The 72,089-nt window shown below is 31.9% G+C and overlaps 5 protein-coding genes across 7 annotated transcripts in view; 2 read left to right on the forward strand and 3 right to left on the reverse strand.

Moving 5' to 3' along the window:
* Positions 1-4,122: 4,122 nt before the first annotated feature.
* Positions 4,123-8,579, reverse strand: LOC117928444 (methanol O-anthraniloyltransferase-like). Its single transcript, XM_034848328.1, has 2 exons — positions 8,043-8,579; positions 4,123-5,367 (listed from the first exon to the last, which is right to left on the reverse strand). The coding sequence occupies exons 1-2, from the start codon at positions 8,484-8,486 to the stop codon at positions 4,474-4,476; spliced, it is 1,338 nt and encodes a 445-aa protein (XP_034704219.1). The 5' UTR covers positions 8,487-8,579; the 3' UTR covers positions 4,123-4,473.
* An 8,219-nt stretch (positions 8,580-16,798) lies between these two features.
* Positions 16,799-18,637, reverse strand: LOC117929179 (methanol O-anthraniloyltransferase-like). Its single transcript, XM_034849424.1, has 2 exons — positions 18,130-18,637; positions 16,799-17,911 (listed from the first exon to the last, which is right to left on the reverse strand). Exons 1-2 carry the CDS (start codon positions 18,571-18,573, stop codon positions 17,018-17,020), a joined length of 1,338 nt encoding a protein of 445 aa, XP_034705315.1. The 5' UTR covers positions 18,574-18,637; the 3' UTR covers positions 16,799-17,017.
* Positions 18,638-38,740: 20,103 nt separating this feature from the next.
* LOC117927035 (rop guanine nucleotide exchange factor 14-like) lies at positions 38,741-44,440 on the forward strand. Of its 3 annotated transcripts, XM_034846406.1 has the most exons (9): positions 38,747-38,833; positions 38,924-39,038; positions 40,169-40,267; positions 42,156-42,551; positions 42,649-42,803; positions 42,896-42,970; positions 43,071-43,340; positions 43,519-43,866; positions 43,946-44,440. In XM_034846406.1, exons 3-9 carry the CDS (start codon positions 40,189-40,191, stop codon positions 44,333-44,335), a joined length of 1,713 nt encoding a protein of 570 aa, XP_034702297.1. In that variant the 5' UTR covers positions 38,747-38,833; positions 38,924-39,038; positions 40,169-40,188; the 3' UTR covers positions 44,336-44,440. The 3 variants fall into 3 exon arrangements, with proteins under 3 accessions (XP_034702304.1, XP_034702297.1, XP_034702312.1); XM_034846413.1 differs by lacking the exon at positions 38,924-39,038 and having other exon boundaries at positions 38,741-38,833; XM_034846421.1 differs by having other exon boundaries at positions 38,771-39,046.
* A 1,065-nt stretch (positions 44,441-45,505) lies between these two features.
* On the forward strand, positions 45,506-55,320 carry LOC117928117 (alkylated DNA repair protein ALKBH8 homolog). Its single transcript, XM_034847977.1, is given in 10 exon segments — positions 45,506-45,647; positions 46,994-47,311; positions 48,721-48,816; positions 48,963-49,002; positions 49,005-49,048; positions 51,075-51,200; positions 51,429-51,456; positions 51,459-51,715; positions 52,899-52,964; positions 54,884-55,320. Coding segments are annotated over 9 exon segments (1,017 nt in total). The 5' UTR covers positions 45,506-45,647; positions 46,994-47,008; the 3' UTR covers positions 54,941-55,320.
* Positions 55,321-71,122: 15,802 nt separating this feature from the next.
* LOC117905988 (uncharacterized mitochondrial protein AtMg00810-like) overlaps positions 71,123-72,089 on the reverse strand; it is a 1,088-nt gene continuing 121 nt past the window's right edge. Inside the window, exons 2-4 of the mRNA XM_034818903.1 lie at positions 71,904-72,089; positions 71,809-71,845; positions 71,123-71,754 (exon numbers count right to left, since the gene is read on the reverse strand). The exon at positions 71,904-72,089 is cut by the window's right edge and continues 2 nt beyond it. Of these exons, the coding sequence (XP_034674794.1) occupies positions 71,123-71,754; positions 71,809-71,845; positions 71,904-72,089 (855 nt within the window). The remainder of the gene's footprint in view (positions 71,755-71,808; positions 71,846-71,903) is intronic.

Consider the following 72,089-nt stretch of genomic DNA (forward strand, 5'->3'; position numbering starts at 1 on the left):
TATTACTAAAATTAAAATTAAAAAATAAAAATAATAAATTCTATCTAAATTTTATTAACATCTACTGAGTTGTTTTATAAAGTTTTTTTATCTGTAAATGTCAATAACCCAATATTTTCAATAATTTCAATAAATTAAAATTTCAATGTGAAATAAATAAAATAAAAATGAAAATTTTAAATATTAAACCTATCATTACAATTATAATATACAAAAAAATAAGAAATTAAATATTAAGATATTAAATATAAAACATAAAAATTAAAATTTTAAAAACAAAAATGGAAAATATTATGCACATAAGCATAATACAACGAACACAAGTTTGGAAGTGTCCACGTTTGATAAAAACAACGGAATAATCCGCTTTTGTACTTCATCTCACTGATCTCCCATACCCACAACAAAGAAGTAGAGTGAACAACTCAACTTTCTTTATTATCTGACGCTAGCACCTCTTATCTTTTCCAGTTCACCCAATCACATCCTTCGCTCATTTGTCCACAAGTCATAATACCGATCCATGAAAGGCCTACAACATAACCTCGAAAATCATATATAAATCAGACATCCCAGTGCTTTCTCAAGTTAGCCTACCAGGTGAATTTCCATACAAAAAGATACTTGGAAATTCGTATATATCTCCACTGTTCCAACTTCCAACCATCAGTCTTAGTTTCCAAATTAAATCATTAACTTCATACTTCTCTTCATAAGACCAACTATCACTTTCCTATAAGATCAATCTCTCACTCTTGTTTGATCCATGTAAACCCAGTAACTTACCTCATCCAAAAATATGCAAAACAGAAGAAACCATCCAGCTGTGTTTAGCATTCTACAAATTGCCATCTGGAACCTTTCATTTCTACCAAAGACTGCAATTTTTTTTCCACTCAATGCACAAGGCATTTACCACAAAGATCTTTGCTTAGAGTCCTAACTTCTCACCATTCAGTTCACTTTTTCCTTTGGTTATTGATGATTCCACTTCTAGCAAAAAAAAAAATCTCCCTTAGCCTATAGTTTCGGATCAAATCTTCAGTATCAGGGGTTGAATGAAGGCAAGGTTGGGAGGGGATGGCTTTACAACACAGGGGGGTTTACAGTCGGGGTTCTAATGGTAAGGGGTGGCTTGTCGGCTTGCAACGATGTGACGAGGAAGAGGGGATTCAAGCGACGGTGATCTTGCAATAGCTGGTGAAGAGAGATTTTGCACGGTGAAATGGTTGGCGATGAGAGCCTGTCGCAGCGCGTTGGGGGTGGACCAGGAAGCAAGCGGCAACTGTGGTTTGGAGAGGAAGGGTTTGGAGAATGAGGTTTTATATCCTCCAAAACGACGCCGTTTTGATGCTGAAAAAAAATTTGAATCAAATCGAACGGTTCAGAGTGAACCGGCCAGTTTGTCCAGTTCGTCGATCAAACAATTGGTTTAGCCGGTCCGATCCCAGTTCAACCTGTTTCCAGTCTAATTGATTGGACCAGATTGGAACCGTGACCAGCCGGTCCGGTCCGATTTTTAAAACCATGGGTAAAACCCTTGCAATAATAATAATTAAAGAAAAAAAGTAATAGTGTTTTGAGCTTAAAGTAGCACTGTTTGTTGAATGATGTACTATTGTCATATGAATTAAGCTTTACATTGACTTAGACATTCGTCCGAGTTGTTCCTTTGCATGATTTGGACCTTGGCATGCCACCCAACCCTTATAACCAAGGGTACAATCTTTGTCATGTTAAAGTAACACTTTTTTTTTGGATTATAGTAACAATGTTTGTGGCTTAAACTATTTTTTTGGCTAATTGATGTGTCAGCCCCATGCGAGTTGAGCTTTAGACTAACTTAGGCTTTGGTTTGAATTGGTACTTTACATGATTTGGACGTTGTTGTGGCACCCAACCCTTGTAACCAAGGGACAACCCTTTTCATGCTAAAGTAATACTATTTTTTATTTAAAGTACCACTGTTGGTTAAATTATATACCATCAACATATGAATTAAGTTTTACATTAACTTAGGCATTCATTTCATATGACATGTTTTACTATGTGTTTGTGTATCCAGGTTTGTAATGGATACCAACAATGTTTCACGTGGGAACCTGCGTCCCACTGATACTATGGAGGTCATGCTATTCCTATAATTATATTCCTTTTTTACATAAAAATGTATTAGATTATATAAGGCAGTAGTTAACCAACAATGTACTTGTATTTGTCTTAATTTATTATTGTTCCAGATCATACAATCACGAATTGATAAGACATATTGAGAAATAAATAAGTTGTTGCAAGCACAAATCCTTAATTATTCTCTATTGAAATCCTTCCCTCGTCACATGGCAGCATAGCATTAGCATGAATGCAGGAGAGGTAAACTCCAGCAAAAAATGTTGAAAGCCATTTAAGAAAAAATCATCATTAAGTTGCAAAGCCTATAACTAATGTTCCTACCATTTCATCTTCAAATTCTTTAAGGGACCTTGCAGACCATCATAGTGCTTTATTAGAGTCTGTTGGGTCCAACGAATGACATAAATTGGATGACAAGGTTGCTAGGGATGGAGTTGAAGTGTGGAAGTCTTCTTTTGTAGAAGAGTGTAAGAAGAAATTTTGGAATTTAAGTCATTTGACATGCAAAGTAGCTAACTATGCATTAGTAGGTTCAATAGGACAATGTTAATATCATTTACATTTTACAATTTTTTTACTAATAATTACTTACGATATCTTGCTCTAATATTATATGTAATTACATACATAAATAAATAGGGATGAGTTTCTCTACTAGGAGTCAAACCTTTAAAAATTTTATCAATCTTATTTTTTATAATCATGAAACTCATTTAATCAAAATGCACGCATTTTTTCATAGAGTGCCTCTCCTTTAGATGTACCATTATTGAAAGGCAAAGGAGATTCCTCAATTCAAAGCATCAAATATAAGTTGTGATAGCAAAAATATTAAGAATTTGTTCATTTCAATTTGAAAAATTAGAACCATTCAATTATGGTAAATATGATAATGTCCCTTATGTTAAAGTTGGTGTTACTGAAACAAAGAAGCGTGCTCATTAAAATCATTATGCTATGAATTAATAATATTAATCATAACCGATAATGATATATAATTCATCACAACATTCTAGTTAGTGAACACAACATCATTGTGATTCATCCTCTGGGTCGACTTATAAACCAATAAAATTGATTAATGTTGTCCACAACATCACAAGATTTTGTATTGTCTTATTTGTAAAACAATAACCACCCTTTGGAAAGAATGAGGAATGGAGAAAGGGGACAAAAAAACTTTTATAGCGAACTTTGTGGTTCTTAGCCCCTTTACAGAGCATGCCATGCATGGTTTTTTGTCATTTGTTTTTTCTTTGTGATTTTATAAATCAATAATTGTGATATCTATTGCACATATGCATGAAGAAAATCAAAAGATAAACCTTTGATTTTACCAAAACATAAGCTTAATGTGGTCACTGTGCCCACTATATATTGATTTCGACCTTTTCTATATCAAAAAATTAATAATAATAACAAATAAATAAATGAAACTGCTTTGATATATTATGACGGAGCATTCATGAAACTTTGATTGTTTGTGTTTTTGCTCACTCATTCCTTGTAGGAGGAGAAGCCGTCCAATAAGTGCTAGCCCCATAGTGAGAATATTATACAAACACAAAAGTGATACTAAAAAGTAAGATCAGATAACAAATCATTAAGTAAATGTAAAGAAATGGATTAAAAATTTTGAGCTATCTAATAAGATTACCACACATCATAGAGGTTGCAATACATGTAATCAGTCTTGAGTTAAGTTTATTTAGCTAAGCTCGAGCCCTTTACTACAATCTCTACCTGTAAAAGAGCTCGGTTTCTTTTAAATTTTGCCATCATTGGAGCAAAAATGAAAGAGTTTACAAGTCTACTCTTCCTCATCCCATTGACCATCTAATATTTTGATAGGTCCCAACATAGAATGATAAGTAAATTGTTTCTCTTCGGGTGAGAAAGTACCGCAAGTTTTGGATAACAAATGATTTTCTTTATTTCCATTGATAACTACGACTACTTTAAATAAGCAAAGCCATGTACAAGAAACCAGAAAAAAAAGAAAAGCTGGTAACTAACAATTGGAACTTAAACACACATAAAAACAAACATACCACATACATAAACACAAAGCATAACTAACAGAATAAAAGTAGCATAACGAACGGAAATACAAGTGACATAAAATGAGCAATTGCAAGCGACCAAGTCCATGCACATATGCACGACACTCCCATGCACTACGTCGCTACCTCCCATTTGCGTCTCCCGTCAACCTCCTCCCAAATATTTGGGATTTGGTTTGAAACCTCTAGCTGAACGTCATGGCTTATCACATTTAAGCTAGCATGTACTGAATTTTACTAAAGATTTACGACAACATCTAAAATGGATTTAAAGCTTTTATGGAACTTCAACTGCTTCCTCTGCAACCATCCTCTTTACCTCCTGTTCAAACCTTTCCATAACTGGAAGAGGCAACCGTATTGGGACAACAATCCCTTCCTCTCCTTTACTGTTTCTAAACCGCAGAAAGAAGCTAATAAGAGAAGAAGCCTTAGCAAGCCCACCATATAAGGGCTTCCCCCAACCGAAATCGACATCTTGAAAGCCAACCCGGGTGTTATCAGAAATGATGAAGAACCCTGTGCGTGTATATAAGGGCCGCCCTTTAATTACCATAAGAGCTGCCAGTGATTTTATGTACTCTTCACTCATTTCAGCCTTGCCCTTCTTCACCAACTCTACTGCATATCCCAAAGGATTTTTACAGAGTTCTCCAACCTTGGCTACTGCAGCTGGGTAGGCAAATGCATTGCCATAGTAACCAGAAGGCAACTGCAAACCCCGTTTGCCCCGCATGCTCATTGCGCTTGAAAAACGGACAAACTCGTTAGGGTCTACACCAAATGCAACTGTGCGGCATCTCCATACACACGCGGCTAGTGCCTCATATGTGGTGTATGGACCAAGGGCTTGGGGAATTCGCATCTTGAGGGATCTTATCTCTTTAGGGCCAAAGAAGAAAGATCGGTGGACCGTATTGTCATCATCCATAACCCCTAGTGTGCCCTTGGTGTTGTGTACCTCCTCAAATTCATAATGCCTACATGTTATACATGGTGGATTCCGCGCATTCAAGAACTCCCTTTGCCACACGGGCAACACAGATGGCACTTCTGCGCCTTGGGCTATCTCGCTTACAGCATTCAGGAACTGCAGCAGCCCGAAGGAATCACTCATTGTGTGGTTTAGGCGCAGTGCAAGAACAAACCCTCCGCACCTCAGACGCGTCACCTACATATGTTAAACAAAGACAACCATTAATCATGATTAATCTGTGTTAGAATATGATATTTTTTTTTTTTTTAATTCATTGTACACCGTATGCGGGTTAAAGAAAATGAAATGGATAAATAGATAAGATTCCATAAAATTTAAATTTTATTTTTTTGAATTAAATTGGTAAAAACATAACGAAGACAATTTTTCATTAAGTTTGAAAGTCTTATCCTTCAATAATAAGTTTCCCTATAAATCGTACAATTATTGGTGAGTTCAATAATCATTTTTCAAATTGTTTGAGCTTCTCCATATCCACTATTTTATACCAATCATGTTCTTTCTAGTGTCCATCTACATCTAGAATCAAGTTCTTTAGTCATTTCTTTGAAGAAGGAAGCTACCAACAACTAGGGACTTTAATTCAAGGTACAGTGACCTTCTACAGGTATTTTATTCCGACTATATTTTTATTTTTTATTGTACATTGTTATGGAATCAAATAAAACTTGTTTTCATCTTTTAGTAATATTTAAATTGTTTGAAATAAATAGATATTTGCTTCCATTAAATGAAAATCTTTTATTATTACTTTTAATATTAAAAAATTTTTGAAAGTCCAAAAAGTGCAAGCCCAAGCATGTAAACACAAAAATGGACTACCCAAAAGTGCAAGTCTAATCCAAAAGTACAGGCCTAGGTGTTCAAGCACAAAAATGAACTGCCTAAAAACATAGACCCAATCCAAAAGTGGAGGCTAGTGTAGGTCCAAACATGCAAACATAAAAATGAATTGTCCAAAAACATAGGCCCAATCCAAAAGTATAGGCCCAGGCTTGCAAATGCAAAAATAATCCAAAATTCTAGTCCCAAACATGCAGGCACAAAAGTGCAGCTCAACTCAAGGGATACCCTATTCATTAACAAAATTGGTAATAGGGTTATTAAATTTATGGATTATTTTTCTACACTTTCTTTATGCATGTAGTTCTTATTTTCATATCAATTGTTTATGAAAGTTGTTTTGTCCATTATTATTCAAATTGGACTTTACTTATGGATGAATGTGTTTTTTCATTATTATTATTATCTCATTGCTATTATGGTATATCTTTTTTTAAGGGATATTAGTATCTTTAAAATAAATTAAAATTAAAATTTTAAATTATGAGCATTGTGAAATTTTCTCTCATTATGTTTACAAGAATATCATAGGTTAATTAATTTGAAATTGAGAAATGTATGTTAATGTCATAATCTATGCAATAAATGTAGTGAAATAGCTACCAAGAGCATTGATGTTGCTTTGACTGAAGGAGAAAAATTAGTCAACAATAACTATGATATGTGGCATAGAAAAATCTAATACTTGTTAAATGAACAAGAGGTCTTAGAAACCTTAACTAATACCAAGATCCAACCCAAAGAAAGGAATTCAACCCAACACCATCACGATATAGAAGCTTATTATTCTTGGGTTAAAAGACACTATTGTGCACATTTCACTATATTGAGTAGCATCCATAGTGACTTAATAGGAGAGTTTGGGAATTGCCTCACTATCCATGACATGTAGAATAAACTCAAGATCGCCTATGGTTTGACATCTGCACTAGGTTTTGAGTGCTCACTTTGAAATTCAAACAATATGTCATGAATCCCAAACACATCATAGCTAAGCATTTGAGGATTATGTCAACTTTATTTTCTTTTTTCTTTTTTTTCCTTATACCCTATTATTATTATTATTATGATTATTATTATTATTATTATTATTACCATCTTCCTTTTCTCTTCTTTTTTTTTTTTTTTCCTTTCCTTTTTTTTTTTTTTTTTCCTTTCTTCTTTCATGGCTTTCACCCACTTTAATTTTTTTCTTTTTCTTATTTTCTTTTTTCTTTTTTTTCCTTATACCCTATTATTATTATTATTATTACCATCTTCCTTTTCTCTCCTTTTTTTTTTTAACCCTTTTTTCTTTCATGGCTTTCACCCACTTTAATTTTTATTTTTTATTTTTTATTTGGACAATGGCTTTCATGCTACTTTCAATTTTTTTTTTCTTTTTTATTTTTTTTTTCCTTACACCCTATTATTATTATTACATCTTCCTTTTCTCTTCTTGTCTTTTTTTTTTTTTTACCCTTTTTTCTTTCATGGCTTTCACCCACTTTAATTTTTTTCTTTTTCTTATTTTCTTTTTTCTTTCTTTTTTCCTTATACCCTATTATTATTATTATTATTATTATTATTATTATTATTATTATTATTATTACCATCTTCCTTTTCTCTTTTTTTTTTACCCTTTTTTCTTTCATGGCTTTCACCCACTTTAATTTTGTTTTATTTTATTTATTTGGACAATGGCTTTATTATTATTATTATTATTATTATTATTATTATTATTATTATTATTATTATTATTATTACCATCTTCCGTTTCTCTTTCTTTTTTTTTTCTATCCTTTTTTCTTTCATGGCTTTCACCCACTTTAATTTTATTTTATTTATTTTTATTTGGACAATGGCTTTATTATTATTATTATTATTAATTTCCATAAAAGATTTCTGACCTGAAATAACAACAAATGACAACCATACACAACTAACAACAAAGGACAACCATACACAACCTAAAATATCCGGATATTATCGTATCTAGATATCAATTTCCATAAAAGATTTCTGACCTGAAATAACAACAATGGACAACCAAGGATCCCTCCCGAGCCAGGAACATCATATAGAAGCTCCTCAAAACATGGACAAGGCGGCTGAATGGCATCGCCCAGATACTCCAGTGTGGTGTCTGCATCAGCCTCAACGAACAAGACGCCTTCCCCGGTGCAGTCCACCAGGAGCTTCCTATTAGACCCTTCTACAAGCCTACCCGCAAACGGGTAGTAATAAACGAGCGCTTTAGCTAGCGCTTCCCGAATCACCTTTGCAGGGTCTTTTCCATCCATTAAAGAACTGTTTCCATAGAAAAATATTATGGGAACCTGAAACCTAAGCCCTTCTTGGTCATCTATGTCTGAGAGTTCCTTCAGCTCGCGCGGCGTAGGTTTTGCAGGCGCAACAAGCCGTGGCTCGCCTCGGGTCACCGAGAATGATATCGGTAATTCCATTGCCATCTGCAGGTGATGGATCAACTGTTTGATAATGAAATCAGAAACAAAGAAAGGAAGATGAAGGGAGGGTTTGTGGGTGGTTTTGCTTCCTGGACAGGGTTGTACAAATTCCCAGCGAATACATCTGGCGCTTAAATAGATAACGTGGTTGAAGTGTTGCAGCCGTCACTATTCCAACTAAGAAAAGAGTGGAATATTTTACAGGAGAACTATAACTACAAGAAATAATTTGTTCCACATGCACTCTAAAACTAACGACCCATAAGTCAATATTCTTTTCCAACAATCGTTCAATTCGTTTGGAAGGCCATTGAATGGCATACTCAGACAAATATTTTTAATTTCTTTGGATCTTTACAAAAAAAAATATATATATATATATATATATATATATATATATATATATATATATATATATATATATATATATAAATATTTTTACAATATTTATATTAATTAAGGATCATGCATGTAGACCCTCATTTTTTAAAAATTATTTTTTAAAATACCCTATATTGAAAAATAATTTTGATTCTATGGCACTTTCTGACATGTAGGATGTAGAGGGGATTTTTTATATATAAATGTATGAAGTTTTTTAAAATACGTTGATTGAAGAATACTTTCAATTCTATCACACTTTTGTACATGCAGGATGAAGAGGTCGAAAAAATATATTTTATATTTTAACTTTTCTTAAGCACACCTAATTCCCACGTGTCTTGAATTTAATTTTATATAGAAGGTGTCTCTTCTATAAAAATTAGATTTATATTAAAAATGTCTCTTCAAGAGACATCGTTCATAATTTCACATAATCTAATATATATTAAAGGTGTCTCTTTAAAAAACACTCTCAACAATTTCATAAATTTTAATTTATATTAAAAATGTCTCTTGAATTTGATTTTATATTGAAGATGTCTCTTTAAGAGACAACTTCTATAATTAAAAAAAATTGAATTTATATTAAAATCAAATATATATTAAAGATATCTCTTGAAAATGCATTTTTCATAATTTCATAAATTTTAATTTATATTAAAAATGTTTTTTCAATTTGATTTTATATAGAATGTGTCAAATTAAAATTAAAAACATACACCTTTAATATATATTAAAATTTGTAGAATTATGAACAAAACTTTAGTATAAATTTTTTTTCTTTTTTTTAAATTATAAAAGATCACTTTTCAAGAAACACCTTTAATATAAAATCAAATTCAAGAAACGTGGGAATTGAGATCGCATCAGAAAAGTTAAGCACACTCGTAATCATTAGCACAATGTCTTGGGTTCAAGTATTATTATTTAAAAAATAAAAAATAAATAAAAAGGTACAACAACCAACTCCAAGCTAACACATCAAGAATCATGACTGTACTAACATCATCAGGCTTCACCATGGGCATGAAATAGTTCCAAATTGGGTGGCTTTAAAGCGATTAGAGATGGGATTTTTGGCCTAAGAGGACTATGAATAAACAAGTAGAAGGAGATGATAAAAAGAGAATAATTTAAAAATAAAAAATAATATTGATTTTTCAATTATTTATAAAAGAGTTTTAAAAAATAATGAAAAATCCAAAAATTATTAAATAAAAAAATAATAGTGACATATGAAGAGTCGTAGAACAAAGACAAAAATAAATCAAGTGGGTATTTTTATCAATTACTATCTCATATCTTTATTATCTATGGGTGGTTGGAGGACGTTACCTTAATTATCAAATCTATCATCTATAAGTGGTTAGAAGACCTTACCTTAATTATCAAGCCTACACGATATTGAAAACATAATTTTCCCTTTTAACTTTCAGTGGTTGATGATGGGAGACAAAGGATGTCAGTGGGCTTTTGAATTTGATGTCCTTTTCAGATTCCTCACTGTTTTACCATTATGTTGATGTGACTCCCGTTGTTCCTATCAAAGAGACCACCAATCTCAATCTCATCTATCAAACAGACCTCAAGTGGGTATTTAATGTAGTTTACTAATTAATGTATACTTATAAAATTCATATTTTTTTTACTCATATACGTGATATTATTGTTGAATATATCAATAAGACAATTTTAAAATGTTGATTATTACTTTTTATATCATTTTTAAAAACATTTCTCCAAAATTTTGTCTCAACTATATTTTGTGTCAAAATATTTCTCGATCTATAAAATTGAGTTAATCGATATATTTGTCAAAATCGATATTTTCATTATTGGTTAGATTTTATAATGATTTTATTTTCAATCATGCTACCAAGTTAAGATTATTTATTTATTTTCAATGGTAAATGATTTATTTTATTTATTATCATTTATATTATGAATATAATGAATTTAAATGGTATAATATTAAGATCTATTATTAGATAAGATTTTATAATTTTATTTTTATTTAAAAAAAATCTAAAACATTATCTAAGGGATTTCCTTTATTGTCAATTAAATTTGTCTTTATGTATTTACATATATATATTTGAAACGTATATGACTTATTCTACAATTTTTTGAAATTCTTATGACCAAATTTTATGTGAAAAAATATGTTATAGTATTTATATATATTTGAAATTCTTTTTCTTATTTTAATAAATTTTCAATTATTTCAAATCATTAAAAAAATCCTTAATAAACAAATTTGTAACATTTCATATAACTTATTACTAAAAGTCATATTCAAAAATTTATTAAAACAAAGAAGGAAGAAAATTAAAAAAAAAATTAAACTTTTTATTTTATAATAGTAAAAAAAAACTTTAAAATACTTTTTAGGATAAAAGAAATTAAAATAGTGAATATATTTATTTTAAACAGTATTTTAATCATTAAATTATTTACTTCTAAAATGTAAAAGATAATTTTTATTTATTAAATTAATATTTTTTTAGAAAGTATTTTCCAAAATAGTCTTTGAATCATTAATATAATTTTTGTTTATTTTTATAATTTAAAAATAAAAATAATATTGATTTTTCAGTTATTTATAAAAGTGTTTTAAAAAATAATGAAAAATCCAAAATTTGTTAAATAAAAAAAGAATAGTGACATGTGAAGAGTCGTAGAACAAATACAAAAATAAATTAAGTGGGTATTTTTCTCAATTACTATCTCATATCTTTATTATCTATGGGTGGTTAGAGGACGTTACCTTAATTATCAAGCATATCATCTATAGGTGGTTAGAGGACCTTACCTTAATTATCAAGCCTACACGAGATTGAAAACATAATTTTCCCTTTTTACTTTTAGTGGTTGATGATGGGAGACAAAGGATGTCAGTGGGCTTTTGAATTTGATGTCCTTTTCAGATTCCTCACTGTTTTACCATTATGTTGATGTGACTCCTGTTGTTCCTATCAAAGAGACCACCAATCTCAATCTCATCTATCAAACAGACCTCAAGTGGGTATTTAATGTAGTTTACTAATTAATGTATACTTATAAAATTCATATTTTTTTTTTACTCATATACGTGATATTATTGTTGAATATATCACTAAGACAATTTTAAAATGTTGATTATTACTTTTTATATCATTTTTAAAAACATTTCTCCAAAATTTTGTCTCAACTATATTTTGTGTCAAAATATTTCTCGATCTATAAAATTGAGTTATCGATATATTTGTCAAAATCGATATTTTCATTATTGGTTAGATTTTATAATGATTTTATTTTCAATCATGCTACCAAGTTAAGATTATTTATTTATTTTCAATGGTAAATGATTTATTTTATTTATTATCATTTATATTATGAATATAATGAATTTAAATGGTATAATATTAAGATCTATTATTAGATAAGATTTTATAATTTTATTTTTATTTAAAAAAAATCTAAAACATTATCTAAGGATTTCCTTTATTGTCAATTAAATTTGTCTTTATGTATTTACATATATATATTTGAAACTTATATGACTTATTCTACAATTTTTTGAAATTCTTATGACCAAATTTTATGTGAAAAAATATGTTATAGTATTTATATATATTTGAAATTCTTTTTCTTATTTTAATAAATTTTCAATTAATTCAAATCATTAAAGAAATCCTTAATAAACAAATTTGTAACATTTCATATAACTTATTACTAAAAGTCATATTCAAAATGTTGTTAAAACAAAGAATGAAGAAAATTAAAAAAAAAAATTAAACTTTTTATTTTATAATAGTAAAAAAAAACTTTAAAATACTTTTTAGTATAAAAGAAATTAAAATAGTGAATATATTTATTTAAACATTATTTTCATCATTAAATTATTTACTTCTAAAATGTAAAAGATAATTTTTATTTATTAAATTAATATTTTTTTAGAAAGTATTTTCCAAAATAGTCTTTGAATCATTAATATAATTTTTGTTTATTTTTATAATTTAAAAATAAAAAATAATATTGATTTTTCAGTTATTTATAAAAGAGTTTTAAAAAATAATGAAAAATCCAAAAATTGTTAAATAAAAAAAGAATAGTGACATGTGAAGAGTCGTAGAACAAAGACAAAAATAAATTAAATGGGTATTTTTGTCAATTACTATCTCATATCTTTATTATCTATGGGTGGTTGGAGGACGATACCTTAATTATCAAGTCTATCATCTATAAGTGGTTAGAAGACCTTACCTTAATTATCAAGCCTACACGAGATTGAAAACATAATTTTCCCTTTTTACTTTTAGTGGTTGATGATGGGAGACAAAGGATGTCAGTGGGCTTTTGAATTTGATGTCCTTTTTAGATTCCTCACTGTTTTACCATTATGTTGATGTGACTCCCATTGTTCCTATCAAAGAGACCACCAATCTTTATCTCATCTATCAAAGAAACCTCAAGTGGGTATTTAATGTAGTTTAATAATTAATGTATAATTATAAAATTCATATTTTTTTACTCATATACGGGATATTATTGTTGAATATATCAATAAGACAATTTTAAAATGTTGATTATTACTTTTTATATCATTTTTAAAAAAAAATTCTTCAAAATTTTGTCTCAACTATATTTTGTGTCAAAATATTTCTCGATCTATAAAATTGAGTTATCGATATATTTGTCAAAATCGATATTTTCATTATTGGTTAGATTTTATAATGATTTTATTTTCAATCATGCTACCTAGTTAAGATTATTTATTTATTTTCAATGGTAAATGATTTATTTTATTTATTATCATTTATATTATGAATATAATGAATTTAAATGGTATAATATTAAGATCTATTATTAGATAAGATTTTATAATTTTATTTTTATTTAAAAAAAATCTAAAACATTATCTAAGGGATTTCCTTTATTGTCAATTAAATTTGTCTTTATGTATTTACATATATATATTTGAAACTTATATGACTTATTCTACAATTTTTTTAAATTCTTATGACCAAATTTTATGTGAAAAAATATGTTATAGTATTTATATATATTTGAAATTCTTTTTCTTATTTTAATAAATTTTCAATTAATTCAAATCATTAAAGAAATCCTTAATAAACAAATTTGTAACATTTCATATAACTTATTACTAAAAGTCATATTCAAAAAGTTATTAAAACAAAGAAGGAAGAAAATTAAAAAAAAAAATTAAACTTTTTATTTTTTAATAGTAAAAAAAAACTTTAAAATACTTTTTAGTATAAAAGAAATTAAAATAGTGAATATATTTATTTTAAACATTATTTTAATCATTAAATTATTTACTTCTAAAATGTAAAAGATAATTTTTATTTATTAAATTAATCTTTTTTTAGAAAGTATTTTCCAAAATAGTCTTTGAATCATTAATATAATTTTTGTTTATTTTTATATTTTAAAAATAAAAAATAATAATGATTTTTCAATTATTTATAAAAGAGTTTTAAAAAATAATGAAAAATCCAAAAATTGTTAAATAAAAAAATAATAGTGACATGTGAAGAGTCGTAGAACAAATACAAAAATAAATTAAATAGGTATTTTTGTCAATTACTATCTCATATCTTTATTATCTATGGGTGGTTGGAGGACCTTACCTTAATTATCAAGTCTATCATCTATAAGTGGTTAGAGGACCTTACCTTAATTATCAAGCCTACACGAGATTGAAAACATAATTTTCCCTTTTTACTTTTAGTGGTTGATAATGGGAGACAAGGGATGTCCGTGGGCTTTTGAATTTGATGTCCTTTTTAGATTCCTCACTGTTTTACCATTATGTTGATGTGACTCCCATTGTTCCTATCAAAGAGACCACCAATCTCTTCCATCTAAAAGATAAGATATCTCATCTATCTAAAAGATAAGATAAATTATCTTTACCATCCGGAAAATAATAAGCTACTTATAACTTTTGAATCTAGGTTTAGATGGTTAATTTCAATCTTTTCAATAAAAATATAAATAAATAAAATTTAAATACAAAAATATAAATAAATAAGACAAAGGAATACATAAATAGGAAATGAAGATATATATATATATATATATATATATATATCATTATTAGATTAATGGTTTCGAAATCTTAAGTTATTGAATCCATCCTTATTACATGGATCGGGATCTAGGACACCAAAATATATGATTAAATTTGGATCATTAAATAAATATATAAATAAATAAAAATAATAATACTAAAATATAAACAAATTAGATGTGAGGAGCTCCATGATTTCTGATAAGATGGAAGTTTATGCTGAACGACTACTTGATAAGATGGAAGGTGTTGGATACACCGATATTGCAGTCTATAGAAGCGTTGAAGAAGACATCACTTGAAAAGTGTTGGATTAGAGGACTTTGGAAGTGTTCTTCACAAAGTCTTGTGAAGTTTTTCAGTGATTCATGCAAACGTAATGTTATGTCTAGGTGAGTCTCTACTTTAAAGATGATATATACTAGGAAATTCCTGGATAGGAGATTTTGAATGTAACTGGTTTCTAGCTAGAATTTGACCTCTACTTCTTTTACTGAAGGATGAATACTCACAGAAAATGAGACAAGAAGGTCCATGTAAACTACAATTTCTTCATTGTTTTTCTATGTTGACAGTATGATTTCTGTTAGTGAGTTCTTAATAAAATGGGGAAAAGAGGGCAAAATTTTGATTTTATGTTCTGGTTTTGGAAAAAGGATAAACTCATATCCATCTATACTAAAATTGTATTCTATATGCAAATTAATGGGTGTTTGATAAATCAATTTAATAACTTAATTTATCAATTTAATAACTTAAAGTTACTTAATAAATCAATTTAAGTCATTAAATAAATTAAATATGTTTACTTAATGGTATGGCTTAAAATAAAAAATAATTTGAAGTAATAAATAAAAATAATTAACTTATTCTTAAATTCACATCTTTATTTTACATTTTTACTCATATTTGTTCTAGTTACTTCCATGATATCTTTTACTAATCCCAACCTCCACGTTACTCAACCTTCTTTGTTCTACCGATAATTTATAAAGATAATTAATATGTCAATTTAATAATTTAAAATATGTTTTAAATTAATTTTATCAAACAACTTTAATACTTAAAATAAAAATTAAGTAACAAGTTTTAATTAAATTAACAACTTAAGTATGATTTAACTTAAAACCAACTTAAATCATTAAATAATAAATATTAAGTTTTATCAAACACCTTCTTACTATTCTATCAAACAAGGAATTCTTTAACCTTAGTGGAAGTAGAAATTAAGCCTATAATATTTTTTGCAAAACTTTTAGATAGAAAGAATAATAATATTAAGTTTTATTTCAATTAACTTTTTGAACCTAGCTCCTAATTGAATTCAGACAATTTCCATCATAACAAGTCAGGGTTTAATAAATTGTGAGATTATACAAACACAAAAATGATAATAAGAAGCATAATCACATAACAAATAATTAAGTAAATACAAAGAACTAGCTTGACTAATATTCTTAAAAGCATTTGTAACAATTTGAGTGATTGATGGTATAGTACAAGAAGCTGCCTGCCAAGTGACAGGTTGTGAGACAAAGGAGGGTCTTAATTGAATGCATTTTCCATACTCCTAAAGTGGTTGTCCCCACAAATATAATAACCACAAAATCAAATCCTTAGGGTTGCAATCTATATAGAAGCTCTTGTATGAAATCCACAGCTTTTCTCAGTAATTTTTTTCTTTCTATTCTATTTATACTTGTAAGCTATTAGCAAATCTGTCGGAGAGAAAAATTTTTAAAGTTGCAATCACCAAAAAGAGAAGGGAAAACTGAGCAACTGCTATGATAAGACCAAAACTCTAATCAAATTAGGGTTTAGTGGAGTTTTACGGTTTATTGGAGTTTTAGGAAAATAAAGAAAAAAACAAAAAGACTTGGTTTGAAATAGATGATAATTTCTGAGCAATCCAACAGGATTACCACACACATCACATTGATTATCTACCATTTAAGCCAGAAGGTTTACAATAACTACTACAGAGTACTTGAGGTCCTTCTCTTCCATCAAATTCAAAACCCTTTCTCAGGAACAATACTCTGACAATATCAATGTACGTACGTTCATATTTTATTTAGAGCTTGGATGCAACTTCCTCTGCGATCATTCTCTTTACCTCCTGTCCAAACCTTTCCATAACTTGAAGGGGCAAGCATATCGGGACAACAACCCCTTCCTCTCCTTTACTATTTCTAAACCGCAGACAGAAGCTAATAATAGACATGGCCTTAGCAAGCCCACCATATAAGGGCTTCCCCCACCCGAAATCAATCTCCTGAAAGCCAACCCGGGTGTTATCAGAAATGATGAAGTTCCCTGTACGTGTGTAGGAGGGCCGCCCTTTAATTACCATAAAATCTGCTACTGATCTTATGTACTCCTCGCTCATTTCAGCCTTGGCCTTCTTCACCAACTTCACTGCATATCCCAGTGGATTGTTACAGAGTTCTCCGGCCTTTGTAACTGCAGCTGGGTTGGCAAATGCATTGCCATAGTAACCAGAAGGCAACTGCAAACCCCGTTTGCCCCGCACGTTCGTTAGGCATGAAACACGGACAGTCTCATCAGGGTCTACCCCAAAGGCAACCGTGCGGCATCTCCATACACAGGCTGTTAGTACTTCAAATGTAGAGCATGGACCAAGGGTCTGGGGAATTCGCTTTCTAAGGGCTTTTATCTCTTTAGGGCCAAAGAAGAAAGATCGGTGAACCGTATTATGATCATCCATAACCCCTAGTGTACCCCTGGTGTCGTGTACCTCCTCATATTCGTGATGCATACATGTTATACGGGGCGGATTTCGCGCATTCAAGAGCTCCCTTTCCCAGACGGGCAGCACAGGTGGCACATCTGCGCCTCTGGCCATCTCGCTGACAGCATTCAGGAACTGCACCAGCCCGGGGGAATCACTCATTGTGTGGTTTAGGCGCAGTGCAAGTACAAACCCTCCGCACCTCAAACGCGTCACCTACATATGTTAAAACAAAGATAAAGATTAATCCCTCTGACCGAAATGTCCTCGCGGTTTTAAAACTCGTCAAGGCTAAAAGGAGTGCATACACATATACAGGTAAGAAACTTTTTCTTTATATTGTCTGCAACTTTTTCCGGTATAACTTTAGGAACTTTTTCCCCATCTATATTATCACAATTAATCTCTATCCATGTTTATTAAAGATTGCTGACCTGAATTAACAACAAAGGGCAACCAAGGATCTCTCCGGATCCAGGAACATCGTATAGAAGCTCCTCAAAACATGGACAAAGCGGCTGAATCGCATCGCCCAGATGCTCGAGTGTGGTGTCTGCATCAGCCTCAATGAACAAGACGCCTTCTCCGGTGCAGTCCACCAGGAGTTTCCTATTAGACCCTTCTACAAGCCTACCTGCAAACGGGTAGTAATATACAAGCGCTTTAGCTAGCGCTTCTCTAATCACCTTTACAGGGTCTTTTCCATCCATTAAAGGACTGTTTCGATAAAAGAATATCATGGAAGCCTGAGACCTAAGCCCTCCTTGGTCATCTATGTCTGAGAGTTGTTTCAGCTCGCGCCGCGTAGGTTTTGCAGGCGCGACAAGCCGTGGGTCACATCGGGTCACCGAGAATGATAACGGTGATACCATTGCCATCTGCAGGTGATCAAATCAATGGAGGGTTTATGGATGGTTTTGCTTCGGTGGCTGAAGGAGCTGTTATTTAAAAAAAAGAAATCAGTGAAAGTTGTGTGGGGATCTTCCTCCACGTGTCGATCCACTTATCACTCCCCTCAGCAAATGGCATTGGATTCCCTAAGTGGGCAACGTCTTCCAGCAAGCCTTCAAGTCCTCCCTACTACGTGAAATGACTTCCATTGGACATAGGAATGACTGATGGGATCTTCTCCGATCCTTACGTCCATGTCAATGGATTGGTACACATTGTCTTATACTTCCTATAGGTTGAAATGACGAGCGACTACACCATGACACACCATTTGACGGCACCTGCCAGTCACCCTAAACTGTAATGATTGTCCTGCCTCCTACAGGATAGTCATCATTGCGGTGAAAGTCAAAGTGTCAACTCAGCACTACAGTTACTCCCTCTTAAGCACTATAAAAAGTCATCTTGAAATATAACCTAGGTACGCGAGCTAAAGCGAGCCTATTCACTCTCCTCTCAAAAGGTTCTAACCCACCTGTATCTAACTTAAGTTTCGGAGGGGTGTGCCCGAACATCCTTTGTGTAGGGAAAAAGCTCACTCAATCCCCTATTGTTGGGTGGAAGTTCTCTGTGGCACAACAAATGAGGATCTAATTCTAGTTGATTCAGCATCAACAAGTTGGACACAATTCACAAAAATAAAAATAAAAATATTTTGTAATCATTTTGAAGAATAAAATTTTATTTAAAAACCTTAAATAATAAATAATTTCTTGATTTATTATAAAAATATTTTATATTAATATAAAATATAAAAAAATTAAAATTTTAAAATATTCTTTAGAGTAAAATATTTTAAAATTATTCTAAAAAGTAATACTTTTTAGAATAAATTATTGATTTTTTTGTTAAAAAATTGTTAATTTTATTTTTTAAATTACAATTTGGTAATTGTTTTCAAAAACAGATTTCTATTAAAAAAAAATTTGACAATCAAAAAATTTTAAAAAAAAAACTCCTAATCTCAAAAATAAAAATATGGTATTTTTAGATAATATTTTTTTAGTTGTTTTTCCTTATTTCTAAAAGTTACTTTAAAATATAATTATATAGATATAAAGAATAATTAAAAATAAAACATTACATATAAAAATTATTTTTAAAATATGTTTAAAAATGTAAAAAAAAAAATATACCAAAAATATTTTAGATTCTTAATTCTTAAACAAACATTTATTTTACAAAATATTATATAATAATTTTTAAAATTTTAAAACAAGTCTTAAGCTATCAATGGTTCAAGTTTGGATGCTATATGGTATTTCCATCTAAACATTTGAAAGAAAGAAAAATCATAAATATAAAAATAATTTAGCTTTCTATTCAAAGGCTACGGATAAAAGATAATACTTTTATAATTGAAGGTAATATCTAACCTACATAAAATCCTAATTACAAATCTTAATTAATTAATTAATTATATGTTAAATTTAAATTTTAAATTTTATAAATTTAGGTTTAAATTTTAAATTTTCTAAATTTAGGTTATTATTATTATTATTTTAGGCATTATGGATGGAAATACACATTTTTATTTGGGAGAATTGTGTTTTCAGCCCAACTAAATTGGGTAATTGAGGTAAGGTCCTCATATCACTCATAATTAAACTCAAAACCCAATAAAATAGTAGAAATTGAGAGAAAGGATATTGTCTTTAAAAAATCCCTAAAATACCATTAACTATTAAATGAAAAAACTAATCAATCATCTCACATTTCTCATTCTCTCTTTAACTCTTTTACCCTTCTCTCACCTATTTAATAGTTGAACCAAGTTAGAATCATTTTTCTTCATCAAATTAACATGAAAGATGGTTAAAAATTATTATTGTCAAATGCATTTTTGAAGTGAATAACTTTTAAATACCTCATCAAATATTATTCTTTTTTCAAGCTTATATTATTTCTCATATATATTAAATAATTTTTAAACACCTCATAAAATATTAGTATTATTTGTTTGTTCTAAGTTCTAACTTGTAAATTAGATATTATCAAATATTATTTTTTTTCAAATTTATAGAACATATAATAAATACTTTTTAAATACCTCATAAAATTTTATTATTTTTTTTTTTCTAACTTGCAAATTAGACACATGGTGTTTATTATTTCTCATATTATTTTGAAAATAATGTAAACAAACACATGTAATATTAATCAAGAAGACAATATTTTTAAGACTAATTTACCAATCTTCCAATAATTTTGAAAGTGCAAATAGGGTAATTGGCCAAATTAAAGTCTTCAAAATATTCAAAATTTCTCCATTCCAAAATTACCTAATTGCTATCCACACTAATCCTAAATATTTTTTAATAAAAATTTAAATATTTAAAACCATTAAAATAAATACTTTCTTCTTAAAGCAATTTTTTCAAAGTAATAAGATAAAAATCATGAAATCTTCAAAACTATAATTACAACAAATATTTTTAATTTTAAAACTAATTTCAAATTTTAAATTAATGATTTAAGAAAATAAAAATGTTATAAAAATAATTTTTGTTTATTTTTAATTCCATTTAAATATGATTTTTTTAGTCTCTATTGATAACAATAAAATTATGTTTATAAAGGCAAAATTGTAAAAATATATATTTCATTTAATTTACTTATAATGAACAATTCAAACATGATTGATTTTAATTTTATTTCCTATGTGTTAATTTTTGTAGGGAATGTCTTAAAGGCATAGTTTGGTAAAAACAAAAAAAAAACAAAACAAAACAAAACTATTAATAATCATCTTAATGTCAAACTCAAATTGTTTAAAAATTATACAAAACCTATTAGGAGTCTTGTATACCTTTGTACACTTAGCACATTTCCCTTGTATAGTTAGTGTAATACCCTTGTACAATAACACAAATTTCATATCCCTTATAAGTTATATGTCCATGTAGGTGTATTAATCATATTTCAATAGTTTGGTTGAGGAAATGGTGAATAACTTATGATCAAATTTTTTTTTCCCCAAATATCATTATTGGGGGAAATATTGGAATTTTTATGTGAGAATTAAATAAAGTGCATGACATATGTGTACAATCTTTAGGTGACAAGGAAAATAAAAAAAGTGGTTTAGAATCGATTAAAATCACTCACAAAGGGTAATCTTGTGAACCTTTGTACAATTAGTACATTTCTCTTGTACAGTTAGTGTAATACCTTTGTACAATGACACAAATTTCATATCTCTCTTAAGTTATGTGTCCATGTAGGAGTGTTTAACCATATTTTCAATGGTTTAGTTGAGAAGATGGTGAATGACTTAAGGTTAAAAAAAATTTCCCCAAATATCATTATTGGGAAAAGTATTAGAATTTTCATGTGGGAATTAAATAAAGTGCATGACATATGTGTACAATACATGAGTGATAAGAAAAATAAAGGAATGACTCATAATCGATTATAATCTTTCACAAATGGTAACTTTGTACACCTTTGTACACTTAATACATTTCTCTTGTACAATTAGTGTAATACAATTGTACAGTGACGCAATAAATAAATAAATAAAATTATTTTTTTTATTTTCATATAAAAAAAATAGTGCTAAACAAGGTTTTCAATTTTCTTTTTTAAAAATAGTTTTCATTTTTTAATTAAACGTTTTTTCAAAAAGAGACAATATAGAAAATAAAAATTATTTTTAAAAATAAAAACTAAAAAAATATTTTAAAACCAAACTCAAATATAATCTATATAATTTTTAACTACTTGTTTTCATCTAAAATAAGTAAATATACATTTCAACCCTTTTATATAAGAAAATTTCAATTTCTACTATGTATTGATATAATTCACTTCTAAAATTAAATCATCTAAAAACATTTTAATTGAGTACTTAAAATAAAAACTCTTCATGCTTTCTCTTTCTTTCTTTTTCTTTTTCTTTTTCTTTTTCTTATTTTAATAAATTTTCAATTAATTCAAATCATTAAAAAAAATCCTTGATAAACAAATCTGTAACATTTCATATAACTTATTACTAAAGTCATGTTTAAAAAGTTATTAAAATAAGGAAGAAAGAAGATTAAAAAAAATTAAACTTTTTATTTTATAATTGTAAAAAAAAAAACTTTAAAAATACTTTTTAGTATAAAATAAATTAAAATAGTGAATATATTTATTTTAAATAGTATTTTAATCATTAAATTATTTACTTATAAAATGTAAAAGATAATTTTTATTTATTAAATTAATATTTTTTTTAGAAAGAATTTTCCAAAATAGTCTTTGAATCATTAATATAATTTTTTTTTATATAATTTAAAAATAAAAAATAATATTGATTTTTCAATTATTTATAAAAAAGTTTTAAAAAATAATGAAAAATCCAAAAATTGTTAAATAAGAAATAATAGTGGCATGTGAAGAGTGGTAGAATAAAGATAAAAATAAGTTAAGTAGGTATTTTTGTCAATTACTATCTCATATCCGTTTCATCTATGGGTGGTTAGAGGACCTTACCTTAATTATCAAGCCTACATGGGATTGAAAACATAATTTTTCCCTTTTTATTTTTAGTGGTTGGTAATGGGAGACAAGGGATGTCAGTGGGCTTTTGAAATTGATGTCCTTTTTAGATTCCTCACTATTTTACCATTATGTTGATGTGACTCCCATTGTTCCTATCAAATGGACCACCAATCTCAATCTCATCTATCTAAAAGATAAGATAAATTATCTTTACCATCCGAAAAATAATAAGCTACTTATAACTTTTGAATCTAAGTCCAGATGATTAATTTCAATCTTTTCAATAAAAATATAAATAAATAAAATTAAGATACAAAAATATAAATAAATAAGACAAATATATGTGTGTATATATATATATATATATATATATATATATATATATATATATATATATATATATATCATTATTAGATTAATGGTTTCGAAATCTTAAGTTATTGAATCCATCCTTATTACATGGATCGGGATCTAGGACACCAAAATATATGATGAAATTTGGATCATTAAATAAAGATATAAATAAATAAAAATAATAATACTTGAGAAAACAAACATTAATATAATGTATGACAGGTTACCGTTGCATCAACCGGACCTCGACCGGTAAAGGAATCACCTCGACCGGGAAGAGAAGGCTACTGGGAGAGAGAGAAGGTTTTTAACCTTCCTCGACCGGTCCTCGACCGGACGACCTAAACCAGTCGACCAGTTCCTCAACCGGTTGACCGGTTGGCCTTAGTCTCGACTGGTTGAGCCTTTTTGGTCCCGAAAAACCTATTTTTTTATTCCTTTCTTTTCTAACACTTAGGCAAGGTCTTTAGGTAAATTATCAAGCCAATTTTGAAACATTTTGTCTAAGGTAAATTAGTTAAAAACTCGGGTTTTAATGAAATCGACGTTTTAAATAATAAACCGAGTTTTCTAAGATGCATGAAAACATATGAAAATCCTAAGTACACTCATGCATTCATCTTACATTAGTTTCCTATGATCTCAAGTCTTCCAAGCATCTCGATCTTGTATCCATTTGGTCCTTTGATGAATTTTCGAGTTTATACCTGAGATTCTTAAACAGTAAACCAATTAGTTACTTAATCATGATTTGTTATCATCAAAACCCGATTAGAGAACCCTTGGGCTAACAATACTAAAATATAAACAAATGAGATTAAAGTATAAATCAATAAGACTCTATGTATAGTATAAACGAATAAGATTCAAGTTGTATACATAATATCATCCGATTGATGATAAATTTTGGATAAATATTGAAATATAACTTTATCTTAAATAATTTATTAATGGTTTATTAGAATTGCTATCAAATAAGCTCTTAAATTAAAACTTGTATGCCTTTATTTCAAAAATAGCATTTTTATTGTAACATACTATTAGTTTTTTTGTTAATTTGTATCGAGACACTAAAAAATTTCTTTGAAAATGCTTTTTAATAAAAATGTTACAAATTGGAAGCCTAGATGGAGAAATTGGAAGTAGTGAAAATCTTGATAATATATTCAAGCTTAAGCGTAATGAACTAATCTAAATTTAAGCAAGTTTGAGAGGAAAAATTGGTGGAGAAAAGGTTGTAAGAAAAAATAAGAGGGAATAAAAAGTGACTCCAAAATGTTAATAATGGATCTCACTTCATGTCAAGTATTTGAAATATCAAGTCATAATACAGTGAGCAATACATAAGGACCAAAGCTTTATTTAAATTTAGTCATGTTGATCTTAACAGTGAGCAGTTCACTATTAGTGGTAGTTGATCTCACCACTACATTTTAGTCAGTTTGGTGTCTATCTAACCACTGTTCTGCAACACCGCCTGTATGGAGGGTAAGGTATCCACGTATTCTATTTAAGCATTAGGCCTCCTTAATGTTTGAGGATCATCAATATCCTATCCTTGTCAATAGCTTCTCTTGAGCTTAGTGGGGCTAAGGTGGGGATAGTATTTTACCCATGCATAGCTCTACCAAAAGAAAATGGCGAAGATTAGATGGATGTCGAGATAAGGGATGAATAATGTATTTCTTTTTTTTTTTTTTTACTTAGCCCAAAATAATTTTCCTTGTAACTTCTTGAAAAGTATTTTGTAAGCTTTTTATATGTAAGAGTTCGACCATGTGGGCATAGGCATATAGAAGGTTGGACCAAAAAAATCTTTAAATCCTATGTCTACCACTGCATGTGGGATAGTGAGGTGTCAATAATTTGAGGGAAGAGTAGAATTGTAATAACCCACACCCAATCATGTAGATATTATCCTCTATGGACCCAAATAGGTCCTTATGGCTTTATAACGCGTCTATAAGGTCAAAAGAAGCTCATACATACTTATGTAATGTTAGGAATTTTCTTCCCTATCCGATGTGGAACATCACAAATACCTCTCTCCCCTCTATGCAGACACAACATCTTCATTGTGTCTCACTAGATTGCGAGGCCAAATAGACAAACATTTCCTACGGGACCAAACAAACCGCCACATGAGGGGTTGGGGATAAGCTCTTATACTATTTATAACAACTCACACTCAATCGTGTAGATATTGTCCACTTTGTCATGAACTTTCTCCCCTATTCAATGTGTGAGATCACAAACACCCCTCATACCAATGTGGGACATCATAAATGTAACAATCCGCACTCAACCATGTAGATATTGTTCACTCTAAGCCCAAAGGGCCCCTCACGGCTTTAAAATGCGTTTATAAGATTAAGAGAGTTCATATTTATATAGTGTCAAAACTTTCTCCCCAATTCGATGTGGGATATCACAAACACCCCCCCCCCCCCCCCCCCCCCCCCCCCATCATGTAGATACAACATCCTTGTTGTGTCCCATGAGATTATAAGGCCAAACAGCCAAACAAACAAGCACCTTTCATGAAGCCAAACAAACTACCATATTGAGGTGGTAGTAACACCTACGAAAGCAAAGAAAAATCATTTGTTTTTGTTTAGTGGGAAATTGAGTTAATGACATAAAAGTGCTTGGAGATGACATATATCACAAAGACACACTAGTCCACTCCTCTCCCTCCTCTCTCATTATTCTAGTTAAAAATAGTTTGATGCAAATCCCACATTGAAAAACCTTTAATTTTGGCCATCAAATCAAAATCCTTAAATCAATCCCAAAGTGTTTGATGATAGAAGGTCAACTCCATCATCAATATACACTAAGTCCATTTTAGATTTCCCAAGCCCTACTCCCAACTATGTAGATGTCTTAGCATCAAAGCTTTGTGTCAAATGTGACACCTTCAAGAAAGCTTAGGAGATCATTGAGTCACAAGTATTCTTAAGAAAGCATCCTTTTGTAATATAAGTAAAATAATGAACCCCCTTAAGTGTACATTATATCACTTTTACCAAGAGGTAAGCTAGGGGTGACCCCATCAATATCCATCATATATACTTGGGTATCTATATTTCTTAGGCATATGAATAACCCGAGAATATGTTCCTTAGGGAGCACACACATAAGATCAAGGATGAGATGTGGTACATGTCATATTAATGGAAAGTAGTCTTGAATATGTATTAGACATTATATGATAGATCGTATCATGACATAGCTCATATGGTATATAAGAAAATAATGGCTAATCTTAATAAAGAAAACACACAAGAGGGGGAGTGAATTGGGTTTTAAAAAATCTTTTTCAAACACAACAATCTCAAGCAAATGAAGTACAAATATAAAGAGATAAGGTTAGAGGAAGCAAACTCATAATTTATATTGGTTTGGCACCCCTTGCCTACGTCCACTCTTCTCAATCTCTTAACCGAGTGAGGGTTCCACTATACTTAAAGTTTCAACCAAGCTTCCAACACTTTTACACTTAGATTCTGGCTTCAATGGGCTCTTACATAATCTCTTCAAGTCTTTACACACTTGAAACATCTAACACTCAAATAACAAATTGAAATCTCTTAACCTATCTCAACAATAACTCAAATACAACTCAAATGTTAACATGAATCACAAGGGTGCACTAAAAATTATGCAAATGGAGATTTAATGCACCAAGGAAAGAATGACAGCTTTTGAGGCAAGAACAAGTAGGTAGACAAATAAATGCAATGTTATCTTGCTCATAAATAAAGTGGAGCTCTCAATTTATGGGTTTCTAACCTTAGAAACCAAAATGCCAAAAAGCAACCTCAACCAGTCAAGTTGGGAATCGATCGATTAACCAACCATTAGGTAATAAATGTGTGGCAGGTGACCGTTAAGCCTCGATCGGACTTCGACCTAGAAGGCGTATCCCTCGACCAGGAATGCAAGGCTACTGAAAGAAATAGAAGATTTTTTGCATCTCTCAATCGGTCCTCGATCGGGAAGGTATAACATGTCAACCAGTACCCTAGCCAATTGAGCCGGTTGGCCAGTGTCTCGACAGGTTCACCATTTTTTGCCCGAAAACCTATTTTTTCTGTTCTTTTTCCTTCTAACACTTAAGCAAGGTCTTTAGGTAAATTAATATGTCAATTTTGAAATGATTTGCCTAAAGTTCATTTGATAAAACTCGGGTTTTGATGGAAATGTAACATTAATGCATAAACCGAGTTTTTAAAAATGCATGAAAAGATATGAAAATTCTAAGTGCACCTATGCATTCATCTTACATATGTTTTCTATGATTAAAAGATCTTTCAATTGTCTTGATTTTGCATCTATTGGGTCCTTTGATGAATTTCGAAACTAATACCTAAAGTTCTTTATCATTCAAACCAATTAGCAACTTAACCATGAATTGTCATCAAAACACGATTAGGAGAACCCTTGGGCTAACAGTATATATTAGGCACACGACATGTTGTGATCAGTCCTCGTGGATTTTACAAGGACATGAACAACAAATTCATTGAGTTGTCATTTTAATATTTTATAAGGAATCTCACCGTTGAAAGCCATTAAATCTCTTAAACACATAAAGAAAAAATTACTTTGAGACTTTACAGGGTACCAATTTATGGTTAAAAGTGAATGTTTTATAGCAAAAAGTTTTTTTTTTCTCATGAGGGATATAATTTCATAACAAATCGACAAGGGAATTATATTGTTTCAAGGATAAAAAAATTTACTTGTAAAAAGAACATATTACAATGAATAAATTCATAGCAAAAGGCTTATTTTTGTCTAAGAAATTCTTGAAAATTAAGAAAATGGAGTTTTGACATAATCAAAAATTCATTGTGAATGAACAAAAGAAAACCCTTCCACATAGATAGGAACTTGATATCCTAGTTCAAGACATTCAAAGGAAAAAGCAAGTACAAGTTAAGAAAAATAACCTAGCTTAGCTTAAAGAGTATAAATATGATTTCTTTATATTCCATTATGATAGTGTCTCTTAGGAAGACTTTCTCTAAGTATTCACATTATTTCATATTTCTAGTAAGATTAAACATATACACTTTCTTTATTCTATCCTTGCGGTTCTTTCATATTCTTGTTCTCCATTTTTATTCTAGATTTCACCTTTTTTTAAAAAAGTAAATTAAAAGTGATGAAAATATAAACAAGAAGGAAGAATTTGCATTTGGATGATATTTGAATTTTCAATTAAACCTCAAAAAATGTTATAAAATTTAGGTTGTGCATAAATTTAATGAGTGTTTAAACAAGGGAAGATTGATCAAGTATTAGTTCCCCTGTAGTGTGCTTGAAATCTTCTTTTTCTAAGTTATGGGCTCAAAGATGTCTTCCCCATAAGCAATGATGCTATTTCTCCTAGATGTCTTCTCAAACCACCTCCATGACTAGCAAACAAGTGTTGGTCGAAATGATGTTTTTTAGTACACCACCTCCATGACTAGCAAACAAGTGATTGTTGAAATGATGTGTTTTTGGTACACCCTCTTAGCAAGAGAGGAAGAAGATGTAGTAACATATCTAGAAGTGGAGTGAATTTCATGTGTCTAATATGAGTCTTCTAATAACCTATTTATAGGTTGTGATAACTCACGGTTAATAGTTAGAACCATAGTTGTGATTAATTAAAAAGGTTAATTTCACTTACTTTTCATGAGGTTTTGGTTAAATACACTTATATCTCATTGATTTGAAATTTCATCAAATATCGTCTCTATGTTTCTTATGTTTTATTTCCACTTACCTCTCCTCTTACTTAAAATAAGAGATGTATTTGACGAAATTTTAAACCAATGGGGGTTCGGTGTAAACTTTAGAGAAGATGGGTGAAATTAACCTTCAATTAAAATTATGGTCTAACTTGGATTTAGTTCTCACATGGGAGCTATGAGAGAACGGGGTGATTTGCACCTAGTTCAAAACCAATAAAAATCAAGTATGAGACTCAATCAAAAACCAACTTATAAGAATACTTCTTATTACAATTTAATTGTAGTTGAAACAAAATAATTTAAAAAAAAAAAAAAAGTAACTAGAAGACTTCTAATTAATTGAAAAATAATAATAATGTCACCCATCTTGATAAAAGTGAAATTAAATTGACTATACATCCTTTACTTAAAAATAAAATAAATAAATAAATAAATAACTCTTATTGAAATTGAAAGCTTATCCATTTGTAGACGACACTTCAACAACAATAAGGTTTGGAGGGCAATTATGAGAATTACTTATTGGAACCAAAAATGGTCTTAAAAACCACATTTACGGTTTTTTTTTTTCTCTTCAAAGTTTTGGTTCATCATTTCTCACGTATGAATTTTGGTGACATTAAATTAAATTCATTTTGAAAATACAAAATTTATATTAAGTTCATATTACAAAATATTTATTAAGTTCCTATTCTAATTATTATTATTATTATTATTATTAATTAATTAAAAAAATTAAAGTATCTAACCGATGGTTCGTTTGAACGATAAAATACCTATAAAAGTAGAGTTTTAGGTCCATCTCTCCACTTCCAATTTTTTAAAGTATTTTCCATACACAATACTAAGAAATGCATCAAAGTAGAGTAAGAAAGTAAAGATTAAGACTTCAAGTCGATCATTTAAAGATCTTCAAACTATATTAAAGTTAAGATTATGAATCAAAGTACGTTTCTTCTTCATATCCTAGATGTTATTTTAAAGTTTGATATTAAACATCAAATAAAAATATTTTCCATTACATTCATGCATGACTTCCACACCAAGGTTGATACAATTAATATTAACTACATGGCCTTGGTTATCAACTACACTTACGACAGGGTTTGGTCATTATTCATACCGAGTCGTGCCTTATCTTGGGCTAGTTTTAGGAGGTGGACCCATCATGCGGACTTAACCTAAATGGGCTTGTGCTTGGGATTGGACTCAAGTCCAGCACAAGGCCCTAGACATACCCATCCTGAAGTGTCCCTTTCAATGCGGGGAAAATCAAAATATGAAAAGGACATGTGGCTTTACTGCTAGACTCTCTGGACAGGGTTAGTGCAGAAATAATTTTTAATTTTTTTAATTATATTAAAATAAATATATTTTCTATATAATTAAAATATTATAATTTTTATAATATTATTTAAAATAAGAAAATAAAAATTAAATTAAATTCATTTTTAAAATTAATTTTCTATATAATTAAGATATGATAAATAAGACAATACCCAAATCCGCTTTGGGTTTAAACCAAACCTCAAACCACTCTTAATTAATTTGTGTAAATTTTAAAAAATTCTGAAGTATTAACATCTCCATTTTTTTTCTTTTCACCCAACATCAATCTTTGATAATTGACACATCTTGAAAACAGAAAAAAAATGAAAATGGTAAAAAGGTGATTAATAAAAAAATTATTTAAAAATAAATAAATTTAAATATCATGTTCTTACTTACATATTGAGTCATGTATTGAATCTTGGACTCAGATCATGAAGCCCAATGGCCATGGGCTGATTTAACAGTTGGGCCTTTTGAAAGCAGTCCAATTGATCATGACTGTCTTTAATAAATCAGGTTTTTAGGTAAATTAATATTTGGTTATGGAAAAAATTTAAGAAAAGAAAATAATAAAAATAAAAAAGAAAAATTAAGAAAAAGAAAATTAAATTCAGGAAGAATGCACATTGTCCAAGTTTCATCTACTTTTGCTTCTAAGGAAAATGGGGGAAAATATATTTTACGCTATGTTTCGTTTCTAAAATTATTAAAAAAAAAGGGAAAATATTCCAGAAAATAATATTCTATTTAGTGTACTATTAAAAATGCCAAAAATAAATAAATATAATCTAAATTAATTAAATTTTTTGTCCTATTTGATTTCTAAAAGATATTAAGAAAAATGATTGTGTATTTGATGAATCATGAAAAATATGAAAGAAAAAAATATTATTTAAATTAATTATAAATTTACATATTTTAAATTATTTATCTCTATATAAAAAATAAAATAATAATAATTTATTAACTTTAATTTTTTTTAACTTTTTTTTTCATCTCTATTTTTTTTTCTTTCAAATTTTTCAAGAATCAAATATTGGATTAGTATTTTTATCCCTTTTTGTCCATTTTTTCCTTTACTTTCCTTTTTTTTTTTTTTTTACCCCGATGGAGAATAAAAGGAAAGATGAAAGAAAAAAAAATTAAAAAAAAGTAATAGTAGGTTTAAACTCATAATTCTTTAAATTTATTTCCCTACCTTATTTATGTAAAAGAAAATGATGAATTTAAAAATGTATATATTTTTAAATAATCTTTTTATATTTGATTTTCTTGCATATGTGTTGTTGGGTTTGTTTGGAATAATGGAAAAAAAGGGTTGGTTCAGGCTTTCGGGTTTTCCTTTTTAAAGCAACCTACTTTTAAATTTTAGATAATTTTTTTTATTTTTTATTTTTTATTCACTTATTGCTTATTTTTAAAATTTTAAGATTAAATAAAAAAGGTCAAAATATTTAGTTTTTTTTTTTTTTTTTTTTTGTCCTTAAAAGTAACATAATGAAACCAATTACAAGTAAAATAATTTATATCCTCAACCAACATAACTAAAGTGAACCAAAAATTTTTTTTTTAACTTTTTAATATTTAATAAAAATAAAATATTAAAAAAATAAATAACTTAATATTTATCATTATTAAACACTATTTTGTATTAAGTTTTATTTAGAATTAAGTAAAAAAATTATTAAAAAAAAAACACCACCATGGTTCTCAAAGAAATAATAATAATTTAAAATTTTTAAATATATTATTCTTTGTTTTTATACCCAAAAAAAAAAGGTTTTAAAATAAATTTTCTTTTTAAGCAACTCCTAGCATATTTAATCCTTTATATTTTGCACCATAAGAAAAAATAAAATAAAATAAAAATATATATATTTTTTTATGTTTTAAAATTTATAGATATTTATCCATAAAAAGAAAAATATAAATTATAATCCTAATCGTGGTTTGAGATTAACTTCCATAACAAAATCATTTTTTTAACATTAACAATATTATTATTTTTTCTTAATGCTTCCTAGGAATAAAAAAAATACCATAAATCACACGTGTCCACTCTAGAAAGCAAGTGAATGAAACTCTCCTCGTGTTCATCAAAGACTGAAAACTCTTGGAAACGACACAAAAGAAGAAATGTTCACAAGTTTCTATTCCCCTTGGAAGATAAATAGAATGGAAGACAAAGGAAGTATACCATGTGGCATTATTGAGAAATGGGGATGCAAAATGGGCACAAAGGAACAACCCAAAGGGGACAAAACAAGACGGGCAAGGCGAAGGTGAAGTGGTGGTGAGTGGTGGTGATGGTGGTGGTGGTGGTGGTGGTGGTGGTGAGTGGTGGTGGGCACATCCCATTTGCCTTTTTATTCACAAAAAGTTATTTGTACCTTCCTCCCATGGTGGGGTGATGGTAATGTGGGAGCGGCAGGGAAGGAGCGGGGGGAGGGATGTGAGGAGAAAGGTGACAAAAATGGACACACCAAATCATGAAACCTTTCTCAAAATGAGACAATGGAGACAAGCCCCCCACCCCCGGCGCCTTTCTTGGCCCATGATATGTGGAACCCAAGGGTCTAGAGACTGTTGACTCCTTATTGGGTCAATATATTATTCATTATTGGGAGTACTAAAAAAATAATTGGGTGTCTATGGAGCATGGACCACACCTATCGTGTTTCTCTTCATAGGAAATTTCTTTTTGGTTAATTAGATGGTGTTCTCTCTCTCTCTTTTAATAATTTAGATGGTTCAATATTTGAATAATTTTTCATTATGGTTTAATTTTGATGTTGATTATTAAACCTATATGGAAAGACTCTACTAGGCTTTAGAATTTCTTGAGGGGACAAAATGATTTATGCCCTAAAAACACGAGGATTATAGTATAATTATTTCGATATAGAACTTTTTGTTATACAAATATTTTTAATCGTATCATATTTTACCATTCAAAATTTTGTGTTTAATGTTTGCTTAAGAATATTGTTATGCAACATAAATAGACTTTTTAAAATTTATAGTCAAATTGAGTGGGCAAATCTTGTCACGCCCCAAAACCCACTCCAAGGGCATAACAGTCATTTCACACCTCAAACCCAAAAGCTTAAAGTGGAAACAATACAAACATTCGTAATGTAACTGAAAATTTACCAATTACCAAATTTTTATTCGGACAAAATTCTAAAATCTCCAAATATCAACTTTAAGAAAAACTAACACATCAATCAGAGTGTTATTATTCAAATAACTCCAAATTCAAATAATTTAAATGGAGAATTAAATTTTAACATCTAAACAATGTCCAAAATAAAGTTTGAACTAAAATCCTAACAAAGAAAAATTTCCTAGCCTAGTCATCACTCATCGCCCGAACTGAGAGTACCTGAAAAATTATCAAGGGACATGAGTTTAAAGCTCAATAAAAGACATCAATACAGTTTCATAGATCAAACATTTTTAATTATAATTACAAATATGAGATATAATATATATTCATTTTCATAAAAACTTTTAAGTTAAACATGCTAATATATTAAAAACTTTTCAACAAAACTTTCTTATATCCAATTCAAAATAATTTCTCATCAAAACCAAATCAAATGCAATCAAAATATCTTACTCTGGTTATCAAATAACAAATAATGTCCGATTAGATGGGACTTCACAAATGAGTGGCTAGTTTCAAATTTGTTCTAGTTAAAGTGAACAAAGTCAAATGTCAACAATTTTAACCCGTTGACTAGGGTCATAAGGTCAACTATTATAATCCGTTGACTAAGGTCATACAATATCAACTATTATAACCTATTGATTAGTGCCGAAAACATCAATAATTATAAACCGTTGACTAGGGTCATATAATCCAGAGTCAAACACTTTATTTCATTAATTCAAACTTACGAAACAAACTATCATATCTCCTTAATTTTTCACTTTTCATAAACAAATAAAATTCTCAAATATACTTTCCATACAAAGGACATATTTGATCCATGCGAAAAGATAAAAATAATATTTTTTACATATTTCGAAATACAATATAAAAAGAAAATTATTTTCTTTTATAAAAATCTGCATTAATTTCCCTTACCTTGAAGAAACACTAAAAAATTTAAAGTATTTAGTTTGACGAATTTACTCTTCATCCAACATAATATCATACACAATATTGATTATTGATTATTTATCTAAATATATAAATTTGACAATCTTAAAAATATTTTATTTAGTATTAGAGATCCTAATTAATTTATCATATTAATATTATTATCATCCAATATTATTTTCAACTTCCTAAACAATAATTTATTTCTTTTTTTTTTCTAACTTATCTAAATTAAATCTTGTAAGAATATTTATTTGCATTAAACTATTATTACTATTATTTAAATCTCCTGTTGCAACTTAACAAATACCCCATGTAATTTTTTTTTTTCAACATGCCAAATCCTTCTTATGCATCTTTCATCATTTTTTTTCCTCTCTAAAGTCAAAACTTTAAACCTTCATACTCACAAATTTTATGTAATTTTCACATCCGAAACTATATAATTTTTTTTTTATCTAGATCTATTCATTTGAGTAATCAAAATATATCAATCTCCATTGATAAATCAAACTATATTTATAAATTTTTAATCTTTTTTACCTAGAAATTAATTAAACGAACTCTAATCAAAATTGAGATATTCCAAATAATATGTAAAATGTTCAAAAGTAATTAATGAATATAAAATATTAATTTAAGGATTAAAATTTTTACCTAAAAATTTGATCTTTAAACCCTAAACCTCCAAATCTTCTTATATTTAAGGGTTTTAAATACGAAAATATTTTTTTACCCTTATTAAATTACTTTAATTAATTAATAATTTCTAAATTATGATTTTACCTCTAAATTAAGTTTAGGGCATTACAAATCTAATTCGATGTGATATAATCTATTGTGTAAAAATAATTAGGATTGCAAGTTGAAATAATCAATTAGACACCTCGAAAGGTTAATTTATGCCAGACTTACTTATCAATACATCGGGTTGAGAATTCCTAATCCATATCAAGCCGATGGACGATCCAGATTCCCACACGTTACCTTGAGTTCCTATAAATGATCAGATAAAACAATTTTTTAAGAATCTATAAAATATAAGTCATAACAAATAAAATATTAAAAGTTAAATATCTTAAAATCATAAATTGAATGGTTAATTACTAAATTAATATAGAAGTTAGAGTTCAAGTATCAAAAAACTTTAACACATTACTTTAATATAATCAAAACCTTAGAAAAGTTAAGAGTTTTTTCTTATTATTTTATATTTTAATAAAACAATATATAATATTATTATAAATAAATAAATAATGTGTAATGCCATGTTTCATTGAATTGTCCCACGTCAATTAATATTATAAGCGCATATAATAAAAATGATAATACCATTTTTGGAAAAAGAAAATCAAAATACCTTATAATTTTATATATAGCATGGATTTGAATGTAACTTTCAAACATGAGCTTTACATTACTCTATCAAGATTTATATATTAATATTATAAATTTTTATTAAATATAAAATAACTTTTTAAATAAAAAAAATAACTGATAATTATTTTTAATTTCCATATTAAGCTAATTTTTAAGTCATAAATTCTTTTAACATAATTTCCCAAATAAGTAAAAATAACTTTTATCAAAGATAATAAAATAAAATAAAATAAATTTAATAGCATTTAAAAAGAAAATAATTTTCTCTTTTAGAGTATAAAATTTAAAAAATGAAGAGAAAAAAGGGAGAAATTTTAATTTGTTTATTATTTACTATATATAAAAAATGGAATGATTTTCAAAAGATTATTTTCAAAAAATGGTCCCAAAACATTATTTTTTCAACATAATTTTTAAAAATAATAAAGTGTTATTGATTAAATTTTAGAGTGTGTTTAATAATAATTTTAGGAAACTTTTAAAATTTTTTTAACATTTGAATGATAAAATTTTTTAAATATTAAAAAAATTAAAAACGTTTTCTTAAAATCAAACAAATAAGTTATAAAATTTTGACAAAAAATTAAAATAGAATAATTTTCAAAAAATTAGTTAGATTTCAATTTCTCAAACAGCCTTGTACTTCATCTTTAATGCCATATGCCATGATGGTTCCACAAAAGACAAACAATTATTTACATTGAAATCTTATTATTAGGGATTATGGGCCATTGGGTGTTCATTATTGATTATTTGTCCTTCCATAACTAAGTGGACCAAACACACCTTTATTATTGATAGTCTTCATGGTCTTTTCTACCTTTGCATTACCCTTTTTCTATATTATATATAGGCATCATTTTTCTACCTTTATGTATCTAAAAAGATAAACAAAAAGGTTAGATTTATCATTTAATATTTTTTTTAATCTCAAAACAAATCTCTTACTCTTTGCCTTCATACAATAAATTTCCTTGATTAATGACTTAAAAATAAATAAATATTTCTTAATCTATGAAAATGTTTCTTAAAGTCATTAATCAAGAAAATTTATCTTATGTAGTACGAAGTAGGTATGTTGTACTTAACCTTAAATATTTGCAATAACAATTAGTCTATGTTGAAAATAAAATTAGTTATTAAGGGTATGTTTGGATCCTATCCTCAATAACAATTCTCTTAACTTCCGTATATATATATATATTGAAAATTTGTTTTGAAAACAATGAGTCAGAACTGTTTTTTAGAATAGTTTTCTGTTTTTCGGAACAAAAAGCACGTTTGATAATTAAAAACTATTTTTTGTTTTTTGTTCTTAAAAATGAAAAATATGGTGTTTTCAGAAAACATCTTTTAATCAATAAATATTATTTTTATTTTTTTTTTAAGGATTGTTTTAAAAAATAATTATACAAATATGTGAAATGATTAAAAATAAAACACTAGATATAAAAATTATTTTTAAAACATATTTAAAAATAAATTAAGAAAATTTTAGGTTTTCAAACAAACTTTTATTCTATAAAAATTAAAGAACAATTTTCAAAATTTGTTCTCAAAAAATATTTTTTAGAACCATTTTCAAAAATAATTACCAAGCCCTTGAAGTTTTGCAAAATAAAAGTTTTTTTGGAAACCAATTTTTTTAACCTATTTTTAATATTTTAAAATATTTTTTATCTAATATTTTATTTTTAATCATTTTATATGTTTGTATAATTATTTTTTAAAATAAAAAACAAGTGAAAATAGTAAAAAAAATAACTAAAAGATCTAATTTTTTTTTATCAAACATATTTTCCTGATTTTTTTGTTTTGAAAAATAAAAAATTATTCTAAAAAACAATTTTTAAACAAACCCTTAATAACTTTTATATTATGTATAAATATATAATAATCTTCAATAACAATAAACTAAGAAATCAAACTATTTATCTTATTTGAGTTTCTAAATACAATTATTTTTCTCAAAAAAATAATATTAGAAAATTTGGGTGATGAGGTTAGGGCATATGTCCATTCAAAGGAATAGCAAGTGGTCCAATGCCCACCTTGATTTTTGGTAAGTAGAAGTTGTGTACCACATCATTCAAAAATTCAGTACATTCATGTCTTTGCTACCACATGTAGGCTTTCATGCCCTGTCCACCTTTCCTTCTTTCTTCTATTTATAAATAGACTTAATGGCATGTGAAAGAAAAATAAAATAAAATAAAAGTCACTACAAGACAAAGCTTAGGGTGAAAAGTCTACATATTTTAAATCACCTAAGGATAGGAGGGATAGGAGTGTTGGTTAGATGCTTTGACATTTTGTGAAGAAAAAAAAAAAAAAAAAAAAAAATATATATATATATATATAATATATATATATATATATATATATATATAAATAATTTACTTTTGTAATAAATTATTGAAGTTCGAAAATAGCTTTCAAATTGGTTTTTTTTTTTTTTTTTTAAATGGAAAATATAACATTATGGACGAAGGTCAAATATCAATATCAATGGTATGATATGAGGGCATGTTTGAAATTGGAAATAGGCGCTAACCGCTCATTTACCACATGGGGCCCATCAACTCAAATCCCTCATCATGATGCCCCATTGAACAAGATCAACGGTCCGGATTCAACCAGACGCGCCCTCTTCCCATACAAAAACACACACACAAACAGATAAAACAAAACACCAACTCTCCCACTCCCTGCTCCATTTCCCATTTTTCCTTCTCTGCAGTGGTGAAGAACAGCCATTCTGGGCTCCACTTCGTTCAGGTTCGTTTCACTGAAAATCATCTCGTTTTTTCTCCAGAATTTGTGCCTCAAAGCTTCAAATTCCACTCCCTTGTCCTGTGTTGTTTCCAGAGTTTCTTCTGGGTTTTGAAGATCAGATGGCTGAATGCAGCTTTGCTGAACCAGAATCGGATTGTTTACAGACTTGGATTTTTTAATTTTTGCTCGGCAGTTTCAATCCAAAGCGGTAAAGTGGTACTTTTGTCAAGAAATCCCATCCCAAAAGTGCACTCTTTTCCCCTTTTTGGGAAGCTTTTGCTCCTGGGTTTTCAGCCTTTTTGACTGTTAATGATGGGATTATTTTTCAACTTTTCATTTTCCTTCTTTTTTTCCTAGGGTTGAAAAAAATGAAATGATTTTCTTCCCTTTTTTTTCAATTTCTTTCTGAGGGTGGGAAGATTTTTTGAAACGCCTGAAATGGGAGGCGATTTTTCAGCTTCTTTCTGAGGATGGGATGATTTTTCCATCCATGTTTCTTTATTTTCAAGTGTTGAAAATGGAATAATAACTCTTCGACTTCTTTTTGAAGTTCTGGAAATGGAGTTGCTTTTTGAGTTTTGACTGGTCATGATGGAATTAATTTTCAATTTCTTCTTTTCTTTTCATTTCCTTTTTCATTTTTTTTTCCTGAGGATGGTGATTTTTCGAAATGTTGAAGGTGGAATGACGATTCTACAGATTCCTTCTGAGAATGGAATCATTTTTCAACCGTTTGTTTCAAGTGTTAAAAATGGAATGATTTTTCAACATCCTTTTCAAGTTCTGAGAATGGACTGATTTTTCTATGTCTTTATTAAAGCTCTGAAATGGAATTATGTTTCAACTCGGTCCCCTGCTCAGCTGGACTCGGAGTTCAAGAGTCATTGGATCCGTGTCAACTCGGATTTCAATGGGGTCGTAAGTCGAGGCAGCCAATGGATGACTGCCACGTCAGTAAACATCTTGGATCGCGAAACAAAAGTGCTCCACGTTTTGATGACGTGGCAGCCACTCATTGGTCCAGTCCATGTGGTGTATGCTATGGTACCGTGGTCGCTTCCATGGAGGAAGCTCAATGGGTGAATCACATACCTTCGAAGTTGTGATCAGATGCGCTCAGGCTCATTGGAGCAATGTGGGTCTGATCTTTGACTCAATTTTCGGCCTGAGTCATCTACAAATGACCTAATCTCCCAAAGTTTTCGGGTTTTGAAAACCCGGATTCAAAAAAAGTATTTATGCATTCTGTCTTAACAAAGTATCAAATCAGAAAATAAGGCATATAAATTAGTTTGCTTGATCGACTGAAATGCATTAGGGTTTTTCGGATTTATGCAGGCCAAAATATCACAAAGAAGATGATGATGGTGATGAGGAGAAGACTGGCATGTTGCACAAGGGAAAGAGAGCTCAGCCTCGACTTGGATGAGCAAGAGAGTGAGCTCCTATCCCCATCTTTGTCTGCTTTGAATTTTCTTAAATGCCAAGTATCACATGAGGTGAACTGTTTGAAAAGAAACCCGAAAAGGGGAATGAATTTCATCTACAGTGTTGTGAGATAAATTTGATCAGAATTTGATGGGATCTGTCTCCCTTGGACCACCATTGGCATGCCCTGCACGTAATGCATTGTCTCATATTTATTTTCTGCAGAGGCGCATTTATAGTGCCCTATCAGACCTCTGTATGTGCTTGTCCTTGTATTAGCATACCATTCCAGTATTAACTGATCTTTGCCTTTATTACTGATGGGCAAACCGGTGCTTAACCCCAAAATTGTCTAGCTGAAAATGAGTTCATAGTAGGCTTTTTCTTGCTATCATCACTAAATTGCTTCGTTTCTTGATATGCTTGGTGGATTTGAGTTTGACCCTTTTCTTCTATGAGATTGGAGAGGGTGAAAATGAAAGATCATGGCAGTTTTGAGATGATAATAAGCCCCTTGAATTGTTGATGGTATCTTTACACATGCAAGGGACATGTGAGGGGCTCCATGATTTCAACTTTCTCAGTATTACTTTTCAACTTTAAGGGGATGGGAAAGGGATGTGGAAGAATCTTGTTTTTTTTTTTTTTTGTGTGTTCAAACACAGATATCATAAAAAAAGTGAGTGTGATTTATCAATAGTCTGTATGGCAGTTTCCAGGGAAATTTCGTGGTTCCCATAAGTTTTTTTGATTTGTAGAAATGGTGGACCCTTGATATAGTACAATATTGCATATTAAACTACCACTACCTCATCAATGAGACAATGTAGTAACTAGGGTGGGGTCTGAAAATGTCGTCGTCTTCATGACTTTTTCCCTGGAAAGTTATTATGATCTTCTATTCGAATTGGCTTCCTGAATAACAAATCTCTCTTTCGATCCATCTGTTTTCCAATTGATTTTTTTCAGTTTTGTACTATTTGATTTTTGAGAGCAACCGATCTCGCCCTACAAACTGTTCTTGTTTTTAACCATTCGGGTTGCTGGTAAAGAGGGTCTAGATCAAAGTTGGTGGGTCACATTCACACTTCCAAATGCATATAAAAATTTGAAACTTGAAATTCCTTGGATGGTATTGAAGGGTTTTAGCAGGGTTTATGGATCGTATAATTTAATATCAAGAGTCATTTTATAACTTGTGAAACTGGGTATGTGCTCCACATGTTCAGAAATAGTACACAAAGACCTTTGTTCTGGCAATCTTAATTGAACAGAACCCTTGTTTCAAGGATCTAAATCCAAAATTCAAATCTCTTTTTTCAAACATCTCTCGGGTGCCCTAGTCAAACTTGCATGTGCTTATATCTAACTCTTCTGCAATAGGGACAAATTTGACTAAGTGCCTGACATCCTGGCATGTCTGAAACCATATGAACTGCTATTTTTTTTAAGAGTAGTTACAGCTGATGAATAGTTTTATAGCCTTTTCAGGTTTTGTTAATAGTTATTCCCTTTTTGTGATTCTTTATTATGAGTTTCCCACTTGTGTTAAACCGAATAATGGGATTGGATCGTGTTTAGTATGGAATACTTGGGGCATTGAGCATTTAAGATGAACAGCTTTTCTTGTTGCTCTTCTGTAGCATTTTCTGCCAAAATCCCGAGAAAGTTCAAATGGAAGCTTTGCATTCCTTACGATGAAAATATAATTATTTTAGAAAATCTGCCATTTTATCTTATTGATGATTTGTTCATGTAATGCTCCCAGAAAAACCGAAAAATTTGGCTAAAAAATTATTTATATTATATAATCTAACTTGAGTACTGCTGCACTTTCTCTTTAAGCTGTGATCCAAGGGAAAGATCAAAACTAAAAACTATGATGGAACCTTTTCAGGGATAATGACCTATAATGGACTGGAGAATTGCATCCTCAATGGCCACTCTTATGAAAATGAAAGTCATACTAGCAGAGGAGATGGATGTGCAACCGACTCCTTGGATGAAGATGACTCGAGCTGTTCTTCAAGCAAAGATGCTTTTGGATCTTTCTCGTCTAAATGGTTGACGATGAACATGAAGAAGGATGAACATGGACTGGATGAGTGGGAGGTCCCTGAGAGCCCCCAACACTTTTATGTCAAAGAGAAACCGGGTTATTCCGTTCGGTTTTCAGATGTCGAGGTCATGAAAGAAAGATTTTCAAAGCTGTTATTGGGTGAAGATGTTACCGGAGGAAAAAAGGGTCTAACCTCTGCGTTAGCATTGTCCAATGCAATAACGAACCTTGCAGGTGTGGCATGCATTCGGGTTTTTTCACCCTTTTTTCGATCGCTTAGTTCTTCAATCATGTCCTGACTACTACCTGAAATGCTAAAATGGATTTGCAGTGTCGGTTTTTGGGGAGCTGTGGAAATTGGAGCCACTATCTGAAGAAAGAAAGGTCAAATGGCAACGAGAGATGGACTGGTTGCTCTCCCCCACCAACTACATGGTTGAGTTGGTACCTGCAAAGCAAAGCGGTGCCAATGGCCGGACCTTGGAGGTGATTTCTCATTTATACAGATTTCAAAGTTCCTTATCAAAATGTGATTTCACCACATCGTGGGATTTAGTTTTGAGTCCTTGATGGAGCAGATAATGACCCCAAAAGCCCGGGCTGACATCCACATGAATCTCCCTGCACTTCAGAAGCTTGACTCTATGCTTATTGTAGGTGATCTTCTCTTCACCCACACTAAGATTATGAAGATTCTTCATTAATCGACATCCATTTTCCTAATCCAACACATTGAATACTTTGATATGACAGGAGACGCTGGACTCGATGGTGGACACAGAGTTTTGGTATGCGGAAGGAGGGAGCCGGGCAGAAGGAAGGACCAGAAGCATGAGCCAGAGCAAAAGGTGGTGGCTCCCATCACCCCAAGTACCAACAACCGGGCTCTCAGACCCTGAAAGAAAGAAGCTGCTTCATCAGGCTAAGGTGGTACATCAAGTGTTCAAGGCTGCCAGAGCAATCAACGAAAACGTGCTGCTGGAAATGCCTGTGCCAACCCTCATCAGGGATGCTCTCGCCAAGGCAAGCAAGCTCTTTGATCTTTTTCCTTCAAACCAATCTTCATGCTTGAAAACCTTGGAAGTACTCAAGTTTAGATCTGTCTTAACAAACTATTGGCCATCAAAAAACGCATTACATTACTAATTCATGATCTTGAATATTCTCATAAGGTCATGCCTTTGTTTCTGTTCTTTTGCAGTCTGGAAAGGCAAACCTTGGTGAGGAACTATACCGGGTACTGACTGCAGAATCAAGCTCTGCTGAGGAGATGCTGAGTTCCCTCAATCTGAAATCTGAGCACAGTGCTCTCGAGGCCATTAACAGGCTGGAAGCTGCAGTATTCGCATGGAAGGAGAGAATCACAGAGCAAGTCAGCGGTAAATCTCCTGTTCGAACATCATGGTCTTTCATAAAAGACCCCACGACCGAGCTGGACAAAATGGAGTTGATTCTGTTCCGTGCTGAAGCTCTCCTGCAACAGCTCAGGACCCGGTATCCAAATCTCCCTCAGTCCTTCCTTGATGTGGCGAAAATCCAATATGGCAAGGTATGGACGGTGATTCATCATTCCTCCATGAACGCATGCATTGAAACCCGATTAATTTTCACTGTATCAACTTCTGCAGGACATAGGACACTCCATCCTGGAAGCCTATTCTCGGGTTCTTGGCAACTTGGCATCCAGCATACTATGCCGAATGCGTGATATTCTGCAGGAAGACGTCTTCAGCAATCCAAACTCACCCATTGCAACAACAAGCTGCTTTCCGGGAATCAATCTCACTGGAATGACTGAAACTCCAACGCCTAGTCTGCGCATAAGACACTCACTGATTGATCAGATGAACATGGTGGATGGGCGGTTTCGTGACCCGAATGCAGGTGCTTCTCCTGACTGTGAAGCGTCATACAGCGACTCGAGAAGAAGCTCAGTCATGGCAACGCCTAGCCGGAGCCGGGTATGGTGCATTGGTAGAGAGGCTTGTAGCAGTTTGTCTCCCAGAAATTCACCTTGATGAAACAGTGTGATCTTCTATAGCTCTATGTAAATGACACAACTCAACTATATATGCTAAATGAGAGTTTCAAAAGGAAAAAAAAAAAACAAATCATTTTGGTTTTACCCCCTTCTCACAATTAATTGTTAGGTTATCAATTTGACTAAAAAATTTAACCTTAGCATTGTGTTCCATTTTCTTCTAACAAAGCTCATCCCATTCTTGTTTGATTTTGGAATTCTAGCCCCATCAATAATTTTTGAAGAACATATGGGTCGGTCCATCTTCCATGATGTCTTATAACTCATAGTCTAAAAATTATACAAACCATGTCATTCTATTTTCCAAAAGACTAATTAAATTCATTGAAGTATTGTTGAGCAAATCTAAGTAATCACTAAAAGGTAAGATTGAATTGAGTGATTATCAATTTTTATAACTTCTATTTTTAATCGATATTCAACATAAATAACATCAATATACAAACAAAGAAATAAATATCATCAATCAGGTGTTACCAGATGTGCAGCTGAGGTTTATTGTTATATGCTCGTTTATAACACATGACATCTCATTGTTTTTGTACTTTGGTTTCATATCGTGTATTTAGTTTTCTTTTTTTATATTTTGATTTTATTTATTTATAACATGATCTCATATATTTATACCTTCCTCGTTTAGATATACTTTTAATTTTTTGTTTTTTAAAATAGAGACATTTATATAAAATAAAAAAAATAAAAATTTATTTTCAAAAATGTTAAAATTTTTTGATAATTTTTTTAATATTTCTATTTTTAAATTAATTTTTATATTTAATGTAAATCTTTAAAAGTAATTGAATTTATATAAAAGTCTGTTTACATTTTTAAAAATGGAAAATAGGAAGTTATAATTAATGGGAAGTTAGATTTTTTGTTATGGTAATAATGGTTATAACTATGCTTGTTGCTTGAAAATATAAAAAATAAAATTAAATAAAATTAAATTAAAATTAAAATCAATAAATTATTTTTATATCCCACCTTAAATTCATTTTTATCTATTTTAACTATTTAATATAAAACAAAATAATTTATAATATTTTAAGTAATTTTAATTATATTTTATTTAAAAAAAAAATTCAATTCTCTTTACCCTATATATACTTGATCGAATCAAACGTAACCTGAGCAAATGAAGTCCAGGAACTTCCGATATTTGCCCTTCGCCTGAACGCTCCATTCTCTCATCTTTTTCCCTCAGAAACCCCTCATTTCACTATTTCGAAACCCTACCGAAGAAGAACAAGAAGAAGACGACGACCCATCTCAAAAGTCGCTTCGAACAGGTACTCTCTTTGATCAGCTGCACACAATCTTAACTGATTTTTTTTTCCTCAGAGAATTGTATGTATATATTTTAGATTATGCTGTTTTCTGATAATTTTCTGGGCGGGCGCTGTTTGGTGAGTTTAGCTTCTTGTCATTTTTATTTTTTATTTTTATTTTTGTGAAATAATTTGCTGAAGTTATTCACTAAAATTGCTGATTTGATAAAGAAAAGGGTTTTCATTTTGCTACTGATTTAATTGTTTCTTATTATTGGGTCATAGAATCATAATAAAGAATTGTTGCTAAATTTATGGATTTTTGTTTTTTCGAAACAAATATAGTATACTTAGATGGAGTCCAAATCTTAACATGAGAAATTCTGCATAACTGCGTGTCAAATTGTATGAAATTTCAATCTGTGGCTATTTGTTTTTATCCATTTAAAATTAAACTAGTGAATATTGAAAAAAACTTTGAAAAAATGTATATGAAAAGAAGCATTATTTGGAGTATCAACTTGTGCATAAATCACTAGTTGAAATTGTGGGTTGATATGATATGGGTGGAATTGGCATTAGGGATAGCAACCATGTCGGCCCTGGTATGAAGGAGGGTTGCCCTACTCTTCTTAGTGCATTATTGCCTTTGAACCAAAGTTGCCCCACTACATAAATTTTTCTAGAATCTGAAAAGAATTCATTGTAGGAAATTGATATTTAAATCGGTAGTTTAATGTAAGAGCAATGGAATTGTTATTCTACTTGGTGGTTATGTATTTCAGTATACTTCCTTGTTTCTAATAGCAGCTTTACTGAAATCCACTTAAAAAAACTGCTATTTTATACAGAGGTTTTTAAATTAGAAATGGGGTGCTGAGTTCAGAAGAAACAGCTGTTGCAAAAGTGGTAGTTGTATGGAAATTATACATTGATTTATAACTAAGGCAGTCTTGTGTATTTTCAATTGAACTGCTACTCTAAGTAATGGTTTCTACTTATTACTTTCTCTAGAGTTGCTAGTTTGAGTAATGGCTTTTGTAAAATTCATTTGACAAAAAGATTCGTTGGTGTTTCATATGGAACCATGTTATTTGGCATGGTGTGGTGGCCATTAGTTTGGTAAATACTAAATAGTGTTTGCTACTATTAGATGGGATTTTTGTTTTTTGTTTTTTGTTTCTGTCATTTTCTTCTAATTTGAGCAAAAACTCCGATTTTGTTAGCTGAAAAGTTTTATTTTCAATTATGTTTGATTTCCATATGGTTGTCATTTCTTTTTTTCTTTTGTGATTTTGTTCTCTAGTGCCTAAGTAAGTAGTTGGAAATCAAAGAAAAACTGAATTAGACATGCCCTTTGTATGCAGGGGCTGAATTATATCATGGGTTTGCCAAGATTTTCACGTCCTAAGGGAGTGGACGGCGAGTTGAGTCCCAATCTCTATGTGGCAAACTGTGGGCCAGCTGTTGGACTTTCTTTTGACACTATCGCTTCAGTGTTCAGTACCTTTGGAGAAGTGAAAGGGGTCTATCCAGCAGATGACAGTGGTGCTCGCGTTATTGTTTCTTATTTTGAAGAGAGTGCTGCTCAAGCAGCCTTAAAAGCATTAGATGGACATCCCTGTCCTGCTCTTGGAGGTCGTTTTTTGCACATTCGTTATTCAATATTTCAACCACCTAGCCAGGTACTACATCCTTACTTGCTGAGTCTTCTTTCTTTTAAGGCTACACTTTAATCTGTTCTTCTTGTGTTGCTTTTTGGTAGCTTCCCAATCATTAATTTGGATTGAGACATGACTAAAAAATTCTTCAGGTACCTCAGTTTTAGCTGTAAATTATGTTACACAAGACCATGAACAATTGGTCTGATCATCATCTGATTTGTTCCCACATAGGCAACCTCCTTGTTTGTTTATGAAGGATTTTAATGATTTGGCATGTCTCAATCTCTTTTACTGAATAAAAGGATGCAAAAGATGGATGTTCCTTGTCATTTGGTTGGATTCATCTTGAAATATGACTGGGCATGCTGAAGTCTTTGTGCAAGCACTTGAGTGTCTTGAAAAGAGCCCACTAGATGGAGCTGAACAATCTCATTAGTGGGTTCCATCAATTTACTTGTGGATCAGTTTACATCTTTTTAGTTGGTGTTTTGAGTTGAACCTTATTTTAATTTTCTGATTTTATGTTTCTCCTTCTGAGCTAGCTTTCCTAGGTCCCAAACAGGTTACATTAAAAACTTTAATTATTTGAAAAACATTTGACTGATTCAGCAAGTCATGAGACCAATTAATGGTAGTTGGTACTTTAGCTATTTCTACTTTAAGACAAACAAAGAGGCCCTATATTAAAAATAAATGGAGGACTAATGGAGGACTGATATTGAACCTTTATTTGGGCCCTAGTATACCATAAAGGAATCACACAAGCTTGTAGATGGCAGCTTTTGGAAAAATTGTGATTGAATTTTTGCCTGCATTTGGAGCTTCTTTTCTCTCAGGGATTGGCACTTGGCTGTCCTAGGTGAAATTTCAGTTTGATCTATCACATCTACCATCAATCCTTTATTTGTGCATCAAAGTACATATTTATTATGTATGAAAAGCAAGGCCACATTGTATCAGTTCTTGTCAGATATATCCATAGAATTTCATAAATCAATTTAATATCATGATGATCAAAGTTTTAATCTAACAAAGGTTAAACCTTGTAGGCATTTGTTGGGTACTTAGTTTTGTAACTTTGCATGCTCTTTCAATTCTTTTGAACTGGATGGATTTCTTGTGTATACTTGTAAAGGTATTCTAATTTTTCTGACTGCATCAGCAGTTTGGTCATTTACATAACTGGAGTAGGAATTTTTGTAAACAAAATAATTGTTGCTGTAATTACAGTGTGTGAATTCTTTAGAATCAACAGTTATTACTTAGGTAAATGGGAGTCATGAGATTCATAATGCATAGCTTCTTTGTGATTCCATGCGTTGCAGACTAGTGGTTTCCAGTATGTTGGTGTATTTTTTTGTGACCCATGAATCGGTCTGCATGTTTATTTGATTCAAGTCAATGACACATCACCTGTCTGTTTGGTTCAGGTCAATGATTCTGTACCAGTATCTTTGGTGGATTCAGAGTTGAACATTCCAGGCATCTACTTGTTGCATGACTTTGTCAGTGCTAAAGAAGAGGAGGTTTGACAGTTTTTCTTGAAGCAATTTTTAACTTTTGCCCTTTTCAGTTTTCTGATTTCATGTTTTAATTCTTCTGTAAGTTTATATCTGTAGAAGTTTGTTTGCCTGCATGTTAGGCATACACTAACTTTGTTTATTTTCTTCAGGAACTGCTTGCAGCGGTTGATAAGATGTCTTGGAAAAGTCTCTCAAAAGAAGGGTCCAACATTATGGATATGAGTTTTGCTATGAAGTAAGTTACAAAATATTGCAGAAGTATCATCCTGCCACTTTGATTAGTTTAACATTGATTTGTAATGTGTCACTTTCCCCCCCTTTCTTTATAGGATGCCAATACAAACTGAGATGGTTTTTTCTGGACCCTTTTTTAGTATGAGGAACTTTGTTATACTGCAATATTGGACACATTCTAGTTGCATCAAATGTGAGCATTTCTAGGGACACATGTTTGGGCTGAAAGAATCAGCTATTGTTTTGCACCTATCTATAACTTTTACATCATTTAGCAGTGGGGATGCATCCAGTTGAAGCCCTCTGTGGTGAGACCTCTTAACAAATCATTCAAGGATCTTAGTTCCTAAATTTCAACGATTTTACGTTGGACTTGACTGACCTCATTTTTATTTGTCTGTTTGTTTCCATATTCAAGTTTCCCTGATTGTGCTGCTTAGGATTAGGATATTCATTCTTACACTGCCTCTGATGATTTGGGACTTCATATGAAACTGTTTCTGCACTTTTATATCGAGGGATGAGTACAGAGATGTGGTAGTGATTTCTAATTGCTAGTTAACAGTTTCAATTTAATGAAATAGGTGTCTGATGTATATCTTATATTTGAATTTTATTTTACTAGTCAAATTCGTAAGAAAGCCATATGAATTATGTTAAGAACCTGGTTGTGGAAACCATTGTAAGATAGGTAATCCTACTTTTAGAGTTCTATATGAGAATCAAGAGGATTTCAGGATTCCATGTGGTTGTGGAAAGCATACTCAAGGAAAGTGATCCTGTTTAAATAACTGAATAAGAGAAATGATTGTGGTCTGGGAATATATCCAGCTGTCTCCATAGAGAAAGTCAGCTGGTTGGAGTGTGTGTGTGTGTGTGTATTTGAGCTTGTTTTGTTTAATTTCTCTCTCTCTCTCTTCGTTTGGTGAGTTGATATGTCATGAATCATGATACCCTGCTCTTTGATCAGCTTGCTTAAGATATACAACTGACTTCACTATAAGCTATTGTCAGTTTTTTTTGGTGAAAGGACAGACTATTGGCAGCTGTGTTTTGGTAACATTTGGTAAGATCAATTTAAGGAACTTATAACCTCAGATTATGGTCCATTAAATGGTCACATGGCAATTGATTGAACTGGCGAGCCCTGCTCAGTCTGTCATAACACTTGGGTTAATAGGAAATTCATATCCAAGTAAGCCCTATGGTAGGCCCACTGATAATGTGTGTGAGTTAGCTAAGAGAACATCTCTCAAAATTAATCAAGAGACTATTTTCTTTATCAGCACAAGGAAAGATAAGGATGTCTTGGTTTCAAAGAAGAAGCTCCACCTTATTCTATGTGGCAGACATTCCTTGGGGAAAAAAGCATGTTAAAAGTAACCCATTTGGTGGTGAGAGTTGGACTATATCTCAAGAGCGTACTAAGAAAAAATGCCATACAGATTGCATCAATTGACAGTTGAGGGATGGAATCCTGTCATATGTCCTAGGGAGAATTTCCTTTATTATACAGGAGCTCCTTTGTTTCATGAGGAAGTAGAACATCCTAAAAGAGTAGTCTAAAGCTCTGTGGCAGAAAGAAGACCTATTTTGAGAAGAACCTATCTATTAGAAAAAGAAAGTGATTAAAGTCCAATAGGAAAAAGGTAATTATGAGTTGAATCCGATTCAATGACAGTTGGTGTTTGTATAAAAATAAATCCCTGGAAAATAATTTGTGGGTTTGATGATAAAATAAGGAGCCAACATCAAATGGCTTGAAATTTGCATTATTTGAGACAATCACAGCTGTAAATGGCTTAGCATACATGGATTAGTTGTAGTTTTTCCTTTAAATATTTTAATGTCTTTTTTAATGATCATTTCTTACATCTGAAGAAGTTTTCTTGCTGTGTGATAATGTAAGGAATAATTATCTTATGATTCTTTTCTAAAGATTTTGCTGGTTTTGTGGGTTCCTTTGAGTAAGGGTCTTGAAAGGTCATTAAGCCACCTGTTCTTTTGTGCCCCCTTTCTTGGAACAGACAAGGAACGTTAATACAAAACAGTATTTGGGCAAACTTCCATCATTTGTTTCTGCTATAGTTGAAAGAATCTCATCATTTCCCAACCTTGAATCTGCCGCTGATATAGTTTTGGACCAATTAACGGTATGTTTCAATATGTTTCTGGGGTCCCTAATTCTTTTTTTTTATTCTCTGTAAATATGCAATTTTGAACTCTTGTGTCAACTTTATTTTATGTTATGATAGAGGAGAATTTACTGTTACATAAAGAATAAACCAAACATTAGCACCATATGGCGGTTAAGCTCTATGTGGAGTAAAGATTCATGTGTTTATGTTTAAGACTGAGGATTCTCAAAAATTTTTGTTCAGGTTAATGAGTATCCACCTGGTGTGGGCTTGTCCCACATATAGATACCCATTCAGCATTTGAGGGATTCATTTTCAGCCTCTCATTGGCAGGGCCCTGCATTATGGACTTCAGAAGATATACAGAAGGTGTTTGGCCCAAATCTGCCTCAAGCTCTGACATGAGTGTGGAATTTCCTGACAAAAGTTCAAGTTTTTTAAGAAGGGCTATTTATCTTCCCCCCCGTTCAATGCTTCTGTTATCTGGAGAGGCACGGTATGCTTGGCATCACTATATTCCCCACCATAAGGTATATCTTATCAGTCATGAGTTGTCATCTGTATTTATACTTGAAGTTTCTCTTTAGTAGCTTCATAAGATGTTATATTTCCAATGAAATGGGAATTAAATCTATGTTTGACAAACCATAAACAGTGATCTCTGCAAATTGTTGATTCAAACCAGGGAAAAAACAAGTTTCCGGCAAGTGATAATTTAAGTTGGAATAGATATCTTGAATAAGTAGAAAGCTGTTTCTTATTTCATTTGGTAGTAAGTATACATGAGTATCCATTGGTTGGTTTGTTTGACTTGTCTGAATGACCCTCCAATATATAATCAGGTCATTTGATAAAAAATCTTGCAATGTACTGAGAAGTCCTCCAATGTGTAATTGTAGAGTACATAAGGATCAAGTACTGAAGTTGGTTTATGGATGTTGCCTATCCGATACCCTTTGGGTCTTTCCCAAACCATGAATCAACATAATTAAAGATTAGAATTTGAAGGATTATGGATGTCAGGGTCAGGTTTCTTGCATGATGGTCCCTTTTACTGTAGTTAGGGGTTTGTTGAGGGTGATAAATGCTCACATCTTTGGAGAAAGAAAAATTCCTCAATGTGAGGAGAAAACAATCGTTATTTGGGGACTTCATCTATTTATAATCTCCTTTTAAGGAATAGAACAGAACGGATAGGTTGATGAGGTTATACTAGTTTGGGATGTGTATAACCTGCTTAGAATTATTCAATTCTGTATTTCACAGAGTTTATTCAACCTGATTCCTGCATGATTTTTGGGGCTGTCCTTGCATAGGGAAAACAACACTTGCTTTCCTCCCCTCCTTTTCTTAATTACACTTTTTCTTTACCCTCCTTAAGTTGCACTAAAGAGGAAAATATAGAGACAAAAATTTGTTACTTGTGCCACCTTTTTAGTTCTAAACACAGTACAAAAACTCACCTCAATGAGGTCAAAGAATTTTATTAGGGTTTGATTAGTTCAGATTTTCATTTCTCAGGATGACAAAAATCTAAGCTTCAAAATTTTATTTCTTTTCTTTTCCCACCTTTCTCAACGAATGATATGAAGCTTCTACGTTTGTAATGTTTTACGTTTGATTATTATTAACATTTTGGTTTTATGTAATCTCATACAAAACCAAAATTGTTACCTCATCCTAAAAGATAATTGTTAACAAATTGTTTTACAGATTGACATGGTGAAGGACAGTGTGATCAGAAGAGGTCCGAGGAGGGTATCCTTCACATTTCGTAAGGTATGCGAGATTTTAGTTTATGATTTGTTCATGTACCAAACTGCTTTGTTTTAGAATTTTCTAATCTATTTTCCTTTTTTTCTTTTTTATATTTTATACATGCAATAGCCTTGAGACTAAGATAGTTTGACATATATTTGTGAGACAAATATATTGTCCAGTCACACATGAACCACATTCAGAGAGGTTAAGTGCCCCTACTCATCCCATTTTAACTAGTCCCTTCTAACCCATGGTTGACCCCACTTACACTCCTAACTGTTGAATCTATAACATTCTTGGGCATTTCTAGATGATGAATGGCAGTTGATCCTTCTAGGAAGCACTAGAAGAATGTGTAGCTTGTAATAGTCCTCATTTACTTTTCTGTATAAACATCTCATTTTTCATTTATACTACAAAAGGAAGTGTGTATTCTACTTTTGCACAAAAAACAGTTTAGGGCTTCTTTGGTGCTGTTGTAGCTTCTAGTAGAAAGAATTCAAATTCAGAACCCTCTTCCTGACAGCACTACTGAAAAGCATCTCACTGTTAATTTCACTGAAAAGTGCTTTAGATATTAGCCCCTTTTTTTGCTTCAAAATGCTTTATCTTTGCAATTAAGTACCATGTAAAACACTTTTAACGGTTTAAAGGAGCTTTTAGGCATTAAAATGGTACACCATCCTGAGGAAGACTTCCTAAATAAAAGTGGAGCAGCATCCATTTGATAATTTAGTGGGAATTACATCTTAACATGGTTTTGCCTCATTTTGGACCTTAAAACTCCATTTGGACTGTGACAAGTTTCAGGGAAGATATGAGGAAAAGGGAGAGGAAGCAAAGAAGGAAAGAAAGAGTAACAAACAAAGAATTAAAAAGTTTAAATTTAATAAACTTTTCCTTTCATGTTTCTCCAATTTTATTTCTCTTCTAAATAGAGATAAAAGAATTCTAAAATATAAGTTTTTAAGTAATCTTTATGTTGTTTTATTTTATTTTTAATGACGATTGAAACAAGAGAGCTGGAAGTTCCTTCATATATCTTTTTTTCCCTTTCCTTGGTACTTTCCATGATTCAAACGGAGTGTAGAGCGGTTCCTTGGATCTTTGTGTTCTTGATTTATTTTAATATAGGTTGTTTTTTACCCGCTATTAAATGGGAGTTGCTCTCTTTTTCCCCCTATCACTTTCCAAAATGGAGTGGCTTCCATTTTTGTGGTTCGGGTTTCATGATTCTGTGAAACCATAGTCTGATATTAGACAGATGCACACCACCATATACTCTTCACCATGTGCGAGTTGCTACCTGTTTTTAGGAAACATAGAGCTGAAAGTTTCTGCTTGACCAGACTTGATCCGAAAGAGTTGAGACCTGAGACCAAGCCTAGGGCAGGGCTAAAGTGCCAAAAAGGCAAGACCTTTAAGGAGAAGCTGACCTAAGTCAAGACTGACAAGCTCAAGATGAGGAGGTAAGGTAGACTTAGAAGGAAGAAAGGGTTCATCTGCCCCAACCCCCTAATAAAGTCGAAGCCAACCAGTGATCTACCTAAAAGAATAACACAAGATTTTCGTCTTTCCCTCAAGATGGTCAGTTGATTTTTCCTTAGTGGAATTGAAACAGCTGTTAACACCCACTTTATTGTGATTTTTTTTTCCTGTTGAACTTGATACTCAGCTGAGTTTTGTTTCATATGTTCTTCCTCTTCTTTGGTCCTTCGGTTCCTTTTTCTGTCATTCTTCCTTTTCAGTCTTACTAATACTCAATGAAGACTCTACCATTTCTTGATACCACACACAAATAATTGCTTGCCTCTATGGTCTAATGTGATAATGCACAGATATGTAGAGAGTTGGCTGTATAATGAAATATGAAGCTAACTCATGAAGTTATTTTTATCTTAATCATGAGGAAAACTAATTGCTTCCATTTATTGCAGGTCAGAACAGGTCCTTGCCAATGTGAATTTCCTCAGTATTGTGACTCCCCCAGATAAGATGATCTTGTTATCTTACTGGTTGAAGAAACATACTTAGACATGGCAAATCACTGTCCAAATTTTTTAGGAGGCGTTCAGGGAGGCCAACCCGATTATCGGTCAGATTAAATGCTAGGGCACACAGTTTAAGTATTAGTATCTGTTCTAAGGGGAAAAGGGAGCATGAAAGGTGCAAGCAGAGAGTAGAAAGGTTTTAGGATCGGCATTTCTAGGATTATTGCTTCTGTTGTATTTGCAGGATAAGATGCTATTGTCATTCAGATGAAAGAGGTGAAGTTGTATACTTGGTGAAACAAATGCCTTTAAACAATGGTTTTTTTTCCTCTTCATTGATCTCAACTTCCCAATTTAGAATAAAGATGCAGGATTTGATCTAATCCATGATATCGACCAAGTGACTTTATACATGTCCATGGAGATTTTATGGAGAAACTGGATATGCTTTTTTTTTTTTCTTTCTTTTCCTATTTCCCTTTTCAAGATGCTTATGTTGTTGGGTGGCAACTTATTTTGAATCTTTCCAAGATACACAAAGCCACAATTTTCAGCAGCATTCATATTCTCTAAGGGGTGGTACTCTCCCCCTCAATTTTGCTGAAATGAACTCCACAATATTAGAGCCAATCTCATGTTAATTGACCTCTAATTCTAGTCTTCAAACCAAGACCCTTCAATAATCTCAAGTACTTGATGATGGGGAAGGCAAAGCTTGCTATCATAGTGCATCAAGTTCAATTGGGCCCCCTTAGCCCTGCACTAACTAAAGAAGGTATGAAGTGTTTGGAAGTTGTGCACCATTGAGGGATGTATAAGTGGTACACAATGTGACCGTTAATAATACATGGAGGTGAGGGAGTGACCTTTGTATTGCGTTTGCCTATGTTTTGTTTACATTGAAGTATTTTCTTTGAAAGTGTTTTTTAAAAAATCACCTATGAATTGTTTTTACAGAAAATATTATAGATTATTTTTTCATATTTTAAAAAATATTTCCTAAATTTTGTTGAATCTCTTTTTTTTTTTTTTTTTTCAAAAATACTCTTTAGAATAAAAAAGTTTCTTAGATTCACTGTCAAATGAACTCTTAATTGCTCACCTACTATATTATAGATAATCCTTCCAATTGTAATATCGAAAGATAAATACGAAATCTTCAAAAAATCCAAGGTAAAGTAATAAAGAACACCGGGGGGGAATCATGTATCATGACTTTGAGATGTATTTACCTTGTTAGGCTAACATGTAAAATGGTAGTGCAAAATCAAGGTGTCAACAAGACCAAAATTGCTCTTCTCAAGTCATGATGTTGGCCTTAATTTCTAGTTCAAGTCAATAGTCAAATTCTATTTCCATTAAAGCCTTAGGGTCTGTTTGTTTAGTGTTTTCAAGAACTGTTTTCTGTTCTTGAAAACAAAAAACACCAAAAACTCTTTTGGTTGAGAGAGTCGTTTTTGTTTTTGTTGTTCCCGTATTCTCAAAATGGCACTGTTTAGAGAACAACAAAATGTTGTTTTCCCCGTTTTTTTACTGTTTACAGAATAAAATTAAACAAAAAAAACAATATGTTCTCCGTGTTTTTTTTTTCTTCCCGTTCTCATCTCTTCTCCAGCACAGTCGCGTCGCCTCTTTCTTGATTTTTCCTGTTTCTTCAGGGTTCGTGAAATTTAAATCCAATGGCACAATAGCAAAGAGACCCCTAAAACGGATCCAGAAAACACAGGGAGCAAAAGAAAAGCAATTTTTTTTGGTTTTCCTTGGGGTTTTGCATGGATTTTCTCGGAAATCAAACGAGGATGAATTTTCCCAGAAATTGAACGGGCATGGATTTTCTTGGGAATCAAACGGAGGCATGGATTTTCTTGGGAATCAAACGGGGTTGCAGAAAAATAAAAATAAATAACAAGATTAGATTAGTACCTGGGAGGATTGAGAGTGGCAGAGGAAAATAGGCCCTTTTTAGGGATTCTCTCGTCTGGAGGGCAACTTCAGAAAAGGGCTTCTTGATGCCCGAGTGAGAAAAGGTCATTTCATTATTTTGAGAGAAGAGATAAAAAAAAACTTAACAAATCACGATAACAAGTTTATCTCAACTTAAGAATATGCTATAATTTTTCATAAAGTTAAAGATTAAATAAAAAAAATTAATAAAAATGATTTTATTATGTTTGATTTATTTTAAAAAAATATAAAATTATTTTTATTTTAAAATTAATAAAATAAATAATTTTTTTAATTTAAATGAACTATATATCTAAAAATATTTATAAATTTATAATATAAAATTACTTGAAGAAAATATTTTATTAATTAGAAAAGAAAAAAAAAACATCTTTCAAACGTGTTTTTTGTTTTATTTGTTCTAAATTTTTTTTTTATTAACTCAACCAAACATGTTTTTTTGTTTTTGAGAACAAAAACTGTTTTTTAAAATTCAGTTCCAAACACAATTTTTTTAAAAAAAACACCAAAAACTGTTCTTAAAAACTATTCTCAAAAACTGTTTTCCAGAACAGTTTTCAAAAACAGCAACCAAACAGGCCCTTAATTTTTCACATTCTTTAAACCTAAACTTCTACTTGGGTATTTTTGCTAACTATATAATGGATTTTGGTTATTCATAAATTTTGGTCTAGGGCAAACTACATAAATCATATATATATATATATATATATATATATATATATATATATATATATATATATATATATATATATAATATATATATAATATATATATATATATATATATTTAATAAGCTTTTAGTGTGTCATTAGCTACTCATAATTTTTCATTTTAAGTAATAGAAGAAGTCATTGCCTTGCAATTATTGAGAAGAATAAAAGACTAAAAGTGTGTTTGTTTTTTTTAGTTTTTTTTTTTAAAACAATTTATTTTCAGACTTTAAATTATTAATTTTTTTATTTTTTAATAACTTATTATAAACTTTTTGTTGAATAGAAAAAAAAACTAAAACATTTTACTTTTTTTAAATAAAAAAGTAGCATGTTGATTTTTCTTTACTTTTAAATATTTAATACAAATAAAATATTAAAAAAACAAACTTAATACATAACATTATTAAACATTAAAGTTCTATTTAGAATTAAGTAAAAAAAAAATACCACTTAAGTTTATGTTAAGAAAGTAGTAAGGAAAATAAAAATAAAAATAAAAAAATTGATTTTGTTACATTTTATTTACCATGAAAAATACTAAAAATTTCAAATATAATTAAAATTGATTAAAAACTTATATATTTTTAAATTATTTAATCTCTATAAGAAAGTGAAAAAACATGTAAATATAATTTAATTATTCAAACTTCACTTTTTCTTTTCTTATATTTTTCTCCTTTTGAATTTTCTCAAATTTTCCAAGAACTAAACACGGGGGTAAGTTAATAACTCAATGAATTCCAACTTACACAAAGATCTTATGCCATAGGGTAGGTAAAGGATTCTTTAAGCAAATGGTCAAAATGTTAGACATCTTCAATATGAAATGGTCCAAATCAAACATAGTAGTAATATACTAATATCACTACACTTCCTTCCCAAGTGGGTCCCATGCCTTCTTTTGCCAGGAAGAACACCTGCATCATGCCAAACAAGGAGAAAGGATAATATCATAGTGTAAAATCCCAAATTTGTCTTTGTTGATTTCAATGCAAGTCCATCCATTATCATCTCATTCACCCATGGCCCATTCTCAGCCTAGTTACTCTTGGTCATTACAACTTTGGCTTTCTTGATTTTGACCCTTTCACTTTCAATTTTTGTTTTTGTTTTTGTGTATCTTTATCTCTATTTTTATTTTAAAATTTAAAATTTTTATGTTTTTATTTTATTTTATTCCGTTTTTTTTACTTTTTTTTTTTACTTAAATTTTTTATGTTATTTAAATTTTTACTTTTACCTAGTACTTTTATTTATTTTTTATTTATCTCAAATAAATAAGATTTTGTAAGAAAAAGTTTTCGAAAACTGTTTTTGAAAACTGCTCTCTAAAATTTTGTAAAACAAAAGGTTGTTTGAGATTCTAAATATTCTTTACCTATTTTCTATGTTTTAAACATGTTCTAAAACCACTTCATATATAATGATTTATGATAAAACAAAGGCTATGAATAATTAAGGAAAATACCCAAAAGGGGGGGGGGGGGGGAATTGGTTTTTCAAAATCTTTTTCCACACAATAATATATGCACAAAATAAATAAAGGAAAGAGATAAGTTAGAAAATTCAAACTCGGTTTATAGTGGTTCGGCACTCCCTTGCCTACGTCCACTCTCCTCAATCTCCTAACTGAGTGAGGGTTTCATTAACTTGAAGCTTCAATCAAGCTTTCAATCGTCTTCACTTGGATTCCGGCTCCAATGGGCTCTCACACAATCTCTTCAAGATTTGAACCACTTGAAGGCTTTCACACTCAGCTACACAAAGATGAAACTCTCAACCTAGCTTAAGGATGGTCAAGTACAAAGAAGCTAGGATGAATTGCAAGAGTGCACTAGGAATATGCAAGTGATGGTTTGATGCACTTAGAAAGAAAATGAGAGCTTTTTGATCAAGAACAGGTAGGTGGCTTTGAATGCAATTGTTCTCTTAGTCATAAATGAAGAGGAGCTCTCAATTATAGGTTTCTAAGCTCGGGAGACAAAAACAGTAGAAAAGTAGCCTCGACCGGACGAGCAAAGGGTCGACCGGATCACTAGCCGTTGGTGCATTTAATGCATGGCAGGTTACCGTTGTCTCGACCGGACAAGGAGTGAGGCTCGACGGGAAGAACAAGTTACTGGAGAGAGAGAAAGTTTTTCTACCTCCCTCGACCGATACCCTCGACCGGACAAGGGTAACCGGTCGACCGGTTCCCCAACCGGTTGAGCCGGTTGGCCATAGCCTCGACCGGTTGAGTCTTTTGGCCCCGAAAACCTATCATTTTTTATTTCTTTCTTTTCCAATACTTAGGCAAGGTCTTTAGGTGAGTTAATATGCCAATTTTGAATCAGTTTGCCTAAGGTATATTTGATAAAACTCGGGTTTTAAAGAAAATCAAGTTTTAGAGAATAAACCGAGTTTTCTAAGATGCATGAAAAGGTATGAACATCCTAAGTGCACTCATGCTATCATCTTACATTCATTTCCTATGATCGCAAATCTTCCAAATGATCTCGATCCCGTATTCGTTTGGTCCTTGATGAATTTTTGAGATTAAGCCTGAGATTCTTAACAGTTTAAAACAATTAGTCACTTAACCATGGTTTGTTATCATCAAAACCTGATTAGGAGAACCCTTGGGCTAACAATCTCCCCCTTTTTGATGATGACAAACCTTGGTTATCTAGGAGACAGAGAAATCTCCCCCTCAAACCAATCATGGAATAATCAACACAAAATTTAGGAAATTTAAAGCGAGAAGACAATGTGAATCAATAAGAGTGTCATATCATATATAAGCAAGAGCAAGAGTACATGAAAGCAGTATGATATGCATGGAAATGAAAGAGTCTCCTAAGGTCCCTATCCTAACATATCTCCCTCTTTGGCAACATCAAAAAGAAACGAAGGGGGATCCCAAACAAAGTCAAGGCTGAGGAGGTGGTGGTGGAAACACAGAGCGGAGGTAAGCCATCATCTCCTCGTGCTGACTCTCCTGGCGGCTCTCAAGACGCTCAATCCTCTGTACGAGATGCTCAAACTGAGAAGTGAAGCCGGCCTGATACTGATCGATGCGATCCTCCATGGAATAAAAGCGAGTATCATGAACCACTACTAACTCCTCCATACGAGACCCGAGAGAGCTGATCTGTGCCGACAAATCCATCCAAGGTGGATGATCAGGAGCATAAGGAGCCTGAGATGGTAGCTCGGTAAACGATGGCTGAGATGAAGGGCCTGCGGTGAAGGATGGCTCAGTCATCATAGGCTCGGAGAAGGTGGCCTCAACATGAATGCCCTCTGACTGATGTGGAGGTGGAATGTCAAGCTCGGGCCCTCTCTGCTCAAGGTCCCTCTGAGGGTCTAACCCATCCTCCATCTCTTTGATCTCGTCCTCCTCCTCTACTCCGGGGTGTCCCCGGGCCTGTCGCTTGGCTTTCCTAATCCAAGAGCCATCGGGGGCCTTCTCAAGCTTCATGCGTCCCAAAGAATGCTCGTCATACGTGTCATATATGTTGGGTGCCTCAAACTCTGTCTCTCTACTCAAGTCTACCCCAGCATCCTTGAAGACACGAGTAAGGAAGCGGTCGTAGGGAAGTACTCGTGTGGTGCTCTCACAGCAGGACATCATATGCCTCATCATCACATATCCTACGTGTATCCGCCTCCCGGTGAGAAGTGAGTCGACAAGAAAGGCCTCATAGTAGGAGACCTCGTCCCGATGTCCTCCCCGTGGTAATAGGATGGAGCAAATCATATGGTGAAGGACTCGGCTAGGCACGGTCAGGTTATGTGCTGAAGGTTTGCCCATCTCATGGGCATCTGCAAGTCCGCACAGCCTCTGAATGGCCTCTCTAGGCTCGAACCCTGAGATAGTAGGCCATGCCTTGGCCTCATATACTTGGAGACCAACAGGGGGAATGTCAAGGATGCGGCAGATGCTCTCCGGACTCAACTCAATCTCAACTCCTCGGACAGTGGTCCTAATCGGTCCTCCAAGTCCATAGGTCATCCTGGAGTAGAATGCACGCACTAAGGTCGGAAAAATAGGCTCAGAAACCGTCACAACAGGCAGCCATCCCATCCTGATGAAGAGTCCCTCAAACTCGAGGCTCTGAAGTTGGGAGAAATTGATGTTTCTCCCTGGAACCACCTTTCTCTTGGCAAAATGCGTCTTGTACCTCTGATAATCCTCAACTGAGCCGAAGAGGGCGGTGTCGTACCTCGCCTTTCGGCAAGCCTCGGTCTGCTCAGGCTGTCGAGAAGGCTCAATAGGGCGCTTGCCCTGAGTCCTGGAAGTACCCGTCTCCTTTCGGGGAGCCATCCAAAATCCAAAAATGAAGATAAGCTTGGAGAAATGAAGAGAGCGGACAAAGAGAGAAGACCAACCCGAATAAGCCCTAGGCGTGAGGGAAAAGAGCAAAACCAGAAGATGGCGCGCAATCAGAGAGGAGCCAGTCCAGATCCGAAGTCCGAATCCGTCCAGAGATGAAACCCTAGCCCCAAAATCTCGTCAAAAGTCACTCCAAACCCTGAAATCGGTCCAAGGAATAGCCCAAACAAGTCTCTGAATGCGGGAAGATGAAGAGGCTTCAAGGAATACCAGAGAACAGTGGAAAAAACTGACGCGCGGGGGCCTTTTAAATTCCCAGCCCCGACGAACCGATCGACCGGTTCCCCAACCGGTCGACCGTTTGGTCAACTGTCAACGGTCACATTTTCTAATTTTTCTTGCATTTTCTTATCTCGTGATCCTCCCCCTGCCCTTTTCAGTTGAAATCCCCAATTTTTTATGTCCAATGCCACGGGAATTTGTATTTTTGGTCAAAAATTGACCTATTTCCTAAGGGATTGCTATATGATGCGTATGAGATGAAATTTATGCAATCATAATGCATGTCCAACAAGAATTCATTATACAAACATCAGATCAAAGAGAAATAACCCCTAGTTGTCTTCTAATATCGGAAAATTGTTTTTCACTTAGAGCTTTTGTAAAAATATCAGCAAGTTGATCTTTTGTGCTTACTAATTCAAGTGTAATGTCACCCTTTTGTGCATGATTTCTAAGAAAATGATGTCTAATTTCTATATGCTTGGTCCTAGAGTGTTGCACGGGATTTTTTGAAATATTTATGGCACTAGTGTTATCACATTTGATAGGAACATGCTCAAAAGACAAGTTAAAATCACTAAGTGTTTGTTTCATCCAAAGGATTTGTGCACAACACAAACTGGCTGCTATGTATTCGGCTTCCGCCGTCGACAAAGCTACCGAATTTTGCTTCTTACTATGCCATGAGACAAGTGAGTGTCCTAAGAAATGACAAGTGCCACTAGTGCTCTTTCTTTCAACTCTACAACCGGCAAAATCGGCATCCGAGAAACCAATCAAATCAAAATTATCACCTTTAGGATACCACAAACCAATATCCATTGTCCCTTTCAAATATCTAAGAATTCTTTTAACGGCACTTAAGTGAGATTCTTTAGGACAAGATTGAAATCTAGCACACAAGCATACACTATACATGATATCGGGTCTACTAGCGGTCAAATAAAGCAAGGATCCTATCATACCTCTATACATAGTTGAGTCAATAGATTTACCTTTTTCATCCATGTCAAGCTTGATGGATGAGCTCATTGGAGTTTTCATCACCTTGGCTTCTTCCATGTTGAACCTCTTGAGAAGATCCTTTATATACTTTGCTTGATTGATGAAGGTTCCTTCCTTTAGTTGCTTGATTTGAAGTCCAAGGAAGAAATTGAGTTCTCCCATCATGCTCATTTCAAACTCACTATGCATACACTTAGAGAAATCTTCACAAAGAGAGTCATTAGTAGCTCCAAAAATAATATCATCAACATATATTTGAACTAGGAGCATATCCTTTTCTTTGGTTTTTATGAAAAGAGTTGTGTCAATTTTTCCCATTTTAAAACCCTTTTTCAAAAGAAATTTACTTAGTCTTTCATACCAAGCTCTAGGTGCTTGTTTCAAACCATAAAGTGCCTTTTTAAGTTTAAAAACATGGTTTGGAAAGTTAAAGCTTTGAAAACCGGGTGGTTGTTCAACATATACTTCCTCATTTATGAACCATTTAGAAAAGCACTTTTCACATCCATTTGATATAGAATAAAGTCTTTGAAACATGCAAAAGCAAGCAACATTCTAATTGCTTCCATTCTAGCTACGGGGGCAAAAGTCTCTTCATAGTCTATTCCTTCTTCTTGATTATACCCTTGGGCTACCAATCTTGCCTTATTTCTTACTATGATGCCATTTTCATCCATTTTGTTTCTAAAGACCCATTTGGTTCCAATGACACTTTGATTTGAAGGTCTTGGTACTAGTTCCCATACTTCACTTCTTTCAAATTGATTTAATTCTTCTTGCATAGAATCATCCAATTTTCATCAACTATAGCATCTTTTATGTTTTTAGGTTCAATTTGAGAGATGAATGCAAGATTATTACAAATATTTCTAAGGGATGATCTCGTTCTTACCCCACTTGATGGATTACCAATGATTTGATCTTGTGGATGGTTGATGACAAACTTCCAATCTTTTGGAAGGTCTTGGCTTGATTCACCTTGCACTTGTTGAGGAGGAGGTAGTGCCAAAGGTGATTCTTCTTTCTTGGGATCCTCTCCACTTTCTTCTTGTTGTCTTTTGTCTTCAATTTGCAATTTTCCCATGGAGGTCTCCAATCCTAAATCATCATCAAAACTTTCTCTTTCTTAAGAGAATTGTTAGATTCATCAAAAATGACATGGATGGACTCTTCTACAACCATGGTTCTTTTGTTGAAAACTCTAAAAGCTTTACTTGAAGTTGAGTAGCCAAGAAAAATTCCAACATCGGATTTTGCATCAAATTTTCCAAGATTATCTTTGGTGTTTAATATAAAACATTTGCACCCAAAGACTTTGAAATAGCTAATGTTGGGTTTCTTGTTTTTCCAAAGCTCAGGGAGTTTTCTTAAGAATGGGCCTCAACAATATTCTATTTAAAACATAGCAAGAGTGTTTACCGCTTCGGCCCAAAAATACTTTGGCAAATTGTTTTCATTTAGCATGGTTCTAGCCATTTCTTGAAGAGTTCTATTTTTCCTTTCAACTACCCCATTTTGTTGAGGAGTTCTAGGAGCCGAAAAATTGTGATTGATACCATGCTTATTGCAATATTCCTCAAAGTCAAAATTCTCAAATTCTCTCCCATGATCACTTCTAATGCAAGTGATTGAAAAGCCTTTTTCATTTTGAACCTTGTTACAAAATTTTGAAAACTCATAAAAAGCTTCACTCTTTTGACTTAAAAACAAGACCCATGTGTATCTAGAGAAATCATCCACAATGACATAAGCATAAGATTTTCCTCCTAGACTAGGTGTCCTAGAAGGACCAAATAAATCCATGTGTAGCAATTCAAGAGGTCTAGATGTTGAGATGAAATTTTTGTTTTTAAAAGAGTTTTTGATTTGCTTTCCCATTTGACAAGCTTCACAAATTTTGTCTTTTTGAAAATTAATTTTGGGAAGGCCTCTAACGAGTTCATCTTTGTTAGTTGGGAAATGAGGTCCATGTTAGCATGTCCCAACCTCCTATGCCACAACCAACTTTGATCATATGCTTGAAAAACATCTATCATGGCCATCATATTTTGAAATATTTATAGCATATACATTTTCACATCTATGGCCCATGAAGATGGTTTTGTCATTTTGAATATCCTTGATGATACAATGAGATGCTTCAAAAATTACTTTAAAACCTTTGTCACAAAGTTGACTAATGCTCAAAAGATTGTGTTTTAAACCATCTACTAATAAAACACTTTCAATAAGGGAGGATGTACCATTACCTATGTTACCTTGACCAATGATTCTTCCTTTTGCATTGTCTCCAAAGGTGACATATCCTCCTTTTCTCTTTGTAAGGAAGGCAAACTTGGATTCATCCCCGGTCATGTGTTTCTTGAGCACCCACTATCCAAGAACCACTTATCCTCTTTTGAGCCCTACAAAATAGAATTCAAGTTGGTTTAGGTACCCATGTCTTTTTGTCCTTGAGGGTTAGTGACTTTGGATTTTTCAACCCAAACCTTTTTAACCTTAGCATTTGAATTCTTTTGAGCACCATTTCTTAAGGGACATGTACTACTAATGTGTCCTCCTCTTCCACAAAAGTTACAAATAGTGGAAGGACATTCACTTGAGGATTCTTTTACAAAATAGTTTTTAAAATACTTTTGGTTCTTTGAAGATTTGAATCCTAGTCCTTGTTTGTCAAAAACACATTTTTGGCTTGCTAAGATCATTTCAAAGGACTTTTGTCCACAAGAGAAAATTGAAAGAGAGGAGGTCAACCATTCATTTTTCTTTTTCAAAATTTCATTTTCATTTCTTAAAATTTCATTCTTTTTTTCAAGATGAGTTTTAGAGTTTTCATCAATCGAAAACTTTTCTTTCACTTCCTCGAGTTCTTTTTCAAGTTCTTGAATTCTCTTTTTAAGAGAATTATTTTTCAAACTAAGTTTTTCAAAATCCTCATATAGTTCTTCAAAAATAACATGCATATCTTCATCACTAGAGTTAGAGTTTACCTCATCAAGATCATCTATTGCCATGAAGCACATGTTTGCCACTTCTTTTTCCTTTTCTTCCTCGGAAGATTCTTCACTCTCACTCCAAGTGGCCATCATTGCCTTCTTCATTCTTCTCTTGGCTTCAATTTTGTAGAGAGGACAATCATATTTAATGTGTCCCGGCTTTTTGCATTTGAAGCATATCAAATCTCCTTTCTCTTCCCATTTTTCTTTGTCACCATGTGATGAGGATTCCCTTCTTGAGGGATTTCTTCTAGAGGTAAACTTTTTTCCTCTAAACCTTTCACCTCTCATATACTTGTTTAGCTTTCTTGTGATGAGCTAAATCATCATCTTCTTCACTTGGTTTATCTTCTTCAACATCTTCTTCTTCCTTGGTTGTAGCCTTGAGAGCTATGCTTTTCTTCTTTTTGTCTTCACTCTCTTGTAGTTGCTTTGTCAAACTGATTTCATAGGTCATTAATGACCCTAAGAGTTCTTCCATAGGTAGCTTGGTCAAATCTTTAGCTTCTTGAATGGCGGTAACCTTTGTATGCCACTTTGAGGGGAGAGACCTCAATATCTTCATCACCTTTTCGGATTCATTTATGACCCTTCCCAATGCTTCAAGGCCATTGACGATTTCAGTGAACCTAGTAATCATCTCAACAATAGTTTTAGTTTCTTTCATTGAAAACAATTCATAGTTATGGACAAGTATATTAATTTTTGACTCTTTCACTTGATTAGTTCCTTCATGAGTTATTTCAAGCAATCTCCAAATTTCCTTAGCAGATTTACATTGGCATATTCTATTGTATTCATTCCTATCCATAGCACATTGCAAAGTATAAACGGCTTTAGCATTTAATTGAAAATTTCTTCTATCAAGCTCATTCCATTCTTTCTTGGGTTTTGGAACCAAAACTCCATCAACTAATTTAGTGGGAAAAGTTGAGCCATCTTCAATGACATCTCATACATCTAAATCAGTTGATTGTAAGAACCAAGTCATTCTAGCTTTCCAATAGGGATAGTTGGTTCCCGTAAAGAATGGAGCTCTATGTTTTGAACAATTTTCAGTTTGAGATAAGCTTGATGGAATAGTCATTTTCCTCTTAGACGATTAAGTCTTAAGCAAGAGGTCTAGCTCTGATACCAATTGATAAAACAAAGGCTATGAATAATTAAGGAAAATACCCAAAAGGGGGGGGGGTGAATTGGGTTTTTCAAAATCTTTTTCCACACAATAATATATGCACAAAATAAATAAAGGAAAGAGATAAAGTTAGAGAATTCAAACTCGGGTTTATAGTGGTTCGGCACTCCCTTGCCTACGTCCACTCTCCTCAATCTCCTAACCGAGTGAGAGTTCCACTAACTTGAAGCTTCAATCAAGCTTTCAATCGTCTTACACTTGGATTCCGGCTCCAATGGGCTCTCACACAATCTCTTCAAGATTTGAACCACTTGAAGGCTTTCACACTCAGCTTACACAAAGATGAAACTCTCAACCTAGCTTAAGGATGGCTCAAGTACAAGAGAAAGCTAGGATGAATTGCAAGAGTGCACTAGGAATATGCAAGTGATGGTTTGATGCACTTAGAAAGAAAATGAGAGCTTTTTGATCAAGAACAGGTAGGTGGGCTTTGAATGCAATTGTTCTCTTAGTCATAAATGAAGAGGAGCTCTCAATTTATAGGTTTCTAAGCTCGGGAGACAAAAACAGTAGAAAAGTAGCCTCGACCGGACGAGCAAAGGGTCGACCGGATCACTAGCCGTTGGTGCATTTAATGCATGGCAGGTTACCGTTGTCTCGACCGGACAAGGAGTGAGGCTCGACCGGGAAGAACAAGTTACTGGGAGAGAGAGAAAGTTTTTCTACCTCCCTCGACCGGACCTCGACCGGACAAGGGTAACCGGTCGACCGGTTCCCCAACCGGTTGAGCCGGTTGGCCATAGCCTCGACCGGTTGAGTCTTTTGGCCCCGAAAACCTATCATTTTTTATTTCTTTCTTTTCCAATACTTAGGCAAGGTCTTTAGGTGAGTTAATATGCCAATTTTGAATCAGTTTGCCTAAGGTATATTTGATAAAACTCGGGTTTTAAAGAAAATCAAGTTTTAGAGAATAAACCGAGTTTTCTAAGATGCATGAAAAGGTATGAACATCCTAAGTGCACTCATGCTATCATCTTACATTCATTTCCTATGATCGCAAGTCTTCCAAATGATCTCGATCCCGTATTCGTTTGGTCCTTGATGAATTTTTGAGATTAAGCCTGAGATTCTTAACAGTTTAAAACAATTAGTCACTTAACCATGGTTTGTTATCATCAAAACCTGATTAGGAGAACCCTTGGGCTAACAATTTATTTTAAATTATTTTGCATATTTGTATAGTTATTTTTAAAATAATCCTAAGAAAATAAGTGAAAAAACTGAAAACAAGTAAAAAATATTTTTTGAAAAACTTTATTTTCTAATTGTAAAATATATATATATATATATATATATATATATATATATATTATATATATATATATATATATATATATATATATATATATTTCTGTTTTATTTTCTAAAGAATAGAAAATTATAATAAGAAATTGTTACCAAACAAGATTTAAGTATAAAATCAATTAAAAGTAATTTTTTTTTTCTAAAATTTTCTACGATATGATTATATGAAAATGGCATTATTAGTAAATAAAATTTTAAAGCTAAATATAAATTCTCATAATGTGAATAATTAAATAGCACACAATTTAATACAATTATTTACTTTATTTTTAAATTAGACATTATTTAACTAAGTCTCAAAATTAAAAATATATATATATTCAAACTCAAAATCAAAGAGAACATACAATTTAAAACAATTATTTAATAATTAACATTATTAGAAAAATTATAATAAATTAAATATTAGAAATGATGAAAGAATGAAAAATAAATAAGATTTTGTTGCATTACAAAAATTAAATTAAATTTTAAAAATTCAAAATTAAATTTATCTTGGAGTACAAAGTTTCTATTTTATTTTTATTATATATATTTGGGGAAAAAAACTGAGGGGGGCATCTTTAAAATTCTCCAAAATTGAAGTCAGCATCCAATGGAAAACAAAAAATTGTCCAAGATAAAGTGGGCTTTTGGCATATTTTTCAAGAAGTTAATTTATTTTCTATATTATTAAAACTTATTAATTCCAATTTAATAATATAAAGATAAAAGAAAAATCCCACAATCTCTCAAACATCCCAATGCTTTTTTTTTTTTTTTCTCCCTCTATTATATTATATTTCAACCTTTTAACCACCTAGAACTGTTTCTCCTACATATAAAAAATAATAGTCACAATATGTATTGATTGAAGACTAATTAATTACCTATTGAAAACAAAAATGTACTGATTAAATATTAGCTTTATATGATATCTAGGGCACTGTATATTTTTAATATGCATCCCTTCTTGCTTGTTGAAACATAGATCAAAATCCTAGTCTCCTCAAGCATATTTACACTCTTCAGCTAATAATTGACCACTCCAAAACTTCACATGAATGACTAGTAAGTTTAAATATATTACTTTTTATTGAACGGTAACTTACCAAACAACCACTAACTACAACCATATAAGCAAAATACAAAACTAACCTTATAAATTATTTAACAGAAATATGATATCCCACATCAAATATGAGAAAAAGCTCATTAAGCTATATATGTATGAACTCCTTTAATTTTAGACATATTTTAAAGTCATGAAACCCCTTTAGACTCCGACCAAATACTTCTACAAAATTATTGATGAAAGACAAGCATGTCATGTGCAAGGTGGATTGATGCTCTTTAGGTTGCATCCACTGCATGACAACAATTGACTTTTTATGTTATGTTCAAAAAGAGTACTAGCCACCCTAATTGAACCACGATAGCCAATGTATCACACACGTAGACTACAATCTCGATCATAGGAAATGTCATATAAACTGGAGCTCGATCCACATATGATATGAACCTTTGTACTTTTTGGGTATAATAGGTATAACAAATAATATCTATACGATTGAAAATGAGTCCTTACATAAAACTATTTTATTTATTGCCACTTTTAAACTTAAAATAGAATTTTTCCTATAGATAAGAATGATGAAAACCCATAAACATATGGTATATATGCCCCGTTATAAACTCTTACCATATTTGCCTCAGAAACCGATTAACCATGCATTCATAAACTTAATTTATTCATTATAGTGATGTAATCATTAAGTGGGAACAATTGAGGAGGAAGCAAAAATACATTGGCTTATATAAGAAAGGTAAACACAACTTAGATTCTCTTCTAACAGGTTGCATGTTGCCATATATGTTTATATCTCTCTTAGGACACAGCTCACAGCTTCTTCACCAAGAGATTGATTCCACGCTCTGGCTCTATAACAAACCAAGAGTGGGTGAGTGGCACAATACTTCGGAGAGAGGAAGAAGGAGAAATTGGATAGAAATAGAGCTAGAGTAATCTTCAGTTCAACCATGTCCAAAATCTGGCCTAGACACATCCGATTCCCGATCCCAAACGGCATGTACAAGTGTGGAAACTTGCATGCGCCTGCAATCCCATTCACAAATCTTTCTGGGATGAACTTGTAGGCGTCTGCTCACCATGCTTCGGGGTCGGTCTTCAGGGCAAGAACGAAGGCCCAAACATTGACCCCTTTCGGAATATACATGTCCCTAAGTTTGATGTCACTCAAGGCCTCCCTTGACATCACCGGAGTGAGAGTGTTTGAAAAACTACCACGCTTTTTAGTGGTGGGTCAATTTCATATATATATATATATACACAATTACATATGTGAATATGGTAATTACAAGTATAGAAAGAATCAATCAAATAAAACTAGAAGCTACAATTGTGGGTCAAAGAGAATGCAAATGGAAAGCCTTGAATTGAGGTTGGGGATCCTTAGCATGATCCTTGACACCCCCCCGCAAGCTGAGCTTTGGATTTGAGCGGACGTGAAGCTTGGATGGGAAGAGTTCAAAGAGAGGTTTTGACACACTTTTGGTGAAGATGTCAGCAACTTGGAAGTGAGAAGGCACATACTGAGTGCGAAGGTTGCTAGTGAGAACAAGTTCACGAAGAAAGTGATAGTCGAGCTCAACATGCTTAACTCGTTTATGAGAAACCGGATTGGAGCTCAAGAAGATGGCACATAGGAGGAGAGGCCGCTGTGGAATTGAAACTTTGAGGTCACCGAGGAGATGCATGAGCCAAAGAAGTTTGGCAGCAATGAGCGCCAAAGCATGATACTTAGATTCATAATTGGAGCGAGAAATAGTAGGTTGCTTCTTGGCACTCCAAGAAACCAAGTTACCGCCAAGATAAATAGAGTAACCAGAGGTAGAGCGGCGAGTATCAGGGTAACCTGCCCAATCTACGTCTGAGTAAGCAACTAAAGCACCAGGGGCAGCAGAGGGATGAAAGGTAAGGCCAAAGTGTAGCGTGCCTTTAACATAACGAAGAATGCGTTTGACAACAAGAAAGTGGTCTTCAATTGGGGAGTGGAGAAATTGAAATATTCAAACGGGTAATGGTCAGATACTGGAGAGCGCCAACAAGAGATTTGTAAAGTGTAGGATCTGAGAACAAAGGACCATCAGGAAACAGGTGCTATGAAACAACCATGGGGGTGTGAACAAGTTTGTTGTTAAGTAGTTGAGCTCGTGTGAGAATATCCCGTGCGTATTTCAACTGGCTGATGAAGAGGCCATCAGAGGTGGTCGTTGCTTCAAGACCAAGGAAGTAACTGAGAGGACCCAGATCCTTAGTGGCAAACTCAAAATTGAGTTTGCAAGTAAAATTGTCAAGAAGAGATGAGTTGTT

Source organism: Vitis riparia, chromosome 2 (genome assembly GCF_004353265.1).
Source record: "Vitis riparia cultivar Riparia Gloire de Montpellier isolate 1030 chromosome 2, EGFV_Vit.rip_1.0, whole genome shotgun sequence".
Lineage (NCBI taxonomy): Eukaryota > Viridiplantae > Streptophyta > Magnoliopsida > Vitales > Vitaceae > Vitis > Vitis riparia.

Excerpts from the sequence above, each read along its gene's own strand:
- LOC117928444 (XM_034848328.1), bottom strand. The coding sequence starts at position 8,486 with ATGGCAATGGAATTACCGATATCATTCTCGGTGACCCGAGGCGAGCCA. Across the intron at positions 5,368-8,042 it reads GTCCATTGTTGTTATTTCAG|GTGACGCGTCTGAGGTGCGG; the intron begins GTCAGAAATCTT and ends TAACATATGTAG.
- LOC117929179 (XM_034849424.1), bottom strand. The coding sequence starts at position 18,573 with ATGGCAATGGTATCACCGTTATCATTCTCGGTGACCCGATGTGACCCA. Across the intron at positions 17,912-18,129 it reads GCCCTTTGTTGTTAATTCAG|GTGACGCGTTTGAGGTGCGG; the intron begins GTCAGCAATCTT and ends TAACATATGTAG.
- LOC117927035 (XM_034846413.1), top strand. The coding sequence starts at position 40,189 with ATGATGATGGTGATGAGGAGAAGACTGGCATGTTGCACAAGGGAAAGA. Across the intron at positions 42,971-43,070 it reads AGCTTGACTCTATGCTTATT|GAGACGCTGGACTCGATGGT; the intron begins GTAGGTGATCTT and ends TTGATATGACAG. Across the intron at positions 43,341-43,518 it reads TCAGGGATGCTCTCGCCAAG|TCTGGAAAGGCAAACCTTGG; the intron begins GCAAGCAAGCTC and ends GTTCTTTTGCAG.